General features: G+C 42.4%; 2 protein-coding genes and 1 long non-coding RNA gene across 5 annotated transcripts; 2 read left to right on the top strand and 1 right to left on the bottom strand.

The window, feature by feature from the left end:
- The first annotated feature begins 30,910 nt into the window (after positions 1 to 30,910).
- On the top strand, positions 30,911 to 38,642 carry ehf (ets homologous factor). Of its 3 annotated transcripts, none has more exons than XM_028958495.1 (9): positions 30,911 to 31,056; positions 33,842 to 33,950; positions 34,776 to 35,033; positions 35,348 to 35,398; positions 35,598 to 35,654; positions 36,663 to 36,731; positions 36,840 to 36,884; positions 37,014 to 37,209; positions 37,863 to 38,642. In XM_028958495.1, exons 2-9 carry the CDS (start codon positions 33,851 to 33,853, stop codon positions 37,960 to 37,962), a joined length of 876 nt encoding a protein of 291 aa, XP_028814328.1. In that variant the 5' UTR covers positions 30,911 to 31,056; positions 33,842 to 33,850; the 3' UTR covers positions 37,963 to 38,642. The 3 variants fall into 3 exon arrangements, with proteins under 3 accessions (XP_028814328.1, XP_028814329.1, XP_028814327.1); XM_028958496.1 differs by having other exon boundaries at positions 34,773 to 35,027; XM_028958494.1 differs by having other exon boundaries at positions 34,773 to 35,033.
- A 3,730-nt stretch (positions 38,643 to 42,372) lies between these two features.
- Positions 42,373 to 71,193, top strand: pdhx (pyruvate dehydrogenase complex component X). The gene is made up of 11 exons (XM_028959021.1): positions 42,373 to 42,508; positions 45,312 to 45,395; positions 49,042 to 49,142; positions 55,910 to 56,109; positions 56,716 to 56,814; positions 60,693 to 60,867; positions 62,610 to 62,757; positions 66,192 to 66,250; positions 67,290 to 67,448; positions 69,561 to 69,625; positions 70,458 to 71,193. The coding sequence occupies exons 1-11, from the start codon at positions 42,373 to 42,375 to the stop codon at positions 70,717 to 70,719; spliced, it is 1,488 nt and encodes a 495-aa protein (XP_028814854.1). The 3' UTR covers positions 70,720 to 71,193.
- Positions 54,045 to 55,303, bottom strand: LOC114767346 (uncharacterized). The gene is made up of 3 exons (XR_003742930.1): positions 55,268 to 55,303; positions 55,031 to 55,078; positions 54,045 to 54,110 (listed from the first exon to the last, which is right to left on the bottom strand). It is a non-coding gene; the product is annotated as an uncharacterized LOC114767346 (long non-coding RNA).
- Positions 71,194 to 72,089: the final 896 nt, after the last annotated feature.

Here is a 72,089-nt window from a genome sequence, read left to right as displayed (position 1 = left end):
AACAAAGCAGACAGACGACATAAAGCACAACCTTCTGTCATGACCTAGGAGGGAATGGAAACGATGGACACCGAACATATGAAAAAGGAACACAGTTTATTGGGATAAAATAAAAGTAATGGGCAAAAGCAAGCCACCATGCCTCGTGCTAAAAACGTAATCCTATGACCTGAAAGGGTTAATCCATATGACCCCTATCACAGGCAGACGAGTTGCCCAGGAAAGTCCTTGTGACTGCGCACGCTCCCGTATTTGCACAAAACACAAACAGACGTAACCCAAGCTACAGAAACCATGCAGACGGAGACACAGGGAACCCTCGGGATGTGTGTTGGAGAACTGCCCTGCTCATCCACTGTGCTGCCTGGTTATACTGGAGCTCCAATCAAGCTGATGGAATCAGTGTCAGATGGGCACGAGCTTGCTCCTCTAGTACCCCTTGTAATGCCCAGGAGAAGCCGAGGATATCAACCTCAGAATACTGGGTTAGTTTACTTAAATAATAATCAATATTCTGACTTTGAGCATTTCTAGTCTCCAAAAAGTTGACTGCAGACCTGTAACTTTTCTTTGTCAACAGCAGTTAACAGGTAAATTGCTTTAAATGAACAGCGTGTGTCACATGATTCCATCCATGTGACCAGGAGCAACACGGAGATGAGGTAACGTGACTCCCATAAATTGGCAAGATGGCCACTGCCAGCCGCTCAGTCCTTGATTGGAATTCGTCAACTCCACTCGGCTCCTTCTCCATCTCAACCCATAAAACTTACCTGTTTATCTCCTCTCCTCTCAACTCTTCCCTCTTATCCCCATATTCATTCTAAAATGCATCGAAGTTTCTCATTTCGTCCAGCACGCACTCCTGTTCTGGTCCCGCACCGTGAGTGTGCTATGCGATTTCATGTATATTTGTCACAATACATTTTTTTTAAGAAACTTGGATTTTCACATCCTGGTTGTGAATCTGATTGTCAGATCTATCATCGTGTAACAGTGTGGAGCCCCTTCCTGCCACAGACCCTGTTAGACTTATACATTGTACATTATTGTATTACTACAGATACCCAATCAAGCTCAAATCATGCTAGGGGATTATTCAAGCTGGAATCTAAATTTCCTTTCCATTTTCTTTTGAAGCCGTTCAGCTACCAATCCTTTGCAGCAGGTAAATGCTTTTCTTTCCTTTTTTTCAGACTAGGAACATAGCCAAAGCAGAGAAAATGGTGCAGATTAAGTGGAGGTAATGACACATTTGCTATGCCTTTTGTAAGCATAAAGGGACACCACACAAGGTAGGTAATATTTCATTCTGCCTGGAATGGAGATGATGACGGTGACACACAGAAAGAGAGAAAGCGAGGAAAAATTTAACATTTTTAACTCTACTGTCTAATTCTAATTGGTGGCTGCAAATTAGCCAATGGCAGTGTCACTACATAATGAGCAGTTCTGTAGTGCAATTTCAGGGCTTGTATTGTAGAACAGGGTGGTAGTGGCCTAGTGGGTTAGACACTCGCCTATGAACCAGAAGACCCAGGTTCAAATCCCATTTACTACCATTGTGTCCCTGAGCAAGACGCTTAACCCTAAATTGGTCCAGGGTGACTGTCCCTGTAACTACCGATTGTAAGTCGCTCTGGATAAGGGCGTCTGATAAATACTGTAAATGTAAATGTAAATGTAGAATTAATTGGAAAGGGTATTGAGCAAAATGGCATACAAAATTTTCTTGCAGCAAAAAGTACCACCTCTACAAGGTAGGGTCCAAAGATGCTTTGGCTACGACCCACCAGCAGCAACTGCAGTGAAATTTTTATACGTTCAGAACGGCTCTGTGCCATGCCGCCGCATTCCAAAATCGCTTTTAAAGTCCCCCTCATGTGCATTTCAGGGAGATGGGTGGCTCAGGATGCTGAAATATACATCCTGATGATGTGGCACCACTTTGGCACGTCGCGCTCCTGGGGCCCTCTGTCAGACTTCTTTGGAACTGCGTCGCAGAGCTGCTCTGGCTTTGACTATACGCTCCTCACTGCTTGGCTTACTAATTCAAGGAAACCATTTAAACCAGCATTGCTGGGATTGATTTAGGACACTTAATGCATTAAAGGCTTTTGGAGGCACGGTGAGGCAGAGCGCACAGGAAGTAAACAACCTGCCCTGCTTATCTACACTTCATTCGCCATCATTTTTGTTTGCTTTCCAAGCGTTGACGAAGCAGTGGCGAGCATCTCATCCAAGTGAGCAAGTGCAGCTCACAACTTTGTGTATAAAAGGTGCTCCTGGCTCCATATTCCTCACTGAATAAAAAGGATCAGGGAAACCAAGCAACCGCTTCCCTGCTGCAGCAAAGCCAAGGATATGTACCAACACCCTGTCCCCCAAGGGCTCCATATCTTTTAAACCGAGCGGGATCACACGTGCCCAGACCCCGCTAGGATGGTGAGGGCGGATACGTCTGGTTAAAGGATGATATGTTGCATTGTGTTCTTGTCACCAGGGAAAGGCAAAACTGGTTGCATTGTGCCCTTTGTTCCATGTGACAATTTAATCATTTAGAGCCACTCCTGTCAATATGTCACACAACCAGATGTAGCTCAACACAGAATCTCCACCCTTACTCCATTGTTTCTCTCTCCTCTCTAATAACCCATTTACACAGGGTATGTCAGTTGACTAACATTACGCCACCCAAACAGGCAGTTCTAGTGTCCTTTGTCGTAAATTCTCGAGTCTGTGTTCCTCCGTTGGAGCCTTGGACAACATTCTTCCAAAAGATCTTCTACTGTTTGGTTTTGTGAAGGTGGTGGAGATCCAGAATCTCACATGTGTTTACTTGAAGTCATTATCATAAGATTTGCATCCTTTGTTCCCAAAGTGTGGTGTGCTGATTGTAACCATTAAGTGTCCTTAAATATGCCTGTGTTTTCACAATCCTGGAAGAGACCTGACCTGCCTCCATGATAAGGGTGACATGATAAGCAGCAAGGTCTCGAGAGTGAGATCTAACAAAGTATTGCTCGGTACTCAACTGAACATGTGATCAGTGAATGCGAGTTGCTCTGAATAAATATAATTAAATTGAATAAAATAAATTTAAATCTGCCCTGGTTTTGTTCCCAGTCCCTCGCAAACATGTTGATTCATTTCTTTTCAAATCTGCAGTGTGGCTACGTAGCAGGCTTCCATTTCTCGGCGCGTCAAAGCCTTCGGTGAAATCCAGGAAGAACAAACAATAAAATAAACAATCCGACTGCCGAAAGCAAGCGCATCTTTGATACGCTGAGCCACGCGCCTTTTTCAAGCGCCTTTGTGTCAAGGTGCTGCTGCTGAAAGAGAAGAACACAAAGTTTTTGCACCCATTTGTGTTCTGTTTGCTTCTAAATAGCAGGTAACCCGTTTCCAACAGATGGCTGCTTCTCTGTGCTGCGGCCATATCTGCATTACGAATTCACGTGGTTACTAAAAATTGAACAAAAAAAAAAAAAAAAGATTTCAAAAACCAGCGAGCAAACAAGGTCTCTTTGGACCAAGAGAAGTCTGATTTTTACAGTCAGATGACTGTGTCTGGCCTTCAGGGAGGCCAATTCTGGGAGCACGCACAGATGGCACACACTGACCGGGAGTCGGGGATGAAAGCGGCAGATTAGGGATGGCTGCGGAGGCCCTGCTGGGGTGCTGGTCGCGTCTCCGTGCGGCGGCGAACGCCCTCCCAAGCTCATTTGCTGGCATTTTACACCTCATTTGGGTCCGAGTGTGCAGCGCGCCAGGCCCACAACGCGACTGCCTCTGACCCACTTTCTGCAAGAGCGGACCAGCGACAGCGGCCGATTGGCTCGGGACGAACGCTGATAGAGCGGCATTTTGATGCTATATATATATATATATATATATATATACACACACACACACACACACACACACACACACTGAACCCACATTCCCAAGGAAACCTGTATCAGGGCTGTCTCCATGCTTAATATCGGCCCTGGCTGCGGTGTTCTAGCGCGTTCGCAGGATTAATCGCAGCAGCGCACAGAGGGGAAGTCATCTTATCTGCACCTCCCAAACGGGTCTGCTGTTTATCCTCGCCTCACAGATGAAATGTTTATATATTTTGCAGAGTCTTTCACGCGCCGCACCTTGCCAGCCGGTCCTTTCATCGCCTGTTCCCGCCTGTAACCTCCCCGCCACATAATACATACGTTCATCCTCCCCAGCCATCTTTCTTCTCCACAGCGTTCGTTTTGTGATTTTTATATCTTATGTCATTGACACCACATTGTTTCATGTTCCTTCTCTTTCCCTTCCTTTCCTTGCAATTTATTCTCAGCTGGGCTCCTCGTGGCGATGTTTGAAGTAACCCCTATCGCTGTGGAGAAGAAATGATTTGTATTTTTATTTCGATTTTATGTAGTTATTTATTTATTTTCTCTTTCCCCTCCAACTGTCTTTTCCTGCTCTTGATGGTCTCCCCCGCTGAGGACAGAGGCCGGGAGACGTGCTCGGAATCTGAGCGTCTTGCCTGAAACGGCAAAAACCCCTGGCACCCCACCCCCAGACCGCTGCGCTGGTCGATGAGTGGAGCCGGACTCTACCTTGCCGCAGTGATTAGTGATCTTCTGCCCCGGAGATGAATAGCCGTACTCTACTGTAACATGCCTGAGTTCACCCAGAGGAAATCAGGTAAACGGACGGGTGAGCTCCGGCCGCACCCATGTCGGCAATTTTCAGACTCATTAACGGGCAAACATGCGGGCGAGTTTCGCAAGGTGGTTATTGCCTGCGGCAGCGGGCGGGGAGCGGGCGGAGAGGTCAGGGCTGCAGACGGGCAAGGTGCTCCCCGCTGGGTAGGATCTGCTGCTGTGCCATGCCCCCTCCCTGCCATTCGACAGGATAGCAAGGTTCCCAGCACAAATTATTCAGCACACTCCAACAGGCGAGTACATAATCGTATCTCTTCTCACACAGAGAAATCAAACAAAGAGGCACATTTTTAGGTGCACTTTCCAGTACATGGAACTATTGAGCTCAGGAGAGAGGAGATCACCAGCTCAGAACCTCATCCTCCTAAATATGTATTACTTGGGGGTTGGAAACCACAAGCTATGAGAAAAGCTTCAGAGTTCCAGGCCACAGAACCTAAAGTTTCTGGTACACTTCTGGTGGACACTCCTTATGAACAAAAGTTGATGTTTCAAATGTGGTGGAATCTGCCATAAGTGTTTAGGTGTGTCTAGCAATTGAATATTTAGTGTTTAATTACAACTATTTACATTCTATTTGCTGCCCTTAACATGGAAAAAATATATTTAAGTGTCCGATGGGTGCCCAAAATCAGATGCATTTTTCAAATACTGAAGGTTCAAATCGGCCTTTCATGGCTGCCCACTGTTCACTAAGGGTGATTGGTTAAATGCAAAGGACACATTTTGTTGTGTGCACCATGCACTATGTCGTGCTGTATATCACAATGATAAAAACCATCATTGCAGAGATGCCGTTCAAGTGGATCTGTCACCGGGGACAGCAGGTTCCTGGTGGCTGAAGAGGGAGTTAACTGGGAGCAGGCTTGAATCGTGGTCGATATTCAAAATTCAGTAAAGCTATCAATATAGGAAGTCTGGAGTCAGAGAAACAGTCTCAATGAGCGGGCAGCACCCAAGATGGCTGCCCAGCTTTTTTTCTCCTTTGTTTCTGGGTGGCCGTTGTCTGTTATTGTGGTCTGCCCCCTGGGGGCCAGGTGGTGGCACAGAGGCCATGACAGGATCCAATATGGTGCAACGGTGCATGGTCTTCCAAATATGCTTGAGCATGTTGCGAATTATTCCGCATCTCCAAATGAATGAATGTAGCATAATGTAGGATGAGGTGAGGACTAAGTAAAGGGGTGATGGAGATATGAAGCAGACCTTTCATATCACTTCTTTTTTCATTTCTCTCCTTAAGATAGGTGGATAGGCTGTAGAGTCTTAAGTTTATTTGATCATATATCATGCTTTCAGAATTACGCATGGCTGTTCAGTCAACGAATGTCTCTGCTATCATTTTGTGTGATTCATTTCACACTAAAAAGAGGCCCGAAACTTTTTCAGAAATTATTTGTGAGCAATCTGTCTCACTTTCTTTAACAACTAAATGTGAGGGATTAAGTCATTTTTATACCTCCTACAAAACTTGCACGAAAGTTCATCGTAGCTGTGAAAATGTTTAATGCCACTGGAGGAAAAAATCGATCTTTATTGCCTGGTCGCTCGAAGATGCAACAATGCAGTTTGCGCAGTATAGCATTCCACTCAAGATCACTAAATACAGAAAGCCCATGGGGAATATGACTTGGCATATAAGAGCATCTCACCTTTGCAAGGGTGACCGTGTCACGGAAGACTAGCAGAAGTCTTAGCTAATGTATAAGTCTTCCACCTTGTCAAAGAAACTTGAGTCCCTTCACACTCATTTGAAACTGAACTTCAGAAGCAGTCCTCCCTGAGCACATAATCCAAAAACTGTAGCAGGAAAAGAAACAAGAAAAACAAAGAAGTTTCACATCAGTTGCTGGTACCAGGGGTACATTGCCAAGCAAGGGATGGTGGGAGGGAGACTTTACTGGTGGGCATGCATGGCACCTCTCAGTTTCTTCCAGGAAAGAGCATCAAAAGCTGCAGTCTTTCTGGTCTGAAGATGCAGTAGAATGAATCCACATCAGGTCTTTTGGGACAAGTGTAAATGAACTGGACCTGTCCAGCAAAACTGAGAATAGCAACAGTGGAAGCCAGTGAGTTGGTTGACCAAGGCGTAGAATACATCCTGTATGTACTAGCGCTATACGCCATTACTTTTCTCTGGTCCGCCAGTATTTCTGGGAATTTACTGCAAATAAAAACAGAAAAAGTACAGTTCTCGCCAACATCTTCTAAGTCCCTATAGTCCAGAAGCACAAAAATTGAGGATCCTGTTTTGATGGTTTGCTGGAGAGCGGGAAGGGGTAGCCTGGTTAACCAAATCTGTTGCTGAGGAAACAGACCTGCTCGCCATTTAAATACCATTTAATAATGCACCACTGACATTAAATATTATTTCTGTGCCTGAAAATAGGAACAACCTCACAATGCCTCCTTTAAAAGCCAACAGTCCAATTAGTGAGAAGCATGTCTGTAATGAATTTAGAGCACCCAGGCGCATAGAAAAAACAACAACCAATTCTTAGTTTTGATATCTGCCTTACTTTACTAAAATGTAGGCCTTAATGTCTTCTCAGGATTTTTGACTGGACTGTAATGAACTGGAGCCGCGCAAACACCACTAGAAATGTTAAATTGCATTATCATCAATGGTTCAGAATAGTTTATTACAGAGGAAGAAGGTGTAACCTGAAGACAATAACACACACACACACACACCCTCTCCTCACGAGCCCACACACTTTTTTTTTTTACAGCATGACCGGCCATCCATTATCCCAAGGCATGGATGCATTAAAGATTCATCAGTGCGCCGTAGCCTCAAAGGGAATGCTCTGACCCCTGGAACAGCACCTGAATTATGGAGGCAGCCAATAAAAGGTGTTTGACTTTGATCCGATTCCGCGCGTCTCCTCATCCCAGGTGAGTCAGACGCTCTCGCTCGCTCTTCAGAAGTCGGCGCGAGAACAAAAGCATGTAAACAACCATCGGCGCGCCTCCCATCTAACTCTCCTCTCTCCTCCTTGCCACCCCAGCCGGCCCACATCGCTCTTGCCGGGCCAGAGGCGCAGCCGAGGGGAAAGCAGCAGCTATCGCATGCACACATTTATATTTAGCGGAGACGGCATAGGCTCAAAATGGCCGTCGTTTGTCACGCATTAATAATTCACGCGCGCCCGCGCGGCACGATGTGTTGCCCCGCGTGACCCCGGCATTGGAGCGGCCGCGCTGTTTATCCTCCATTGAGGCTCTGCCACACTGCAAAGCCTGTGATGGCTAATGCAGCATGCAACGTTTGGAGGGTTGAGCCCACCAACCGCATTATGCTGTGGGCTACCTGGCGGTGAGGCCAGGGGTTTACAAAGTTGGTCGGTTTGTCGGAAGACCAAAGCGCTTCATATGTAACAAAATATTTCCTGTGCTTTCAACTGTAGGAGAAATATCTTTAACACTTGTGTGGTGTTCGGACCCATTTCAAACCTGACATTCATTGACTTGCTTTAAATATATGTATTGTAAAAGTATGAATTTTATGGCTATGTATTCAGCATTCAATACCTCACATTTTATGCAGATTGGGAAATATTATGACTATGACTGGCAATGTTTCAGATTATCTGGGATCTTCATATTAAAAATTCACTTACATAGCTTTGCTTATGAATAAGAATAGTTTGAAACAGGAAGTGTCATTAATATTCATGAAGACCCTGCATCCTGTATGTCTTGTTTTCTGCGCCTTTGGTGTAACCCCGGCTCTGACTTTGCATGAGTTTGATTGCTTTTACTGTGTTGTCACCAGTTTCCGCCAACTTCTCCAGTTTCCAGTTGGGATTGGTGCCTAGTGTCCTGGGGATGGGATCCAGATACCATGACCTGAAGAAACAAGACTAAGCGGATAAGCAAAGTGAGTGATTATATATCTCACAACTGACTTTATATAAATATCTTGGGAATATTTTTAACTATAAACAAAGAAACAGGTTTAATTTTCACGATTAACATTTAGCAATTAAAGCAGAATTAGAATGGAAAAGAAGTGAGGGATAAGGGTAAAAAGCAGAGGAGGATGCAGGTGTAGGTTTATAGAGTGATAAGTAGAGGGGGTCTCGCTGTGTGCAGGTGATCCTGGTAACACAGCAGAGAGAGTTGTGGCAACGTTCCTAATAGATTCAAGTGGGACCTGGCAGCGAAAATGGAACAAGAGAGAGCTGTGACTGAAGTGGAATTGTACAATAACAACACACCACATGCTACCATGGATCTCATTAGGAAACACACAAATGTATCTACATTTACATCACAATTGTTCCATTTAGCAAATGGGTCTGTCCAGAAATGCTTGCAAATTTGTATTTGTGTCACTTTAATGTGTGTTCCTGTTTTAGAATTCCCTCCTTGAGTTAGTTTCCATTTACGTCAAACCCCGTTTCTTCATCCGGATCACAAATGCTGCTAGCCATCTTTGGTCTCAAAATGTCCAGAGTTTGTCAAAGCCATTGTCTGAAGCAATTTGTTTGCGTAGTTCCTGTAGGTTCATGGAGGACTTCACTTGTTTTAGACTTGGCTGAACGGCTTTGTGGAAAGGCTACATTTACTATCGGGAACATTCAAGTGATGTCAAGTGGGCTTTACTGTCATTCCATTCATGTGCAGTATGAAATAACAATCTCTGAAGACCATGGTTCAACTTGCGACAGAGGCTGTGAGTAAGTGGGACACAGCAAAAAACATGGCAGAGGAAGTGGGGATTTCTATTTCAGGTTGCTCTGAACAAGAGCTATATAAATATATATTTTACAAATTATTTTAGATATGTTGGTGAAGTAAGCTCAGTTTTATTTTTTGAAAATCTTACAAATGCTCTGTATATCCTATTCTATAAGACTACTGAACGCACTTTTATTCTGTCTACATTTTCCAATAACATGTTTTTAATTCCAATGAGCATGTCATATATGTAAATATATGTAAAGATGGTTACCGGAAATGGTAATGATGGTTTACTTATAAAATGGGACAGTGGTGGCCTAGTGGTTAAGGCAGCGGCCGCCAAGGTGCCACTGAGGTGCCACTGATCAAAGTTCCATCCCCACGCACAGCCTGTCATGGCTGCCCACTGCTCACCAAGGGTGATTTTTAAAAGCAGAGGACACATTTTGTTCACCATGTGCTAGGCTGCAGTGTTCCACATTGACAATCACTTCACTTTCAATTCACTTATGAATCAGCTTTTGGTAAAGACAATACATTTACATTTACAGCATTTATCAGATGCCCTTATCCAGAGTGACTTACAATCAGTAGTTAACAGGGACAATCCCCCCCTGGAGCAACTTAGGGTTAAGTGTCTTGCTCAGGGACACAATGGTAGTAAGTGGGATTTGAACCTGGCTCTTCTAACGATCGTTTTACCCACTAGGCTACTACCACCCTTCACAATAGTGAACAAAGCAGTCATGAAGGTAAAAAGGGCGACTCTGAAAAATCAGATTCATCAAACATCATGACTCCAGAAAACATATAGGACATTAAAATAAGAAATAAAAAGAGAGAGAAACAATCTGTGAAATTGCAATTTAGCTTCAAGTGTCCAGATCCAGTGGAAATGTTGAGTTAATAGTACCCCACTATTGTAGCAGGAAACAGTGGCAGAAGGCTGTGGAGCATTCCCAGAAATTCCCAGCGTGGAAGCAATACAATATTATCCTTCCAAATGAAGCCATTAAAGCTTGTTTTATTGCATCTGATCGGCAACAGTGAGCAGCTTTCTCTCTCTCTCTGGCGCTCAAGCATTCCTCCACTTATGTCAAGGGACTTGGTGTGTGCTGTGAAAACACTTCCTCAACCAACACAGCACCACCAGCAGCCTGCTTTGTTGACACCAGGCAAGATGGATCCGTGGGCTCATGTGGCTTGTGTGATAAGTCTCCCATCAGTGAGACGCAGCGGGGACCGAGTTTCTTCAGATATTCTTTTTTTTTTGTCCCCAGTCAGACAGAGCCTGCTGTTTATTCTTCAGGCATTTTCTTCCGTCCACCACCACACATTACCCATGAAATCCTTATAAGCTGGAGCAGTTCTCTCGACTGCGACACATTGATGCTGTTGCTGGCGGTAGAGAGTCCCGTTGTGCGGACACGCCCAGTCTGGGTGAGCAAAACTACAAAGTCATCATTTCAGGGCTAAAATCTAAAGCCACCACAAGAGCGGCAAGGGTGTGATGAGGGAGCGATTGCACTGATGAATGGGAAATATCACCGACTCTTCCCTCGTTTCACTGCGCTTATTGTGTTGTCATTCTTTCAATGAATAAAATAAAATAAACTTTTGCACACAGACAATAAATGCTGCATTGTTCCGTCTGTCATCCCTGGGCCCATTGTTTAGTGTTATTTCTTGACAGACAGATCAATAAATACTGTATGTCTGTAAAACACAACAACAGTTCTAAACCAAAAGCAAGAAGTAGATGCTGGTATCAGGGAGGATTTTTGTGAATTATTCAAATGTTTCATCTCTGCTGTATTCCTCAAAAAATAAGTGCAAGGAGGCTTTCCTAGCATCGTGTCCTGGTGCGTGTATTTAATCGGTCTAGAGGTGGTAGTAACCCCGTGGGAAACACACCCGCCTATGAACAACACAAAGTCACACCCCACTTACTGCCATTGTGTCCCTGAACAAGACACTTAACACTGAGTGTCTCTAAAGGGACTGTCCTTGTAACTACTGATTGTGATTTGTTCTAGATAAGGGCATCTAATATATACATATGATCAATCAATCAATAATTTATTCGTTATTTATATGACGCATTTTACAAAGTGCATTGTCACAAAGCACCTAAGAAATAGAGCAGTGTTCAAATCCCCAGGTGAGCAAGACAGAGGCAACAGTGACCAGGAAGAATCTCCCCCTAACAAGAAGAAAACCTTGAGAGGAACCAAGAATCAGCAATGGGAACCCATTCTCGTCTGGTCAGCACTGGATTATAATGAAATTAAAGGGTGGGATATGAAGGTTATTGCAGTTTACTTACTTGTATAATGAATTATCAACCAGGTAGTGTGTTAGAGTCCCAGCAGGTGACTATCAGATGAGGTCAGCAGACGGCCAAGTAGGACAGTCCATGGAGAACGACCAAGTCACGTCATCATCATCCAGAGTGGAGTGGATGGGTAGATGGGTAAAGGGTAGAGAAAAGTGAGTTACTGATGAGTCAGCAACAAATGAAGATTAGTTCCAAAAGACTGATTCAGAATATTGTTCCAAAGATTAGGCTACTAAGAGTAGGCTACTAAGAAACACTGGAGCAAGATCCTGCAAAGCTTTATAGGTGATTAGCAGAATCTTGAAGTCAAATCGGAATTTAATTGGAAAACAATGCAAAGAAGACAATACAGGAGTAATAAAATATTTTGAATCTGACTATCAAATGACAAATTACCCACAAAAGTCACACCCCAATTTTTTACAGTTGTACTAGGACCACTTTAAAAACCAACACACTCCAATCTATATTTCATCAAACCATGTCTTGCTCCTTTGGGACCGATCACTTTGGTGTTATCCATGTTGAGCATGAGGAAATTGCGGGTTATCCGGTCTCTGACGTCCTTCAGACAATTTTCTAGTTTAGGGGTGAAATTCATCCGGCTTTATGGAGATGTACACTTGGGTGTCGTCTGCATAAAAATTATGGATTAACTGACTAAGTGGCAGCATGTACAATGAAAATAACAAAGGGCCCAGTGCTGAGTCCTGTGGAACACTGTATTTGACTCTGCCAAAGCCACCAAGGTGAAAGCAATCCAGTAGGTCAGGTTTGAACCAGGAGATAGCTGTCCCACATATTCCTGCTAACTTTTAAAGCCAATTTAGTAGAATGTTATGGTTTATGATGTCAAAGGCTGCACTAAGGTCTAAGAGCATTAGCACAGAGATAAGGTCCTTGTCAGAAGATAAAAGAAGGTCATTTAGTATTTTCAGAAGGACAATTTCTGTACAATGGTTCTGTCTGAAACACGACTGAAAATTTTTTACTGTTATTTGTGGTAAAAAAAAGTTCTCAGGCTCTGGAGCTGCCAGAGATCTAAACACTAATTTTCTGGGCGTGTCAGAACTACCTACAATATCCACTGTCTCTGTGCAGCTGATGTGTAAAACATTCACACTATTTACACAGACAGCAGCCCGAGTCGCGTTCGGACGGAGGTAAGAATCTAAGAACGCCTCAGCCTCGCTAAACATGCATAGAGTCCAAACACACCACCTTCACCGTCAAACTAGGCACCAACCTACAGTTTTCACTAGTAAACAGGGACAACAGAAGCATACGTGGAGAAAATAATCATTCTACAGTTACAACAAGAGATGGAAGAGGGATCCGTAACTTACAAGCGGCTGCATAAAGCACAGTGAAATGAGGAATGCTCTAAAAAGCATTATGGGAGGGTCTATCTCATGAATCCCAGTCAGAAGATGATTTCGCTGTGGATCTTGGAACTGGAACGGCCTTTTCACGCCATCTGGACATCAAATGAAGCCTTTGAAAGATGCGGATTCAGAATTGTGGCATAACCATCAGAATTCCGTGTGCTTTTAAAAGATTGCATGCAAACGCCAATGGTGCACCAGTGTGTCTAGTTGTCCTTAGTTTTCTTCATTTCCTTATTTTGCATTTGGCCATGTGTTTTCATTAACAGCACATAACCTAAAACTAAAGAATATTACAGATGATGTGGTAAGATTATCGTGTCAGTATTTCTTTTAGATAGATTTAACTTACAATAAATTACTGATTTCTTTAGAAATAAAATTGTACTGGGAGTAGAAAGTTCTCACAGTGTAGTGAACAGTTTGCAATAAATTAATTTTGTCAGTGACATTCTAGTGTAAACAGAGTGACATTTAACTTGGCTGGTGCGTTCGTGTCCAGCTCACACCATGAGCTGAGCAGTCTGGAATGTCTGTCCTGGATTCAAAGTTTTGGTCAAATTTGATGAAGCCACATTTCTGCCCACCGTTGCTGAGTTATAACAGTAATTGTGAATTTAAAAAAGTAAAGGTTTGTGAAGAGTGAATTATGAGCAAGAATTTCCATTTGCGAACGAGACTGTATAATGCGTGACATACATCAAAGTGCTATAAACACAGACATCATTCAGTGCTGCGCCACTGTCTGCACTTCAGTTTTACTGTTTCTATTCTTATCACACACAGACACACCTGAGTTTACTCAGCCCCAGAGCACTGCTGCCCGCTTCATAAGATGGACTTTGGGAGACAAATTAACTCATCAGTGTGGTGGAGAGTGACAGGGGAACAGCAGATGAAATAAAATTGCTTTCTGTGGGAACAATGACTGGGACACTGAAACAGCAAGTCACCTCCACCTTAAAATCAATCAATCAACCGTAGCAATCAGCCAATCAACCAGTCAATCTAAAAATCAGCCAAAAAAAAAAAATCCTATCTACTAGTATATCATAGTATGAAATTAAAAGTCATTTATCTTTATTATTAATGATTAACTCTTAAAAATACTTTGTATGCAGATGCACATACATTATTGCTGTTGTTGTTATTATAGCCATGCATTACAAAATTATTATGCAACACCCTACACTGTAGGGGAAAAAAATATTATATTTTAACACAACATGACAGCAAATAATGTTGTGATCTTTTTATTAAATATTTACCATGCCTGCAAGCCCTTGTATGTCTTTTACTAATTTTTTTACCAGTAAGCTTTGTTTTGTTTTGTTTTTTATATTTATTGCACAGTAAAAAAGCTCATTTGTGATTAACTGTGCAGTGCTATGACATATGACAGACAGCCACAGGAGCTGGAATATTGCAAAGAAAGATTGAAGGTAGCAATAATAGCAGCAGTCAATAATAATAAGTGTTTTCAATGGTATGCAATTTTAGAAATCTATGTCCTATGGACATAATGTGGACTGAGAGAACTGTACCCAATTATAAAAATATGGAAAGGAGGAAAGTGGAGACATAAAATCAGACTTGTGAATCTTCATTTTCTGAGATGGGGAGATCCCTCTCCTAATTTTCCTGAAAAGAGACATCCTGAATTTCAACAAACCATCCCTGGTGTGCTTGGCGTTATTGGAAAATGTATTCCAATGGATATGTCATTATCCTAAAATATTTCTTGAATGTTTGATGTTGGAATTTAATTAATATGCTCCATCAAATTTCTAATGCTTTTTTTATTAATAATTCAGATCTACATTAACCAAAGAAAAACCAATGTGCAGGTGCGACCTTGAACAAGTCCAGTCACGTTTTCACTTAATAAACAGATGATTTAAGAAAACCTGTCGTATGGGTTTTTGATAAATTTCAGCTTAGTGCACATTAGTGCTTTCAGCGGCGATTGATTTAAAGCAAGTGTAGCCTCAATGTCATACTGAAGGTCAAAGACTTTTCAGAAGTCTGCGCAGCATAATTGAAATTTCAGACGTCATTGATATAAAGCCTGAAATCAAGACAAATCGTGGCCCGTGATCCTTTATTTCTGGGCACTGTCATTCAAAATTATTTATGCATGTCACATTTTTGAAATAGTGCAACCTGCTGCTGCGATGAAAGTCTTTAATTTAATTCCATCATTTCTCATACTTTTCAAACAAAGATTTTAAGCTGCATTGGTTACATTGATCTCGCTCAATTTGTCGTGTGCGTGTGCGTGTGTGTGCGTTAAAACTAGAATACAATCAGATGCCTCGGGTACTGAATGTGAAGCACGGGATCCTACAGGCACAACCCTGAAGCTCGATGTTATCTCTGCCACCATACTCCCCTCCAGTAAAACCCATTTACTTCTCTCCTCTGAAATAATCTCACAGCTCTTATTTGATTACCTCAGACCAATGTAAGAGATGGGCAACCGTGATGGCGCCGTCCACACAGAAGCTTCATCAAATATCATTGCGGTTGGTCATGGGACTCTGGCTCGAGGTCCAGGGCTATGAAAATTCTGAAATAATCCAAATTATGCTGCACATATCACTTCTTCACTGGCGCACAGGTTTTTACATTACTACTACTTTATTCCCTACTTAGTAATCTCATTCAAAATAATAACAGAATTTAATAATAATAATAACATAATATAATGATGATGTCAATTTCAGGCCTGTCTTCTCACTTGTTGGACCCACCGATGCAGGTGCAGCAGCAGATTTTTCCAGTCCAAGATGTCATTAACTGTATCCCCTAAAGCATGCCTGGTCTTTAGAACAGTATTTATTTTTCTAATTATAGAATTACCGATATCATCATAGGGGCAAAATAGCTGTTCATTGAAAGTGGGAATTGGTGGTTCTCCAAATACTACATCCAACAGGGGCAGCTGACTGGCAGTATCTCCTTCTTTTTAAACAGATAATGGGGTGTCCTTTTTTTTTTTTTTTTTTGTTCCAGTCCAATGACAGGTAGCAAGTAATCAGTTTCAACCAAAAAAAGGAGAAATTTTGGTCACTTTAAAAACTCATTATATTCTTTTATAGCCTAAAATGTGTCATAGCCTGAAGCCTGGAAAAAAATCATATTGTTTTATGAGGTTATGTTGAAATTACATGTAAAATTTGAATAATAGGGCAATAAAAGGCAACAGTAATAGTTTCATGGTCTTGTTCATTAACAAGAACCTAGTCATCAAAAGGTATATTTAAAAGCATGGCAGCAGTTTAGCTTATGGTAGTTACATGCCCATGGTGCATGATGAAGTGACTTGGTACTAATTTTATGCACTGTATGTGCGAACTTTCAAATGACCTTCTACCAAGCAAGGGACATATATCTGGGGCAGTGCAGTATGTTCTCTATATGAGATTTTGCAGGGTGACAGCCTCAAACACGACCTTTCTGCTCGACGCGTGCCTCGCGCCATGGCTGGCACAACCCCGTAGTTAATATTTATGGAATCCCCCAAATAATGTCTAATAATCCCAGTCCTCCGAGCATATTAATTGCAGAACGCCATATCAGTGTCCTGGGGGGGCACTAAGCATTGGCCTTTTCGACAATGGCTTTTAAACTAATAACAGAGCTTTCCTGAATCATATTTATACCCACCTCCCTAACGAGGTAACCTTTCCGGATATCCACTAATAATATTTCCTTTCCCCTCCTGGGGCCCTGGCGGCCGGCAGTGCCGAGCAGAACAGCAGCCTTTGGCAGGTGGACCGGTCTCCAGTGCACTTCAATATGAGCTGGGCCCAGGCCTGGCACACATTGCCATTCAGCGCACAGACACACGCGAGCACAGCGCTCCGATCAATGAGATAGGAATCGCTCGTATGTGCACGTGGGCTCTTCTCAGATGAAGAGTCTAAAGCTCTTACTCGGCGGGAGAGAGGGGGGGCGAACGAGCGAGACAATGAGAGACGGGGAATTAATCCATTTTCGGTCGGTGTGGGGGGAGGGGGTGGGTTTCGACTTTGTGGTGAATCTTTTGACTGCGCCCGATTCAGTCTGTTCCCGATTTTGCAATTGTGCCTTACAAATGTGAAAAAAAAGCTGTTTTTTTTTTTGGATGCTGCATCTCGGCGCCCCCACCCCACCCCATACACACAAGGCACCATCTCGCCACTTCCCACCTTGGACGCGGAGTGATTTAGCACGAGCAAGTCACAACAATGAGCACGACCTGAATAATCGCAGCCGTCATTAGCGGGGTGCCGGGAAAGTGGGGCTGCCTGCCTGCAGAAAGGCGCCAGGCTTTCATGAGCCTCAGCGCCTGATCTGAGGGGGCACAATAGCGGCACTTCTATCAGGCAGCATCTGTGAGTAAATATACTTTTCAGGTGCAGGAAGTAAACACGGATCCGTGGGGCTCGGTCTTCCGCCGGGCTTGCAGGCAGACATGCGAGGGGCCCGTAGACGGAGAATTCGCCATGATCATGCACCCAACCTCCCTGCGTGCGCAGCATAAGACCAAAATAATGTTCTTTAGAATAAATATATATATATATATAATTTTTTTTTTTCGATTGAAAATTCGTCCTAAACACAAACACACAGCCCCTTCTGTCCTTTTTCTTTTCGCCACACCCGGCAAAAATAAACTGCCGCTGGGTTATAGAGTCAGACAGAGTGAGAGACAAAGACATACTGGCATCTCTTTTTCGCCACTCCAACTCATCTTTGGCCGCCGTTCGTGTTCATTTATCACGAGGAGAATGCATTCTGAGGGGCACGGCTCTCTCCAGCAGCCTCTACAAAAACCATTCAATTTCTCTGTGCTTCCCCAGCTCTGGCACGGACGCTCTCCAGATACTCGTCTCGAGCCGGGATCTTCGGGCCGGCTGGTCATCGTGATCCCCAAATCCCCCCTCTCTCTATCTGGACGTGGCCAAGGTCGCGGAGTTCTTTGCTCCAGTCAGGCCTGCGGAGACAGGCAGTGGGACGGTAGCTGGTGATGCTGTTTTTTTTTTTTCAGGCTTGGAACACAACACACAATTAACCAGCCGAGCAGCATAACAGACGCAACGCGACTCTGATGGGACCATTTTTTTATTGCCGCGCGTTTGGCCCACTTGTCCCCTCTGGGTGAGGGGTCACCACAGATCAATACAAAGTGATTTTGTGCGATCACCTTCAGGCAGGAACTAAACATTTCTACAAAGACACGAGGGATGCATTCCCATCCACAGCAGACAAGGACCTCTGAATGGTTCATGAGTGTGAAAGTGGAATAAATAATATTACTATAAAATTATTTTTACCTTTGCGTTTCATGAGCTTGTTTTAGTTAGGATTTTACTTAGCAGTTAGCATTTTCTTTTATTGTATCTATAATTTGAAGTACATCCATTAATTCCTGCCTTATCATAATGTCAGCTCTGTGTAATAACCCTGGTGGCTAGATTTTCTATTCGTCTGTTTGTCTATGATATGCCCTTCGGTCACCAGATCTCAAAACCAGATAAGATATTGGAAAAAAAAAAAAAAATAAACTTAAATGTATGTAAGTTACTGTATTTTTTATGTATTTTTTATATGTATATATGTTTTTTTGTTTAAACAGGTTGACCATTTTTCTGCCGTCAGCAATGGAAGTCTGAGCTGTGACTGATGGTGCGCGTGTAAAGGCAGAGTATGGCGAGATAAGCCAGGGTATTTTCACGCACAACTTTCAATTAAAAATAAAACACCTGTCGTTTGTTCCGGTGCTTTATATAGCTTTGACGCAGTCTGATAGGGGAGGCGCTTTCCTCCGCACCCTTCTTCTGTGGACTGACCTCTTCATCTTCCTACACGATGGCCAAAGGCGGATACCATTAATAGCCCTACAATTGAGCTTGGTGCTCAGTGCTTCAGCAGCCACTGTGCCATTGTTTTGGGGGTGTTTGTAAGATATATATTTTTCACTAACTAGCTTGAGACGTTCATGTTACAGCTGGAGGGATTGCAGGTGCCTTAAACACCATCTGGAGCGGAAAATGCTTCCTGACAGCGTGCTAGTGCTGTGTACCTTATAGTCTTGTTAAGTATTTTCAACATTCATGAGGATGTCATAAGGGGTCATAAGGAGTCAAATATACATGACTGATCAAGGGGTAATTTTGAAAATGATGCAACCCTCTTGCAAAATATGAAGAATTTGTTTTGATAACCAACAAAAAATACATGATATGAGTTCTTATGAGTATGAGTATTACAGAAAAAAATGGGTCTGTGGGTCATGAAATGGACTATCATACAAAGCATGGGGTTTCCGCCCCATTGTGTCCTGTGCACTCATTGACTGTATCTTATTGGTGACACGATCAGATGTTTTACCAGATGTTCACAGTCACCGACAACTCTGTGGCAGGTCAGCATGCACCTTTGCCAGTGATGTTGCCATTTTAATTTTTTTTTTTACATTTCTGACTTCCATGGGGGAAGTGAGTGGCATTTTGAAAGATTTGCAAAAATAAGGCTGTTTGGGTGCAATTAGTAATATTTGGTGACCTGACCACTGGACAATTAATGCTGTTTTCACCAGAATGCTGAAATTCATAAATTGTATTTTTTACACAAATCATATTCATCTTTCCATAGGCCAAAGGGAACCAAGTCCCCCACAACCTCTGAACTAATAATTATTTGGAATGCATATGATGTAATAAGTGGCTTTCCATCATACCTTGACATTTGTTGAAACTGCAAAATTCTGGCACATACTTAAACAAACAGGCCAAAGGCTATCCTGAGTTACTTGTCCCAATTCATTTCCAGGCGTCACCGTCGTCCACAATGACACATGTGACACTTTGTTATGCTGTTGTTTTTCCTAAGTACCACCGGGTGAGGGGAGCCTGTGACGCCATGTCATCTCTGGGCACATTGTGTATTTATGGGCCTTTGCTGGTGGGGGGGAGATATCCGGCGGCATGACCAGGGCATGACAGGCATCACTGTCTCCAGAGGGTGACTATAATTCCAACAAAAATAAAACCATAATGAACCATTTAAACCTCCTGAACCCCCTGTTCAGCCAGGGGACATGTGTGGAAATTTAATGTGGGCCGATGTGGAGTGAAGCGATCTGCTCACACTGCCAAACAGGGGAAGGGACAGCTGTTGCCAGGTCAAGCCAACAGATCAGCCTAGAAGCCGACAAATGTTAAAGAGGTGGTAATGCCTGCAGCCATGTGCGGTGTATAAAAGTGTGTGTCACCCTTTTATTTATTTATTTATTTATTCATTCTGTTCCAATGTGCATTATCTGACTGTGAATTGTAAATGTTGGTATTTGGTACAGTTGCATGTTTCTCTTTGCTGCAGCAGTGAAGGGGAAAAGGAAAATGCAGTTTAAATGGTGCCCAAGTAATGCACTTTTTCTCAAAGGCAGTATGCCGCTCTCTATATTTAGGCTGTTTTTTAATCCATGGATGCGCTCCACGCAGTCTCTAACCATCCGAGAGGCGATATTACAGACCCCTCCTTCCTTGCGAAAGCAGAGAACAGCACCAACACCGTGTCAGCACAAAAGCTGCAAAATGCTCGACTCAAATCCCGCTTCCTTCTGCTCAAGCTTCACTAAGATTCAGCCGCAGCATTGAGCCCATCATCCAAACTTCGGTCTGCTTCTCCAAAATGTTCATCTCTCCGATGTTCCCCGACTTGCCAGGAGATGGCTGGAGAGCTACAGACAAAGGTGGGACCAGAGTCAACTCCCTCTGTTGCTGTGAGCCCAACTCCACCAGAGCTGTTTACTTTGACCTGTCATCTCCTTGTCTTATCCGGGCTCCATCTCGCTCGGTTTCACAAGCTCGGCTCATGAGGCCGAAAATCTCTGGGAACGCCGGGCCTCAGAGGCCAGACATAATCAAACAGAAGCTGTCGCCTGATGAAAGTGAGCAAGTCATTTGACACCCTTTGGTTTGTTATTTCCCTGAAGCTGGTAAATATAATTTCTCAGGGATCTAAGCCCTTGCATCAAACAAGCATGAAGTGAAAGAGTAATCTTTTTAATTAAGTTTATATATATATATATATATATAAATATATATATTTTTTTACTTGCATGCTTTTGCACCGTTTAAGAAATTCAGCATCATCACTGGTACTACAACTTTTTTTTCACATCCCGGCACTGGTGGGTCTTGTCCACTCGATCCCGCCCTTTAACAGTTTTGCCAGGATTTAATCGGTGACTGGGAGGGTCATGTGTTCTCTCTCCTTTCCCCTCTCCCTTTATATAAAGTTTCTTTGCCTCTGAGGATGGGTTTGCTGGTTCCTTGGCTCTTCGCAATGCCTTGGCCCTGATGTGACAGCGAAGGTGAAGTGGTTGTCATTGTGAAACACTGCAGCACAGCACACGGTGACACAAGGAAATGTGTCCTCTGTATTTAACCCATCACCCTTGGTGAGCAGTGGGCAGCCATGACAGGCGCCCGGGGAGCAGTGTGTGGGGACGGTGCTTTGCTCAGTGGCACCTCAGTGGCACCTTGGCAGATCCAGATTTGAAGTTGTTGTTCTTAAACCTCTGATTCTGTTATGACTTCTTGTGTATTCTTGTGTAGTTTTAGAGACCTAACAGACCAGTCACCGATCAAATTATTCCAAATTAATCATCCTAATTCATTATTAATGGGATCTGGAAAGTCGGGTGAGACTGGATCTAGTAGTCATGCAGAATTAAAGGAAATCAGAGCTGTGAGTGTCTTCCTCCTCACAAGTTCATCCCCACCCTGTGGGGGTGGTTGGAGGCTCTGGGCACTGCCAATGGTCTGCGATGCAGGGGGAATGTAAAGCAGGCAGGTCCAGAGCGGCGCAGACACTGGGCTTCCCAGACAAGAGCAATTTCTGCTGTCTCACTCCAACGCCTTTCCTCATTTCACTCTGATTAGCTCCAATAATGTATTTCAGTCATTTCAACTGGTCATAAAGACACAGAGAGAGAGAGAGAAATAGAGAGAGTAAGGTGGAGCCACTTTCTACCTGTGCCTTGTTTTGCTCCATATCTTTTGGCTCAGATGCCTCAGCTGCCTCTATTCTCCCAAAAGAAGATGGTCTGAATTGTTCTCGGCATTCAGCTCCACACGCAGGGTGCGAAGCAGGCTGCGGTTTGATTTCAGCCGTCTTTGGATAAAGCCGCACCAGGACTGTGTACCTTCTGCACTTGTCTCAGTCCAATTTTGGGCCGTATTTTCTACACACATCTTGTGGCTGTGTGAAATCCGCAGACTATGAGTGCAGTTGTCTAGAAAAAGCAAATTGCCCTCGCCACAGAAGAAAACCTCCCATTGTGATGGAGAGCATTAGTCCACCTCAAGGACACAGGTCCCTGTCCTCATGTTGGGAGGCACATCCAAATGCATCTAGGGGGTACAAATCTATAAACACGCAACTCTTCTTACCTCATTTAAAAGGACTGGGAGCCGACTATGGCACAGGAAGAAGGAATGGACACAATTCAGAATAAATCAATACACTATCAGATCTTAAAAAAAATTGAGTTCTTGACATCTGGCTTGATGAAATAAAAACATATCAAGCACCAGCCCATCGGGTCTTTTTATGCAAATAAAAATTACAATTACGCAGTACTAATGCAAGTGAGAATGCATATGCATATGCGTGACCATACTTTAACTCTTCATGCTTATGTCTCCACTTTTGAGAATGTGATTTGAGTATCCAGTTGTCATATGTACACTGACCACACAAACAAGCTCTCTGCATACATTACTAAATGCTCATTAAAACTGTTGAAAGATATCTAAACTATTCCAGCAAACTACAGTGTGAAGTCCATGTGCCGAAATTGATCATTTATCAATTTAAACAGAGGTATTATTAATTAAGAATACTAAAGAATAATTTTCACAGTATGCATTCACAGTGCATTCGATGATAGTCAGTGCATTCATGTTATCAATAATTTGTGTAGTATTGTGATTTATTAAAGGTGACCACTAACATTAGCCCAGTTTGCGCAATCATTGCCATGGCAGGTAGACTGAACTGATATAGAGCTGTGAAAGAGATTACCATGAAACTCATTTCTCTGAGCCATCTGTATTCTGATCTTGTTTAAGTGGGTCAGAACCACTTAGGTGTTTAGTTGATGATTTAGCGTCATAAATGCATAAACAGCTCTCTTTTCTCAAATGTGTCTGTGAAGAATATAAAGGGCTCTGCCAAAGGGCAGAATAAAACCTATTGGTCTCATTTATCTTATTTGAATAAAAAAAAATCATATTCGGATGTGGCAGCCCTGCAATGAAGCCTTTCTCCGACTGTATGCTTTACAATACATAGCATATAACCTACTTTTCTACAGAGATCATTTTGAATAGATTTGAGGTGGTCCGGCTCATTGAGCACAACGCATATAAAAGGGACCGAGTCACCATAGCTGCAGGCTTGTCTGGGGTCACATTATTAACAATAAGGACAAAAAATTGTCTAAGACTTTCATCAATACCCAAGCAATAGGACACAGAGTGGTTGTGAAGGCCCAAGCATCTATACTGGAAATAATGCATATACAGTGGATATAAACCCCTGTCAAAATGCCCAATTTTTTGTTAATCCTATAGCGTGTGTGCACGCCCTTAAATTAATCTTATAGAAGTGTGCACGCCCTTAAATTAATAATTTGTTAAAGCACCTTAAGACATTCTGTCCTCTTGGGTACATACATGCCACAAATTAAAGTACTCTGATTAACCCAAAATACAGTTTGTCTCTCTAAGTAAAATTTTCATGGCATTTGCTCAGCTTCCTGCTACAGCAAAAGCAGTGGCTTGCAGAGAGGAGTTTTTATTGGGTAGGGTCCAAGATCTATCGAAAATAGATGTGAGGGAAAATGGAAATCAAGCGATAAAGGGAGGGCATCAAAGAATTGCATTGACCTTGTTAATCTGACTCCATTTATTATTAGCATTGTATTTAAATCTGATGTTACCTGGACAATTGCAGTTAAAGAAATAAAGTTTTTAATTTATTAACACAGGTAGATTTCTATTGCAGTTACATGGAAATATTGTATGTACAAATGGTACCAATGTTCCAGAAAAATCAAGAGGAAAGGCGAACAGAGACAGAAAGCAGGGGGCCAAGCACCAGAGAGAGAGTTTACACCTTAGAGAAGTGGAGGAGAAAAGGAGCAGAGACCAGAAGCTGGGGGAGAAGTTCTTCCAGCAGCTGAGGGGGAAGAACCCCAATGGAGGAGGAAAAGAAGAGACAGTAGCCGTGAAGAGAATCACAAGCAGATACCCTGATATAGAAACACAGTGGTCATCCAATCCCAGACTTTCCAATCATGGCACCTCAGGCCATCTGTTGGCCTGTGGCATCCTGGTGATACTTCTGGTGTGTGAGCAGAAGACCACAGCTTGAAGATAAAGCAGGGGTCTTCATTAAACCATGAAAATCATGGACATGGAATCTCCCATTTTAAAAATGCTTGTAAAAAGATAATTGGACAAACATTGCCATGTCAACCATTTTATTGCATGTTTAAAATTCAAACTATTTTTTTTTTCTTAAGATGAATTGTATGGGTAATAGGTGACATTAAAGCTGGGAAAAGTTCTGAAAAGATTTACTGTGGTCTAATTTTTACATCAAAAAAACTTGCCATTTACACTTTTTATATTCCCAGTATGTGCTTATACATAGATGGCCACCTGTCTGGTGGTCATTACATCAACTAGTCTTTATGTCCTTCAACCCTAACAAAGGACTCTGACATGTTCATTAACCAGCAGGAATCCCATTACTGCACTCCACAGCCTCAGTGTCACATCGCTCACCCATAATTAGTTACAGAATCGGCTGTAGGACTGCTAATTGTTGGTCTCCCTCTCCTTGTGTGTGTTTCGCTCTCTCGCCCTATTTCTTCCCATTTTTCACTTCTTCCTCTGACTCACGCGCCCTTCCATTCCAAGTGGGTTTATTTCGATCCTCACCGGCGACACAAACACTATTTTCCCGCTGACAGTCATGTAAAGTGATGTTTGGATTTTCCAGGTTGCACCAGCAGACCCGGAGCAAGAATGACTCACACTGGGTGACCCTGCGATTACCCAAAAAGCAACACGGCAAAGGCTGCTCTCGGTGACTTTTATTATAAGAATATTATTTATTCCAGTACTTTTTCTATTTTTTTTATCAGTAAGACAAACAAGAAAATGACTGAGCATGATGAATCGTAGTGATAATTCATGCTTAATTACAACCATTAATAATCTTTCACAACAAAGGCAACAAACCCGGACCCCCCGCAAGCACACATACACACGCCATTCTCCTGTGTGCAGTAACATCGCTTGGATTAATGGCAGGAGGCGGCTGGAAAAGTGAATGTAATAGGAGCCCAGAGATGCTCCTGACTTGGAACAAATGGACTGTACTGTTCTGCCTCCGCCGCGCCGCACCTGCCTTTCAGCCGGCCTGATTTAACATTTCATTTGACCACAGCGCCTTGGAGCTCTTAGTCACACTGTCAACCAAACTCATGAAAAACACGATTATCTGAGCATAATAGACCCTCTCCTGCCTTGTACGTGGTAACGACCGGCCGTGCTCCCACAGAGAGAGAGAGAGAGAGAGAGAGAGAGAGAGAGAGAGAGCGCAACGCCAAACACTGAGAAGAAAGGGCCAGATAGAATCTGCCCAGTGAAATGGAAGTAATGAAAGGTCAAAATACGTTGTGAAATATGTATATTTCTTCTTTTAAATAGTTGTCAGTTTCTATACTACAAATGCATTACCTGATACCACATCTACTCTGTGGAAGCTATCAAAAGGTTGTTTGAACATCTGACACAGGAAACGTAAAAGAAAGTACGAATCAGGTTCATTAGAGTCGATGAACCCCTTTAGGACCTTTGGAAAACTATTCCCACATTCTTTCTCTGATTTCAACAGCTTCACTAGGCAAACACTTGCATGTTATTTCATAGCTTTGAGTGTTTGTATTTGTTCTATAATCTAAAAAATAGTTCTATAATCTACTAATAATAAGAGATCCCAAATTTCATATATATACCACTGTAAAAGATGACCATTCAACCACTTGCTTTTTTCATTATAGAACCATAGCCTTAGCCATAACACATGCAGCCATGTTACAGTCAATTATCAGCCGGGGAATCCAGATATTGAAGCATGCAGTGAGTGAGCATTGAAACATTATATTCTGTCTCTCAGCCAATCAGATTTCATGGCCCTTTTACAATTATTCATGACTGTCAACAGTGATTATGGTTACAGGTATAAACCAGCAGCCCACATTAAGTGAGACTGCAATTAAAGTGAAATGGACAGATTTAATATAGAATAATATCCTATGCTAAATAGATCATGTTCTGGGACCAGTTTAGTGTTATAATTATTATAATGTTAAGAAAAAAAACAACTGTCAGCATTTCCTGGTCTCCTCAACTACAAAATCAGAAGAGTAACAATTACAAAAATGTCTTTATTTTTCAGTAGCTGTGGGCCCTGTGGTGTGATGAGTCAGTGAGAATCACATCACGCTGGTGGTGGCGACGCGGGCGCCGGGACGGAGGATGGAGCTCGTCGCAAGAGGCCGCCGGTGCCCTCCGGCTACGCGGCGCAGTGGTGGAACACAGATGTAATTAGGGAGTCTCTTGAAATCTCGAGGCTTCCTCCAACTCGCCCCCACACCCCTTTCCCATCCATTCTCCTCGAGGTTCCGTCGACTCTCCCTCCCAACCATTTCATACCAAAGCGTCCCCAAATGCGGTGAGAAATACTACATGCTTTTTTTTTTTAATACCACTAGACAACTGTGTGTTTTAATTATTTGTTTACACCTTTTTTTTGTTGTTGTTGTTTTTTGCATGTGGCAACATTGCCACCTGCTGGACGGATTTGCAGGTGCGGGCTGGCCTGGGTGCCACAGATTTATTATGATAAGAGCTGGGCGGTAATCTGCTCTTGCTTATTGACCACCCTCCCCTCAGGATCATGTCACCAGCTACCATGTAATAACACAGTCCTGTCACAGAACATGATCAACACGCACACAGACAGGAAATCGACAAGTATTTGGGGTCGGGGCGTAAAAAAAGGGAAGCAGAGTCTGAATAATTCATTCCTCTGTTGCCGTGCTCATTACAGTAATTACACACTCGTTGTTCTCTTGGAAAAAAGGAACGTAAAATTGCAATTTGGGCTGAGAAATTGTCATTTGTAGCTGTAATTGACCCTAATAAAATGATTTTTCTTTCCCTGTGAATCATATGCTAATCGGAATGTGAAGTATTAAAGATGACAGAAACAGGCGTGATAACCAAGTAATGACGGGAACGGCGAATGAGGAATTTCACGACAGTAATAGGCGTGTGTTGTCTAAATGAGTTTCTGCTCGTTGGGATGCCGTCGCCTCGGCCGCGCTGACTGCTCCGCTAACCCGGGGACTGACAGCCTTCAGAGGGCCGTCTCCGGACGCCGGAACCATGTTGCCGGGGCTATGTGCAGGGCCCGTGAACCCCGCCTCGGCTGAGGAGCGGAGGCCTCGGACCATGTTAAATCATGTGAAGGGGAGAGACGCTTTTTCGGTGTCTTTCGTCGGTGCCTTTTTCACTCTTTCTCTCTGTGACGTTATCCAAAACTACGACCCGGTGGAAAACCAGGCCAGGCACGGTGCCGCGGTTCATCTGATGTTCCTGCGATGCGGTTGGTCCTGCGATGTAGATCGCAGATTAAAGAAACGAGAGTGGAATGGGTAGACGGAAGGAGCATCCGTGGCTCTTCTTGCAGCGGTAAAATCGGCTTGGCCGGTGAAAGGTGCGCCGCGAGGCCCGCCCGGCAGTTAGGCCTCGTATCGCCCCCTGGGGCGTTAGCGCGATAAGGGCTTCATCCGGCTTCATGCGGGGGGATTTATGAAAGATTACGCGGGGAGAGCGCCGCCGTCCTCATGCTAATTTCCTTGCTCCACGTGTATGGTTACGCCGCCGGGAACGCTGCCAAGGCTGCGCCTCAGACCCCCCCCCTCCCTATCAGTCCCCGCATCGTCAAGATCCGTCCTGACATCATGTAATTAGACTACGGCAGCCCAGATTAGCTTGGCTGTTTGATTTGGCGGGTTATCCCAACTCCAATGCAAATTGATTCAATTAACAGCGAATACGACTTTGTCTCTGCGTGACTTTCGCCGGCTTCTGCCTATTAGATACTTCAGCGCTTTGTGCCGTTGATTCATTCAACGCAACGATGCTATCAGCACCTGACTGTAGGCCCCGCTGAGTCCCTGGGGCATAGCAGTTGGATGGAGCTACATTTGGAACGTACATCAAGCGTCTCGACGCGTTTGTCGCACCTAATTGAACACGATGCGGACAAAAACCGTCTCTCAGGCTCATGCACATGACGCGTCTTGCAAACTGAAGGCGAGGCGAGTTTCATATTTGCATATCTCTACAGGAATATAGAAATATAGCGACAACTTGTTTGCCTGTTATGCAATGTGCCTTGTAAAGACCTGCAATGGATTTTAATGCATTCACAATCAGTAGGAAGCAGGAAGTAGGAAAGAAGCGAAGATGCGGACCACACTGATTGTACTTGGTGGCATGTTGTTCATTTGGAAAGATGACATAGATGTTTTTTTTACATTTGGAATACTAAGATGGGCCTGAAATGGACCATCTTGGTAATCTGTTCTCCACCCATATCAGCGTGTTAACTGGCGAGATGGGGAATCAATGCGGTTTAACACGAAATATTGTTTATTTTACAGGCTTGGTTGTACAGTTTTAAAGGTAACAGTGATGTGTATTTGACATCACATGGCAACATTTACATTTACATTTACGGCATTTATCAGACGCCCTTATCCAGAGTGACTTACAATCAGTAGTTACAGGGACAGTCCCCCCCTGGAGCAATTTAGGGTTAAGTGTCTTGCTCAGGGACACAATGGTAGTAAGTGGGGTTTGAACCTGGGTCTTCTGGTTCATACGCGAGTGTGTTACCCACTAGGCTACTATCACCCTCCTCAACAACAAATGAACCAAACTAAATCGCTGTCTGTCAAGTATGAATTTAAGCCGGTTTGACTTAAAAGGGAACCATTGAAACATATTAATATAATGACATAATACAGCGCGTAAGTGATAGTGTCACAAGGCGAATCCGGTGACGCACTTGCAGACATACTGTGAGTGGGGGGACAAGCTGTCATACAGGGAGAGGACACTGGACGAGCTGGGGAGGAGGACCGGAGGCGTTTGGTCTGTGAGGGGGAGACTGGCGGGGAGTGAGGACGGGGAGGAAGCCGTGGACGGGTCGAATTATTTGGCCGTGGGTAAGTGAGCTAGCGTCTTTGGTGAAGAATCTCAATCGAAGAGCGGGTGGCGTCTCCTCTGGGTCACCTGACTTTTATACTCGACGCTGCCCGCTTTCATTTCCGCTTCCTGGTCGTTGTCTGTTGGTCTGGCGCTCTCTGGTGGGTTGGAGGCGTGTTGGCCATGACAGATATACATGTAACATGAGTATGAGTAAGACTCTTTGTGGAAGTCTGCAACTGGCTGTAATTTTTCACAAATGTTTCATGCTCCCATCTGGACTTTTTAAATTCTGATGCATGTTTGCTGAGGTGAGATGTTGATTTATTTATTCATCTGCTCCAGTTTTTGGGCAGAGCAGACCCTTGATTCTGTTTGTTCTGAAAAAGAATGGGGAATCCAGTCACTGCAGAGGTCCTTAGCATATGCTTTCAATGGAATAAGACTTAAGACTTAAGACTTGATAGCTTAAGCCTTAGAAGAAATATAATTGACACTTTTTGATAATTATTATGATTAGAACGTACACTTTACTTTACCGTGCACAGATAAAATATTTAACTACTATCTGTATATTTATCGACGATCTGTTAAACACTGTTATTAACATGAATACATCTATTTGGTCATTATATTAATTTAATTCATTTTAAGCAGTTAATAAAAAATAACATATCCTAATAATGAGTTTGTCGCAAAACCAATTACAAAAACATCTAATTTTCACAACTATTAGTATGAAATCATTGCTGAATTTTACTGATGTGTGTGTGTGTGTGTGTGTGGGGGGGGGGGGGGGGGGGTAGCCCTTAGAATTAGGTCTTTTAAAAGTTTTGTCAGCAATGTGGTGATTTGAATAAGGTATGACATGAATCCGGAACATTTTTCCCCTAAATTCACATGTGGATTCTCACCAGGAAGAAAGCACAGCAGCTGAATTCAGGGTCTGTTCCTGAAAAACACCTTCTGTCCTAATTTTGTTAAATGGCATTTTTCATAGCCATTTAAATTTCTTTCTTTTCTCAATTATGAGTTATACATGTATAAAAACTAAATCTACAGCCATTCCTCACATAATAAAAAAATGCATGAGGATGTCCTACAGAGGGTGCCAAACAGCATCCTGTTATTAAAGTTCCTGTGCCTGCCACAGCGCCACACAAACATACAAACCTGCTTTTTGTTTGCACAAATGTGCTTTTACGGTTATTACCCCATGTTGTGGCATGTAAAGTTAGGAGCTGGAGGTGAGAGTTTGACTGTGGAAGTGTTAGTGAGAGTATAATAGGTAAAGGCGCTCGCGACACGCACCTGTAGTTTCTACCTTTATGCAAATGCCACTCTTGGCCTGGAGTCACAGCCAATTGGTGAATAAGGAAGAAGAAGAGAAAAAGTTTATTGGCGGGGGCAGAGCCGCAGTAATACGCACACACACTCTGTAACACACACACGCACACGGTTCATCACAGGAAGCAAAATTAAACCGCTTCAGGCTGCCACGAGCACCTTTCAGAGCAGAATCCTCGGCAGCGTGTCTGTCCCCTCACCCAGGTCCAGTGCCACCAGACTCCTTCACTGAGCAGGTATGACATCTACATTTCTTCCTCTGTTTTTGATCTCTTTCTACAAGAAACACACGCATATACAAGCAATGAATAAATGTATGTGTGTGTGTGTGTGTATGTATGTATGTGTGTGTGTGTGTGTGTGTGTATATATATATATATATATATATATATACATTCCTTGTTTCTGCACATATAATTCTGTCCTAATTGTAATTCCAATTCCATTCCATTGAAGGAGTGTTTCTCACTAGAGCAAAAAGGTCTTAGTCTGAAGTGACACTCTAATCCTGAAATCAAGAGTAGTTCTGAGAACAATACAGTGTGTGTGTGTGTGTGTGTGTGTGTGTGTGTGTGTGTAGCTTAACATTTCTCCTGTTGATCATGTTGAACTTCACCTGTAATCCCGTTCCACTGTGAATTCTTAGGAAACTTGAAGCTGATAACTAATGTGTAGACTTATTCACTCACTATACACAAAAGTTTCTGGTGAGAAAGGTGTATTCACATTTAGAGTTTTCGTTACACTCTTCAAAATTATCTATATGTCATCTCTATTCATTTGCATGACCAAGATCTGCACATGCACATAAAAGCAGACCAGTAAAACCTACCCAAATTAGATGAAAATAATAATACACCTTTTTTTATCATTTTAACTGTAATAATAGTAATGTCACACGAAACAACCCTGCAGACTAAAATCTTAAAGGAAAGGGACAAAATGCATTATTCACACTGTCAAAGTTGGGACAACATTAACTTTTGTCGGACACCCTCAGCCTAATCGCGAATTCTTATCAACGGCCGAAGGAGAGAGTTTTATTCCGAAAGTGTGTACTGGCCGGAGAAAGCCGCCCTTTGATGACAGATATTCACTTTGGCTTGAAAGAGGCCTGGAGACTCGCCTCAAGGTTCCTGTGATGGGTACTGCACGGTGTGTTTGTTTATAGCTTGGTCTTTTTATAGCCTTCTATAAAAGCATTAGTCAACCCTGGCAGAGATCAATAAAATGGGAAAAAAAGAAGAAGAAAGAAATGGGTCAAACTTGAGAAGGACCTCTTTGTTTTATAGACTGAAGCCAGAAGAAACTTACCTTAACCCCATTACTGGGATTATTTCACTGCAGTATCCCGGTCTGCCGCCGGTGTCAGCTGTCAGGATGAGCGGCAGATGAAAGTAGATGTCAGCGCTTTCCAAACACGAGCTGTAGTGTGTTGATCTCAACTCGGCAGCCTGAACTACACACTGAGCGTTTGCGCTTTTTTTTGTACGGTTTGTGCAGCCGTATTGATTTTGGTGCCTTTGATCCGGTTTGACGTGGGATGCGTGTCTGAAAGGTGCACTTGCTGCCAACGTAAGTTGCTGCATGGGTCCCGCGATAGAAGTTGCGATTGTTGCGAAAAGAACCTCAGGTCCATCTGTTATATGTTTTAAACCCATTATTATCTTATTAGACATTAAAGTTCCTTAACTTGATTGCAAATAAAGTGACAAGGGTTCATATAAGAAACTCAAATTCTTCAATTCTGAGGTGTGCTGTTTCTGTTCATTAGCCCTCTTTTCTTACTTTTCTTACTTATTTGTTACATGTTACACCACTATCACTTTCAGTGTAATAAAATACCATAGTACCGGTGGCATGAAGTAAGGTCAACAATTAAATAACGTTTCACGCAGCACTAATGATGTATACATACTCTGTAAAATAAAAAAGTGACCCTTTTTCTTCCTATTGTTAGGAACATGGTTCCTCGCTGTTCGCAGGGTTTAGAGTGATGGGGGACGTGGACAGGCTGAACACCTGAAAGCCCACAAAATCAGATCTACCAGGGATTTCACTTGTTCTAGTTAATAGGATTGTCAGCATCCCGGAACATTCCCGGTACCTTGGTCCCGTGTTCATGTTTCATGTTTGCTATGCTTTGTGCTATGTTCTGTCATTCTGTCGGGAAAGTGTGGCAGGGAAAGACGCTAAAGGAAGGCACTTAACATGAACATATGAAACGCTGGTAAAATGACGACTGACAGAGCAACGACTGGATAGCACGCGTTAATTTACAGATAATAACGAAGGATTTAGTGCTCAAAGTAATTAGTTGAGCACAAAACATAGCAGACTCCGGCCAGGAGAACACAGGGCCGTATTACCAGGAATCTCGTTGTTTTTAGTAGAAGGAACTGGACATATTTGTCTTATACCTCCGACACCAACTGGCTGAAAAAAAAACAAAAAGCATCACCATTAAACATGAGCAACCCATCATTAACTGTAGATTCAGGCCTGGAACAGATGGCCTTTTATGTATGCAAAAGAGACAGACACCCAGAACGCATTCCTATGCAAATACCAGTGATCAGGTGGGCGAGAGAACCACACACACTCACCACAGAAAACAGCATTCCTTTGTGCTCCAGAAATATCAAATGACATTGCACAAGGCACAGGTCGAGTGACCCAATGTTTTTTTTTTTTATAGCACCGGGTGGCTTTCCTTCAGTAATTCATATAACGAAGCGTCCCTGTAATCAGAAGGTGGCCACTGAGGTGCCACTGAGCAAATTACCATCCCCACACACTGCTCCCCGGGCGCCTGTCTTGGCTGCCCACTGCTCACCAAGGGTGATGGGTTAAATGCAGAGGACACATTTCATTGTGTCACCGTGTGCTGTGCTTTCACTTCACTCATTACTTGGAGACTCAAGTGGCTGACAACAGCAGGCCTCTACTGTCATATGTTTTAAATGAATAAATTAATGGATTAATAAATAAATTCCACTGTCATGGCTGTGTCCTCTCCAGCTCTGGACCATGGTCCGTCATTCAAGCTGCACCATGAGTGTCCTTCCTAGTGCCAGTGTGGAGAGCCATCTGCCAGCTTCGTGGGGACCACATTACCCCGCCACGGACGGTGAGAACCCAGCCGCCAAGTGCCACTAGCAAGACGTAAAGTCTCCCTTAATGTTGTTTTCATCAACGACATTTATGACTAAATATCTTCGTCAACGAATCCTTTTGACTTGACGAGGAAGAGGCAAGACGTAAATACTGGTTATGTGATGATATCTATAACAAAATATATCATGTAATATTGTTTACAAATAAAAACGAGACAAAATATGGTTAACAAGATAAAAACTAGACTAAAATGTCTCTTAATTTTCATTGACGAAATGAGACGTTATTTCCTCTCATTTAATCATGTTATTATTTATTATATCGTAGCGCGATCGTGGAAGTAATTCGTTTTTAGGATTCTTCTGAAGGGTGAGTAGATGGCTGGGAGAAAATGATGACAATTGAAAAGAAAGCCGAATGTGTGGTCAAAAAACATGGAACAAATAAGAGAGTCTTTCCTGTCTAGAATGGCTATAGTGTATTCTTTAGTCAATAAGGAAACAATAATATAATAATAGGATAACATTGTTTTAATTATGAAATGGGTTTAACTAAAAGAACTTCTACTATTTTGACTGGGTTAAATAGAATTGCATTACTAAAAAACGAGACTAAAATACAATTTCCATTGACTAACATTAGACCAAATGACTAAAACTAGACTCAATATGACCAAAATGCTCAGACTTTTAGTCAACTGAATATTTACTAGAATAAAATGAGTATGGACATATACAAGACCTAAAAAGACAGCTTGACGCAAAAAAAACTAAAATTAAGACAAACATAGTCTCTCTTTAAGGCCGAGGCATGTAACTTGTAATCATTTTCACAGCAGCTTCGGTATCCATGGTGACGCCCGACTACCCCGGCCGCGCGTGGACCCACGACCTGCAGCCTCAGTACTGGTCCAAATACCAGGTCTGGGAGTGGCTCCAGCAGACTCTGGACATGCACCAGATCGATGCCACCAGCATCCCCTTTCAGAACTTTGACGTGGATGGCCGGCAACTCTGCAGCATGACATACCAGGACTTCACCCGTGCAGCAGGGAGCGTGGGACCTATTCTGTACCAGAGCCTGTCTGAGTGTAATGGTACTTTTCACTGTACACTAATACATGAGAAGCATACACATGCTGCAAAACAGGCTATAGAAATACTATTTGTGCTCTAAGTAACATGCCTGATCATTTTGAAACTTTGGAAACAAGGAAATAGATGGATATTTGTTTACTGTCAGCTAAGGTTATCAGTTAATAAGCAGCTTATTCAGTTGGAAGAGCAAAACTGGACCGGCAGGTTCTTCCACTATGATAAAACTGGCAAGAAATAAACACGAGCCAGGAACTGTAAATGAACGTAACTCTGGAAGCATATTTGGTAATGAATATGTTTTAAATATTCACAGGTCAGTATGGGGCAGACATGTTTACAATGGACAATAAGACTGAAATAGAAGGTAATTCATCTGCAGTGCTGCACATCTAATCCCCATTAGACATTTTTGTTCACTTTGAAAAATGTGGTTGTCCACATTCTTCCCTGTGGGTTATAGTGTCACTTTGAAACCCACAAAAAGTCACATTTAGTGGGTAGATGTAACACTAAAAAGAACTTTACAATTACACAATGTTTTCTGTCTGTCTGTGTGCACACAGATTTTCAATTTACGATTCATCAGTTCAAAGAAGAGCAAAGTTTTTACCCATCCCCAGGTAGGCAAACATGTCTTTCTTATTATTATCATTAGTTTGACCAATCACCGATGTGATGTGATTAGATGCTCAGCAAAGACCGTCAGCATTCCCAGGATGCTGCAACTGAAAACCATGCATTAACAACCATGCGATGCAGAACATTTGAGTCATGAATGAACAGATACAGTGACTGTATCATTACAGCAGGAAAAAAAAATCGCTGTGGCACTGACACCCTGTTACCTTACTGTAAGGTAACGTTGTGCTTCACCTCAATACCACAGGTGTCCCAAAGCGATGTCAGTTATACCTTCATGGCCGTTACTCAGACTCTCTTCTCTGGCAACATGATCAAATGCTGCTGTTAAAAGTTTTTAAGACAGCAAGTCAGTTGTATCTGTCTTCAAGATCTCATTCTTGCCAATGAAAAACACACCATAAAATGAACCCTTCTGTCAGACTTAAATAAAAAATGTAGTTGACTACTGTATTTATTTTAGTTGATTTTAAGGAATGACATATACAGTACAGGCCAAAAGTTTGGACACACCTTCTCATTGAATGTGTTTTCTTTATTTTCATGACCATTTACGTTGGTAGATTCTCACTGAAGGCATCAAAACTATGAACACATGTGGAGTTATGTACTTAACAAAAAAAGGTGAAATAACTGAAAACATGTTTTATATTCTAGTTTCTTTGCTCTGATTACTGCTTTGCACACTCTTGGCATTCTCTCCCTGAAATGCTTTTCCAACAGTCTTGAAGGAGTTCCCAGAGGTTTTTAGCACTTGTTGCCATATTTTGCCTTCACTCTGCGGTCCAGCTCACCCCAAACCATCTGGACTGGGTTCAGGTCATAACTCCACATGTGTTCATTCATAGTTTTTATGTCTTCAGTGAGAATCTTCCAATGTAAATGGTCATGAAAATAAAGAAAACACATTGAATGAGAAGGTGTGTCCAAACATTTGGCCTGTACTGTATGTGTAATGAAGACTTTAAAGTTCTTTGTTGTTGTTGCAGGCTTTTTTGACATCAAGCCATCATTTGTACCTTCTGTAATGGTGAGCTCTACCTCTTCACAGAGCCCAGGTATGTCCCGTGTCTTCATGGACGGGTGGGTGAGAGCAAGCAGGGCAGGGAGTCTCTGAGGGCTTTTTCACTATTCCACCTGTGACCTTGCATTTTTTTTCATTTCAGACCTAAAGAGGTTACACAGTCGTCCTCACCAGGTCAAAAAGCACAGTGGGTACCTTTTCCCCTCAGAGATGGAAAATACATTTAGCTTAATTTGTAGAGAATTTTTTGAAGAATCATAATCAGTTTGTTAATTTAGTCTCTTGTTTGTTCTCTGAACCTTCATGCTCTCCTCAGACCCTCGGGGCACACACCTCTGGGAGTTTATCCGAGACATCCTTCTTAACCCGGAACGGAACCCAGGACTCATCAAATGGGAGGACCGGTCAGAAGGGGTCTTCCGCTTCCTCAAGTCCGAGGCGGTAGCACAGCTGTGGGGCAAAAAGAAGAACAACAACAGCATGACCTACGAGAAGCTGAGCCGGGCTATGAGGTACAGCAACTGGGTGTTATTGCCATTAAATTTAATATACAAATAATATATCATTATATGGACATTATTTCACACTGTCAGGGGAGTATGGTTTTGAGAGCCTCAATTTTTATCAGTTATGAGACAGTGTGTGAGAATGATACTACTCAATTTAAATAATAAAAGGATTTGCATGATCTGCATGTCAATATCTAATGAAAAAGGTAATTTGCCAATTTCAATAAAAATTATACTGACTGTATAAATAAATGTAAATATTGTGATTAGATATTCATAAAAAAAGTTATTTAGTTTTATGTGAAATGTGCTCGGACCTTTACAGGCATCCGTAGGTGTGATTGTGTGCGTGAATGGTGTGTGTGACCCTGGGTGGTGCCTCGCCTGGGTAAGTGTCCACCGTACCCAGTGTTCCACGATGAGCTCTGGAAGCCACAACCCTGAGTAGGAACAAGCGGTTGTGGATAGTGAGCGAGTGAGAGTGAGTGAGTGAGTGAGTGAGTGAGTGAGTGAGTGAGTGAGTGAGTGAGTGAGTGAGAGAGAGGTTCCCTTTCATATTTAAACGATGAAAAGATGATTTATTTGCATGATATTCAATGTTTCAGTGCCCTGTGAAGAATGAGGTAAAATATCAAAACTGTTCCTGTTCCCTGTAGGTATTACTACAAACGGGAGATCTTGGAGCGTGTTGACGGACGCAGGTTGGTCTACAAATTCGGAAGGAACGCTCGAGGCTGGAGGGAATCGGAGAAGTGACGTCTTTTTGAGAACTTCTCCTTCATTTTTGGAACCGCCAAGTGAAACTCTTTTCCATTTATTTATATGATGACTTATAAACTTTTTAAAGCATTTTATCATGAAGAAAAAAACTGTGTACATGTACATACAAATTTTTAAAGCATTTTCTATGTATTTTGTAGAACTGAAAGCAAATCTTTGCAATGGGGCAACGTTGTATTGCAATGTCATGGAATTAAAATGGTTAACACCATGTTAAGGCACTGGGAATATTGTTTAAAAAAATAAATTGAATTTACAGAGAGATTAATTAATAATTAATGCATTTACCAAATGCAACACCCTCCACAAACACCCTTTTTCCCTCCCATTCAAACATCCCTGTTGCAATTTCTCTGTCCACTACCACTGTATTCATTTGAATTTAAAACAGCTTCACGTGAATTCCCAAGTAAACACATTGAATACAGGACATTCTGTTGAATCAACAGCAGCCGCGATTCCGACTGCTGACAGCATTCAGGTGTCACTCATCTTTCAATTTATTCTTGTTTTTATTGTTGTTTTGCATAAAACTCTGTTGCTTTTAACATTGCCCTAAATCCCCAAAATGTGAAGCATATTATCAAGTAATCTTTGAATAAACTTTGTTTTTTGTTTTTTAATACATGAATACATTAAAATTGAATGCATTGTTATTGCATCTTCTGTTAGTCTGTGTCAATGGCAATTTTATTTCTGTGGTTCACATTCATATTCATATGACACAAAGAGTTGTATCTCCCCAACGCAGCCCTTGGTCTCTGCTCGGAGCTGGACAGTAGCGATATATCAGCGATGCCATGAAATGCCAGTGGGGCTCAGCCCTGTCCAGCACCCTGGCAGCTCCGGGCCGGAAAGGGGCCTGGCTGGCCGGAGACAGTGGTGGTGATAAGCATCCTATCAGTCAGCACACCCTTCTGTTCCAGATAAATCCTCCACCTCCTCCACTCCTCCAGAGCCACGCTATCTTCTTTCCATAGCTATAATAGTTTTTGTCTCTTTGCACAAGACCACAAAATTTGCCCATGAATCAATGTGCTATCGGTTCCGCCTGTGTCCTTTCTCACGTGACAGCAGACAGAAGGTTTTGCTCATGCAGTGCAATAGCAATCTTGATTTTGGTGCCAACGACAACTGCCAGCAAAACTACTGACACCCAGTGACTACTCAAACACAGAGACTGCAGCCCTCGTATTCATGTTGGTGCTAAGAATTGTCTCCGGTACAGTCCAGTGGAGCTAATTGGCCATTCATTGCATGGGTGGCTAGAATTATTATTGAATCTAATCCACATGCTCTAAAGTGCAGGTTATTTGTTGGTGCTTCAATGAGCGACGAAAAAATGAGACTATTTTTAATTATTTGCATTGCATTACACTACTGCAGTGTATTATTTGTTTATAATATTACAACATTTACATTTACATTTACAGCATTTATCATACGCCATTATCCAGAGCGACTTACAATCAGTAGTTACAGGGACAGTTTCCCCCTGGAGCAACTTAGGGTTAAGTGTCTTGCTCAGGGACACAATGGTAGTAAGTGGGATTTGAACCTGGGTCTTCTGGTTCATAGGCGAGTGTGTTACCCACTAGGCTACTGCCACAAAATCTGGAATATGTCTTAAAAATTGGTGTGCATGCATTTACAGCTTCATTTATATGAATGGTGAAACAACATCAATTTCAATGACTCAGTGAATCTGATTATGGAATTATTTTATTTAATTCATTAAATTATTTCTTTAATTATTTTCTTGTTTTTTATTAATAAAAAAAAAACACCAGTGAAAAGACAGGTAATTTTTTTCCTACTTAGGAAATTCCATTTAAAATGGAATTGCAGCACACTGCAATCCTGGTGGGCTCTTGGAAGCAGCCTGTACAGGAGAAGCCTGTACGTGGCTCATTTCCATAACAGCCCAGTCCCTCTCAAATGCAAAATTTAGGCTGCCCTTATTCCACCCTGAGTCTGCCAATGAATTCATCAGAAGCAGCTTGTGTGTTAAGATGGGCTGGGATCGAGACGTCTTACGTGTGGCATTTTGTTAGCCCTTGGGGTCTAATAAAATGTTAAACTTCATCGTCAAGTTTATCTTCTTTGTTTCTGGAAATATGATTTATACGTAATACACTGTATGTGCAGGATGCAGACATCTCTTCAGATTGAAGAAAACCAGCTAAACCAGTACCATTGGTTGTGTTAGACTGCTGTGGCACAGGGCACAGTGAGGTATCGTAATTCACACCCGCTCTCGGCCACAAAACCACCGACACCCTCTACCTGCCCGCAGACCAACACAAAGACGCATTCTCTTATCTGTCATTTTTGGTATGTGTTAGTAGTACAGCATCGACTTGTTAAGCTTGACTCTGGAGCGCAGGCATCCGCAGATCTCTTTCAGCTGTAGTCATAAGAACGGGGAATTTCTTCATTTTTTAAAAAAATGAATTGGGATGTTCTAGTAAATGTTTTAAAACTTGAAACTAATTTTTAATGAATGACTTAATAAATCTGAAACAAGAACTGCTATGAACCAATTGCAGAGCCAGTCCAATAACTTTCTAGTGGATGGAAACAAAAATCCACAATTTTTCTGGGATGCAATCTGTGCCCAAGGATCCCCAAAATCCTGCACTAGACATCCGGAGCAGTTGGATGAAGACACGAGTGGATATACGTTCATCCGTGGTGTACAGCGGCCAGATGATGTTCCTGCTGGAATGCGCTAGGCCCATTGTCCCAAGGGCTATTTCATTATTTAAAAGAGAAGACATTAATGCAATCAGATACCAAGGTGAGGACAGGGAAGTGATGGTGGATAACAGCGTACATAAAGATGTGATGGCACACGTTCTGCATATCTCCCAGGCTGGATTCAGAGGATCCATTGTATGTTCCTGCGACCGATAGTGATTTGTGGGCTCTTATCGCTGAATGCCCACCCCCCAACCAAAGCGTCGTTTGAGGCCTCCGATAAAGTCCATCAGGGGAGGCCGTTTGGACCTCTATCTTAAATCAGACTTTCTGCTGCAGAAAAGTAGTCGTTGTAAATATTATGAAAATCGTAGCAAAAAAAAATTTTTTTTAAATAAAACGTCCTTACAGTCACTGAGGCAAAAAGCATGATTTAAACTTCCAGCGAAGAAAAAAAATACGCTGTTTATCTAAGATGCAAGTAATTTCGTTAATGTAGCACTTAGCCCCTTTGTCAGACATTGATCAAATATTGGTATAACTAAACAGTTTATAGAATTTCCTTTTCGTCATTAAATAAAGGAAAGAGACTCTTGTTATCTTGTTCACCGAGCAGCAATGGAAGAGGATTCATTTGTCCAACCCATTGTTTTTGTAAAAAAACGAATTAAATTATTGACACATCTACTTTCTAAATAATTACCATTTGTGTGCTTTACACATCCTGAACAAGTTCAGTGTTGAAATTACATAAAAATCATAATTTCACTATTACCTGAAATGTTTGCACATCACTGCATATATGAATTGCATAAAAATGTTCCTGTATACACTACAGGCCAAAAGGTTGGACACACTTTTTCATTCAATGTGTCTCCTTTATTTTCACATTTGTTCACCATGAATTCATAATGAGATTTCTAAATGTTGACTGTGCGGCGCATACACATGAAATGATAAGCTCAAAAGTCTGTCTGCAGATAAAACAAACTTTAAAAATGAGCTCCGGTGTACACAATCCATAATAATGACTATTTCATTTGCAGTCAAGCGGCAAACGTAGGCAGGGGTTTCCCCGAAGGCCCGGGACTGACCGCCACCTTCCCGGGTCAGCCTCACCCGCTTCAAAAATTCCGGGATTAATAGCTGTACGTCAATGCGTCAATCAGGAAATAAATGCATGAATAATTCATACAAAAATGTGACAAGACTGACTGAACTCTATTTCCTCTTGGACACTGTACAGGCCGCCACAATTTTTTTTTTTATTGTCCTCATCATACACAGGCACATTGGCCCGTGAAGAGATTCGATTTCCCTATAGTCGGAGGAACGTCATCTTGTTATTTATATATTTCTCATGTTCCTGTTTTTATTTATTTATGTATTTATTACTCTTATAACTAAATTGCAAAAGTGAAATCTACTTGAGGCGACCACGAGGTGGCAGTAATTAGGGAAGCAGCAGCGAGAGTAGGCTACAAATATTCCTGAAGGCCCCTGGCCCGACTCACCATAGATATACCACGTACACTTCAAATCTAAGATATTAATTAATCATTTTCTATAATGATATTTTTTGGGGCTGAAATGGTCAAGCGGAAGACTGTAAAGGAAAAATATCGAGGATAGTTATTATACAGCAGGCAAATCTTAAGACGCCCTTCATCGTCTACGGGCACAAACATGGCGGCCTCCTTACGACTGGGGCGTCAGGGATATTTATTTGGCTTGAGATTATTCGACGTCAAAAAATGTCCGCGGACGCCACGTTCGTGTCGGGACCAGCTGCGGCAGCTGTTCCTGTCCCCGGGTGTGTTTGGTGAGTGTTGCCACCTCACACCTCCGTCCAGATGCAGGCAGGCTAGCAGGCAGCCTTCATCTGACAGCGGTGTAACTTAACCCCGCTGTCCCCGCCGTCGCCTGTCGACAGACGGAATCCGATTCCGGCTGGGTGTCACTCGCAGGCCAAATAGACGGCGCTGCTGTCTCGTTTAATAACCGCACGGACTCGTTCTTCCGCAATGGAGGTCATTGGACAGTCAGCCAAATACTGCAATTAGTCGTTATTGTTGTTATTAATATTATGATCATTATTATTACTATCACGCTTCTCCAACTGAATATTGTGTAACCAGTGCTTAACACAATGTATGTGTGTATTATATTATATTTTATTATATTATGACCAAAACAGGAAAGTGGCTGTTGCAAGAACTGAAGGTTGGTTTATCCCAGCTTTGTAATGAAATGATCTTCTGTAAGCAAATGTCTTCAGATGTACAGTACAGGCCAAAAGTTTGGACACACCTTCTCATTCAATGTGTTTTCTTTATTTTCATGACCATTTACATTTGCCGATTCTCACTGAAGGCATCAGAACTATGAATGAACACATGTGGAGTTATGAACTTAACAAAATGTGGAGACCTGGCCTCCACAGTCACCAGACCTGAAGCCAATCAAGATGGTTTGGGGTGAGCTGGACCGCAGAGTGAAGCCAAAGGGGCCAACAAGTGCTAAAAACCTCTGGGAACTCCTTCAAGACTGTTGGAAAAGCATTTCAGGTGACGACCTCTTGAAGCTCATCGAGAGAATGCCAAGAGTGTGCAAAGCAGTAATCAGAGCAAAGAAACTAGAATATAAAACATGTTTTCAGTTATTTCACCTTTTTTGTTTCGTACATTACTCCACATGTGTTAATTCATAGTTTTGATGCCTTCAGTGAGAATCCACCACTGCCCCAAATGGTCATGAAAATAAAGAAAACACATTGAATGACAAGACGTGTCCAAGTGGTGGCCTGGAGGTTAAGGAAGCAGCCCCGTAATCAGAAGGTTGCCGAAGAAATCCCGATCCACCAAGGTGCCACTGAGCAAAGCACCGTCCCCACACACTGCTCCCCGGGCGCCTGTCATGGCTGCCCACTGCTCACTCAGGGTGATGGGTTAAATGCAGAGGACAAATTTCACTGTGTGCACCATGTGCTGTGCTGCTGTGTATCATAAGTGACAATCACTTCACATTTCTAATGTTTCTTGGGGGATGCATTAAACAGAATTGCTTACAGAAGCAGTGGTTTTTCTTTCACTTGTTTGTATTGGTGCATAAGACTTTTGCTAAGTACTATATTTTAAGGATTTTAACCATTGGCGGATAATGTTTGAATTATATTACTACCATAAAAATTATCACATGATACTTATCAATTTATGATTGATGCTGTAGCTCTAGATTTGTAATGCGAGCGATAGGGTGGGGTTTAGAATTTAGATAAAGTGCCTTCCTGTTGGTCATTTGTGACTTCAAACTTGACTGACACCGATCAGCTATAACATTATGACCCAAGTTTAGTGAAAATAATCATTTTATTTCTTTCCTTCGCTTCAGATGTTTTCCACGAGGGGGCAGCATTAGCCTATAAATGAGCTGTAATAGGGCATAGCACAGTGTATGGTACACACTGTTAAATTGCCTATTTTCAGACAGATCTTATCTGCTCATGGAAATGAGTAAAGTGATGCACATTAACAGAAAAGAATGGCGCCGTTATTTGCATCACATATATAATTTGCATTTGTTGAGGATGCTGTTCATTGTAATTAACAATTAAAATGCAATTCTGGAAAATGAAACCAACATGCTAAAAAATTCAGTATAATTTGCTTTTACTTGTCCAAAGATGTTTACTGGAACATCTTTTAATTTAAATGCGGGGTTTGCAGACATTTGAAACATGGTCACTTTTCGCGATCTAAACTTCAATGAAATTAAAGGCAAGTTATTATCTTAACATTCAAACTTCAGCTTATATATGTTATATTGAACAGTTCATCAGGCTTATTTCAAATATTCATACAATGCACCACATTTGAAATCTTAGTACTGGTTATCATATGTAAAATGTAGCTTTTAGACCACAGACATTGTTGTCCCGTGCATCACACCATTTTGGTCATTTTAGTTGCATAAATTGGTATTGCATAAACATTATTATTTCATGCGTTGCAGAGTTTGACACACATTATTATATTATTGAAATATTTGTTTCAATAGTTTTGTCTGAATGCTTGTAGAACTCACAGTTGTTTTTGTTTTTTTTGGAAGTGTGATTTTTTTTTTTTTTTTTTTTTTGTGTCCTGAAAGCATAAAATGGTGCCTACAATGAAATGTGTCCTCTGCTTTTAACCATCACCCTTGCTGTGAGCAGTGAGCAGCCATGACAGGTGCCTATAGCACTGCTCCTGCGCATCACATGGCAAGTTTTCAAACAGTTTCAATCACTTTTGTCATAACTTTATATTGTACTACCCAGTAATAAGGCACGACAAATACTACAGACATGTCACACTTGTTCATGATTTTGACCACTAGTTATGGGGATAACACAAGTTTATTTATCAATATATCTTGTGCGTTGTGAAGAGAATCCAGAAATAAGTGAATGAACCAGGAATGAACTGCATATGCTCTCAAACCAGTTGTACAAAACGTCACATTTTTCATCTTTTTTTTAAATGAATGAAATGTAATCTGTAGAAGGGTAAACAAAGGGCTCTTTTTCATCCAAAATATTTGTAATGGTCTTGACTGGCCTAGATTCATCCATCTTGTCTTCCTTGTAGGGGTTGCCCCACTCAAGGTGCAGATGCCTGCCCTGTCTCCTACCATGGAGGAGGGAAACATTGTCAAATGGCTGAAGAAGGAAGGTGAGTAAGAGTCCAGTGGCACCTTTTTAAAGCAACCAAGTGCTGTACAGTGAATAGGTTAGGACACTAAATACAAAGAACTAGCATGACATAAAATAAATCAAATCAGCAAACTTACTTTACTTTACTTTACTTGGCAGACGCTTTTATCCAAAGCGACTTACAAGAGGAAGACACCAGCAATTCTCATTCGGTTTCTATTGATTTTAAGTTACAAAACTAAAAGCCCTGATAAGGCCTAAGTTGTCAAGAATAGAACATGCTAGGCGAATATATATATATATTTTTTTTATTTATTTATTTTTGGTGTGTGTGCATGTGCGTGTGTTAGGGTTAGACTCGTTTGAAATACTTTTTGAATAAGTGGGTTTTAAAATTTTCTTCAAGGTGGTAGTCGAATGGAGGAGGGCAAGTTGTTCCAGGGACAACAAAGGAGAACAGAGTTGATTTGGATCGGAGACCCCGTGAAGAGGGAATTTTTAGTCTCATTTCATTTGCAGATCTGAGAGAGTGTGCAGGAGTCTAGCTAACTAATAGTGTGCTGATATAAGAGGGTTCACTTCCATTTACAGCCCGATAGGCAAGCATCAAGGATTTAAACTCAATGCGAGCAGCTACCGGGAGCCAGGGAAGAGAGGTGGGAAGATGAGGTGGGCTGCCACATTTTAGACCATACATAAACAGTATAAAACCACTAAAAGCGACTGAAATAAAAGTAAAAATAACTTCAAGTCCATATCTCTCATAAGGTGTCAATTGGGTTTTCAAACGGGATTTAAAAAGAAGCCCGCCGAATGTCAAGAGGCAGATCGTTTCAAGATTTAGAAAAAAATCATCTCCTCTAACTCAGCGCTTAGTCCTGGGTACACTATGGAGCAGCTGACCTTTTAAAATGGTCATAGGAGTCCGAAATGCGTTGCCTTGTCGCCACGCCCCCCTACGCGAGGTAGCGACGGCCGCTGGCGTGATTTATGCCGGGCGCCTGGCAGAGAGGGAGCGGTGTTAATTACTGACCCGTGATGGAGACAAGAGACCACGTCGCCATCTTTAGCACATGCTCGCGTTGGAATAATGGAATAACCTGAGGGGCCTTTTTGCACCTAATTAGGCCTGAGAAAGAGGGCTGGAAAAAGAAAAAAGAACGGCGCAGGTCAATTTGTCACATTCGGCAGTGCGGCCCCAGCTGCCACGGAAAGACCTGCCTCATCCATCACCGTGGCTGTGGAGGTGGCCACGCACACCGACGTTGCGTTCGGAAGGCCTTCACACGGCTTTATTACACCTGAACGTTTATGTTTCTTCTCACGTGAACGTGACTTTCACACGTAACATTTATCTAAAGACCAAGCACAGCCTTCGTGGTTGCATCAAAAACAATGATGACAACATTGCTTGTCTCTCAGTGGGATTTCACAGGACCCTCGCAGGAGACACGGCCAAACGTACACCCTTATACTCTGGACAGTCATTGAAAAATCATTGAAATCTTACTTTCTTACTTATTTGCACAGATATTTCAGACAACATGGCCATGAAATTCAGAGAAAATATAGAAATACACACACACACAGATAAAATAAAGCCTTGTTGGTTCTGGATTTTCCAACCCATTGTCTATATATATATATATATATATATATATATATACACACACACACACACACACACACACACACACGTATGTAAGTGAATATGGAATAACTGCTTATTACCTGTTCCAATTTATGAAGAATACATAAATAATATTTCCAAATATTGTCAGTCAGTCTGGCTGCACTGTTCTCATCCTCAGGTCCATTTGCTGAACCAACATGGCAGGATGAGTTTAACTGCCTTCAGCTGATCCAAGATCAGCACCTGATAAGTTTATGTGTCAGTCTGTCTCGGATGAACAGAGGTTGGGGAAATATGTTCAAATGTAATTCCTCCAGTGGTCGTGACCCAGGGGGGTCATGTGCCTTATTGATAGGCACCTTTTTCTCTCTTTAAACTCCATCACCATCCCCCATACCTCTAATATAAACATGCAGGGGGGATTGAGTTTTCCCACTACAGCAACTAAACCAACCGATTACCATGTGACCTTTCCCCATCTCCTCATCTCTCTCATCTAACACACTCCTGAGAAGGCAGAGCAGTGATTTCATTAAAGCCTGATGGGATTCCGCTTGCCCTTTCGTGTCGCTGTGCGCCGACGCTCGCTCGTTTTGACCCTCAGGGAAATGAGAAGGAGCAGTTGATCTTCTATGGTGCGTGTTTCAGCTCTGGGTGTTAAAGGTTCGAGGCTTTTCTGCTCAAGCCTGCCCTGCTCTCCCAATGGCTGTTCATATCTGAGGCCTGATCTCAGGCCCTGCTTCTGCTGGCTGAGCTGCAATATCTTCCCTCCGCTGTGGTCCAGCCTGAAGCTGTGCAGCTGTTATTACTCAAAAATCTAATAGCCTGTCCTCTCTGCATGAGCCCCCGTAGGCTACAATTATATATTACATGTCCAGTGTAGCACAGCATGTTTACCACTAGGGGGTGCTGTTGGTTATATAAAAATTCTATCATGGTTTCTTTTGTCTTCATTGTGTTTTTTGAGACATTCCATTTGTTAATAATGCAGCAAGTAAACTACTAATGTCCAAATGCATGTGAAATGGTTAAATGTTATCGTTTAGATTTTTTTTTTATGAAGAGATGCTTTTTTTAATCTTATTTTATGCTTTGTAGTGATAATGTGACAGTGCAGTCAGTAAGAAGACATCAGTGCTGTTTTTTGATTGTCTGTTTTTTTTTCCCTCACAATGAAGTTCCTGCACCACTTAATAGCATTCATTGACAGGCTATAGTTGCCTAGCAACATATCAGCAAAAGGAACATAAATGTATATTCAAAAGCATGGTTACCCAATGCAAATAGTATTTAGGCATATTTGTGTAGCTTTAGTGTTTTACCATAGCTGTGTAAATACATTTTTTTATATTTAATGTCATTATGACCATTGCATCATGCATCAGAAACACAAAATTCCTCACATGTTTTATTACACTTTTCTCCATGTAAGCATTGTGCAAGTTACTGAAATTGAATAAAATATCAGCTAAAGACCTGGGTTTGTTAAAATGCAGTAAATTGGTATAGTGAACATAATATCAGGTTGTATTCCCCAACGCAGACAGTAGAGGTGCATAGTATAGAGTGCCCTGATACAGTCCTGATAAGCTGGCCACTATACCATTACTTAATGTTAATGCAGAATAGGACTGCAGAATTAATGTGAAACTACTAATTACTAAGTTTTTATTTTAAGCTTTAACACCAACTGTATCTGTAAACTGTTCTTAAACTCCACAACAGAATGTGTGCATGTGTTTATTGTTTAATTAGAGATTACTTTATATCAGATTGGTTTTATTTTATGGATTGTGGGGATGCTTTTATCCATATCAGTTCAAGCCTCAGGACAAAAGAATACAATTGTTTCTCAGTTCAAAGTGCAGTATTTTTTAATAAATTAGTTGTTTTAAATAATGTAATTTATACTTTCCTAGAATCTATATACATTTAAATCTATTACTTAGTATTTTTATATATATATATGGTTTTATATATATATATGGTTTTTTAATTTTTTACTTGTGTGTTTTCTCTCTGCTTTGTGCAGGTGAAGTAGTGGCTGCAGGCGACGCCCTCTGTGAAATCGAGACAGACAAGGCTGTGGTCACCATGGAGTCCAACGACGACGGGATTCTTGCCAAAATCCTGGTGAGCGCGCTGCCACATATTTTATCATTTAAACAGGATTCAGATTTTTTTAATCCATCAACAAATTAAACTGTACGTCTTATTTCTGATGGATGGAAGTGAGAGAACCCTTTCCATCTTGAGGCCATCCGACTGATTTCCCCTATGTCGGCTTTATAAAGAGTGTGAGAGAGAGATTACGTCACCCCTCTGTTACCCCTTACCGCTCTTTGGCAGTCTGCGGTTGCCAGATTTGGTAGTGTGAGGACTGGTGTCGACCGGTCTTGCCCCTGGTGTCTGGTGTGTGAATATTTTATACTGAATCCAGGGCCAATCTGCCCCTTTTATCTCAGGAGCCACAGCAGACCGTTGCAGCCTGGCTTTCACTATCAATAGATAAAAGGGAATCCGCTTCTTTTGTCCAGGCTTCATGAAATCTCTGAGGCTTATTGATTTTTTTTTTTTCTTTCTAATATATTAGCTTGACGGATGGGATGTTGGAATATACTGTGTGTCACATAATAAAAAAATTTCTAAAATATTCATTATTATTTTTTTATAACCATTACAATTCACACTATAGAAATGTCCAACCTTTGAACAGTTTGTTCCCTTAATGGACTAATTCATGATATTTTTTGGGATGCACTAGTGCTCATTTGAGATAGTTGTCTTGGAACACCGGTCAAGTGGGCCGCTGCCTCCACTTAAATTAGACATGCAGACCAGACCAGAGCAGGCCAGGGCCTGGCTGTAACGTTCGCCCATGGTGCCGGTGGAGGGTGTTTAAAATCCAGATGCGTCTGAGTGATGCACCCGTTTCAAGGCTGTGGACTTTCCAACCCATGACACAGGTTTTAGTCCAACAGCCATTGTCATATTTACTCACTCCTCTGCACGTCATCCGCAGCCAATGTGAGGAAGTTTCCATGGCAACTGACCAGGATTTGGGGGGTTGGGGATTGGGGGGAGGAGGCAACTTGCCTGGCAACACACCCAGCAGCTTCACCACCTGCTTCTAAGCTTAGCATCGTTCGTTTCCCCTGTCTCCCTGCAGTTGTGTGGTGCAGGAGGCGGGTGTTATTTTTAGGAGCCTGCCCCCCGTCTAACATCCTCTTGGCCTTTACCTCGCTCAGGAGAACAGAGATACGCCTCTTCAGAAGGAAACAAAAATGTTTGCACTTTTACTGTCTGACTTTCCTACTTCAGTCACAGTGTATTAGTTGATGACCATCAAAAATATAGAATATATGTATTAGGAGAGGTAACTATTTTCAGAGATTCTTTCTCTAACATAAACTGAACATATTGGTGTGTAAATCTCAAGTGTCAAGTGTTCCATCAGGGGAGATGGTTGAGGGGATGGATGGTTAAAAACGGGCCGAAGAAGGCTGAGTGATGGCATTTTGCCATCAGTGTAAACAGCGCAGTAGATTAATGGCTGAGGTTGAGATGAGGTTGCGAATGATGAGCTGTTAACAGACAGATGAGCTCGTAATGCGACCTGGTCCCATCTTGCTCCTGACCTGCTGCGCTCAGGAGACTCTCAGGCAGGGGAACTGGAGATAATTACTGTTTTTCATTCGACAGCCACCGCTAAAGCGAAGACTATTTTTGATTGAACGAGCGAATTGAAATCCTGCGCTGGATCTGGATTTGAGGAACTGGCACGCATGAACAGCAGGGGTGTTCAGTCAGACTTTGGAAAGAACCTCTGATATCTCCACTTCCATGTGATCAAGATGGCTGTGATTTCATACAGAGAAATAATAATTTGGTCAGTTTTTTTCTTAAAACTGATTAGGATTGGGCATAGGAATCATGTTTGTGTACTTAGTCTGAAACTATTTCTTTTAGTATCTACTGTATCGTTAGGTTTGGTCTAACCTTGTGTAAAAACTTGCTTTCTCAGCCCCGCGTCACAACATCCCACACCTGCGTCCCGGCCCCACCGGGACCGACCTCACCGCTATAAATACACCTGTCCCTTTAAAAAAAGACGCGTAGAGCTGAGGGAGCGGGACACGAGGCGTTACCCGTCAATACAGCTGCATATTGATACCCAACATCTGCTCAAAACAAACACAAAAAAAAAAGAAAAACGAGTGCGTGGTGAGCTGCATTTGAAAGTGAAACTGAAGTGATTTGAAACACAGCACACGATGACACAACAAAATGTGTCCTCTGCTTTTAACCATCACCCTCGGTGAGCAGTGGGCAGCCATGACAGGCGCCCGGAAGCAGCGTTTGGGGACATTTACATTTACATTTACAGCATTTATCAGACGCCCTTATCCAGAGCGACTTACAATCAGTAGTTACAGGGACAGTCTCCCTGGAGCAATTTAGGGTTAAGTGTCTTGCTCAGGGACACAATGGTAGTAAGTGGGATTCGAACCCGGGTCTTCTGGTTCATAGGCGAGTGTGTTACCCACTAGGCTACTACGCTTTTGCGGATCGGCAACCTTAGGGTTACGGGACCGCTTCCTTACCCCTAAAGTTGGCCTTTCACTTCATAATCTTCAGTATTCAAATGGTGACAGTTGTTTGCTTTTTGGATCACGATATCTGTGTATTTTGTGTGTGTGTGTGTGTGTGTGTGTGTGTGTGTGCGTGTGTGTTGAGCACCGTAGCATGTTTAACTAAATCTCACTTCATTACCACTCTGCATGTGCATGCATGGCCATTTCCTCTACTGGCAGCATGGTTATTATGCCTGTTGTGACACACAGGAAGATCATTGAGAGCCAAAGTAAATCCTGTAATAACACAATCAAATGTTTACACAGAATTAATTCTCCGGGGAGATACGTTGCGATTTGCAATTACCCAGACAAGATGACACTTTAATTAAAAAGCAATTGCTTGTTTTGGCCTGAACACAGGCTTTTGTTTTATTAAACATGTTTGTTCAGATTTTTTTTGATAGATATGTTACTTTACATATGTTACATTTTGGCATACGTACCTTCGCGATGGGCCACATTTTTAAAGCACGGTAATAGACATAGCATTTGGGACATGTTCAAATGTCAAATCAAGTATGTCTTCAGGATTTACAAAAGACAGAAACAATGAAGGACTGTCTAATCTGTGTCTCGAAGAGGAGCAACTAACTTCCCTCACAGCTCTCTTGGTTGGTGTGTCGTTGTTTCTGGATTCCAGAACATCAGCTTCAGTTTAGCCCGAGCAGTGTTGCCAGGTATGTGATTGTCAAAAAAATGTGCAAAAAAAAACAAAAACAAAACACGCAAACCAGTTGTCTGATAAACAGGGGAACATATTACTTGCAGAGTACATAGTACTGGGACAGTTGATTAAAAATCAGTTTTCCAAAGGATAATCACTATACTGATTTTATTCCTTATAATAACAGTGCATGCAGCCAGCATTTTTATATTTTTTATTTTTACAAGATATTAAGCAGTGGGGGGAGATTTTAAATCAGTATTTGCTTCATTATTCCTTAACCATGAAGAATAGGCTGGGCCAGTCCTCACAGTGATCGAAGACATGGCAAGTAGTTTCTAACAACCCTCATGTCTCTCTAATTGGCCTGCAGTCTGCCTGGTAACAAGCAGCGGTGCTTCTGGTTCAATAGGCGAATATTGCCCTGCCCTGCCCTGCCCTGCTCCCTTACCCCTGATCAATAAGGAAGTGTTTGCACACATACTTGGTAAATGCTCAGGGGCATTTACTTGAACATCTGGTCTGTTTGTTTGTATTTTTTGTCCTATTTTATTTATGAACTCCCTTCATTGTCAGTCATTAGCTGAAAACATTGCCGTGTGCTGCAAATCCCCAATAAACCCTCCTTGTGCTGTCGGCAGCATCCATCACACACTGCTTCATTACACACAAAGAACACCCACCCACCCCCCCCCCCATTAACAGTGTGTGTGTAAGGGGGGCGCAGCAACTGTCTTCATTAACAATAATAAATGGCATAATAAACATTTTGCCATTTGTGTCTTCATGGGTTCTCTGTTTTGCATGATGTTTATATGGCCTCTGTCCTCACACACACACAAACACACACAAATGAGAAAAAAAAAGACCATTAAGTGTTAATGGTGCTGCTTTGTTGTTGTTGTTTTCATTTGCCCCAGTAGCTCCACAGGCTGCAGCTCTATGTTTCCGCCAGACGGGGGCAGTGTTGAGCCTGTGGAACCAGGGCTGTACAGGGAAGCTCTTAATAAAGGGTGGTGGTTGGGGTTTACTGAGAGAATAGACGGTGGTTATTGTGGGCTGTGAGTGACATGCCGCCAGCGCCTTCGTAAGATCATGAACTTTTTTTTTTGGAGCAGCCCAGAACACAGCACTGTTTTACAGGTTTGTGCCTCACTTGGTGGCATTTGAAGCTGTGGCGTTCTCATGCTTTGCAAGCGCTGCTTACCAATGTCTGTCAGATCCTGTCAAAGGATTCGATTACCGAGGCTCTGGATTTGACATCCAGGATAGATCTGTGCGGGCAGACACAGTGCAGCTGCCTTTCTGCTGTCTGGTGGTTTACTGAGCCAATTCTGATGTTATCCCTGCCTCAAGGAAGAAGGAAAAAAAAAAAAAAAACAGAAATCTTGTCAGTCTGTTTGTACAAGACGCTTATGGAAAACCACGTTTCTCAAAGTATCTGTTAAAATTCAACCATTCAATCTGTAGTCTATGGTCTGTAAATACACAATACTAAATAATAAAACTAATTATACCACCATATCAATCATACGGAATTCAGGAGTGGTGCCCCATTTGTATTGACTATCAGACATTAATCTCTTTTTTTTTGTTATAGTGAGTCACATTTGATTCTTGGTTCTTGATTTTTTGTTGGTTTTACGTTATGTTGTTCGCTATGAGGTCTTGACTTCTTTTGCCCGGTAACCGTTTCCGTGGTGTTGCTGCTTCCCTTGGTCATCTGTTTAAGTGGAGTGTGAGTGTATGCCGGTGTTCTCCTGCATGATTGGAGAAGCTGTGATCAGGCCTTGTGTAGACCTGGTTTAAGAAGAAAGGTGCAAGAAAGAAAACATTGAGGAAAATTCCAGCCAGGCATGAACATATCATATCAGCCTCTGTTGTCTAGCAGAGAAGGCGCCTGTAAGGCCATGTGGGGTCAGCGCTGCAGAGATTACTGCTCCAGACGTTATTATACACACCCACAGTCTGATCCCACTCCCTTTCAGGTCAGGTACCGGCTGTACAGTGCATGGTGTAACAGGGGAGATTTGATGCAAAGCGTGTTGTGTGCATGCATAAAACATACGAAAGAAGCAATATAAATGGTTTATACTATGGCTGTCAAATGACGTTTTAACTGATTAATCGCACATTTACAGAGAATTTTGCAAACGGTACAATTAATTGTCATCCCATCCAGATGCATAGTACTCCGTGAGGTGAAATAAGACCCTCCTGGAGCATAGGTTCCAACATAGAACACAATAGAAACTATTAGTCAAGTGCATCAACCAAGGCGCTTCCCGCTCACTTTGAATGAGGTGACATCATTGCCACCAAACCGAATTGTGGACCTGTCACGTTTCATGTTGTGTTGCTTTTGGTGCTTTTTTTTTTTTTTATTATTATGCAGAGTGAGAAACAATAATCTGTCTCCACTCACAACATGAGTCATATGTGTGTCACGCAGTTCAAATAAAGAATCAAATGATATACAGTCAATAAAATAATAATAACATCTATCAACATCTTGGGGTGGTAGTAGCCTAGTGGGTAACACACTCGCCTATGAACCAGAAGACCCAGGTTCAAATCCCACTTGCTACCATTGTGTCCCTGAGCAAGACACTTAACCCTAAGTTGCTCCAGGGGGGGACTGTCCCTGTAACTACTGATTGTAAGTCTCTCTGGATAAGGGCATCTGATAAATGCTGTAAATGTAAATGTAAACATCTTACAGTGTTGTTGGAAAGGAAAGTGATGGGTCTTCAAGCAGGATCTAAAAACTGAGATGAAGAAGCCTGTTTACTATGAAAGGACAAATCATTCCACAGTCTCGGAGCTGCTGCAGTAAAAGCACGGTTTCCTGTATGCTTGCGGATAGTTTTTGGCACAATTAGTGATCTGAGACCTGAGAGGGTGTAATAGTTAAACATGTGACCAGAGAATTCCGTACTCATCCATGTGGAACCCACCTAAATTCCGCGCTTATGCCCAGTCTTTAGTGTTTGTCCTCTCAGCCTCTAATCATCTGAATTGACAGTGGGAAGGCACCAAAAAAGGGCGTGTAGAGCAATCTGGCGATGCTTTCCAGCAGTGCAGGAAGAGGAAGTGAATAAACGAAAGCAGTGAAGGTCTGCGGGTATTTCAAGATGCAATCTGCTCTGTCTGTTTGTACAAAACGCTTACGGAAAACCACATTCCTGGCAGTATCTGTAGAAAATCAGCCGTTCAATTCTACGCCCATGGTCCGTATTCTGTAAACACAGCACTCCTCTTTCACTCCATCTGCTCTGCGGTACACAGCCAGTGGTCTGGTAGCTGGTGTGGGGACTGATTTAACGAAGATTGACAGGATGTTTCGGCCTTCCATGAACTAGCTCTCCTATGCTGTCATTTATTCTTTAGCTGGATATTTCTGCATTTTGTCTACCGCTACACAATATAACCATTTAAAAAGCATCCGTGTATATAGTGACTTCATCCAAATAAAGCATTCAGACATCAGCATTCATATAGATGGAGCATGCTGATGGTGTATAGTGTAAAGTTTCTTTTTTCCAGTCTGCGTTAAATGAATGAGTAGGAAAGCATGGATGTTCTTCGGTCTTGTCCAGATGGAGGAGGGCAGTCGCAGTGTCCGCCTGGGGACACTCATCGCTCTCATGGTGGAAGAAGGGCAGGACTGGAAGCAGGTGGATATCCCTCCTCCGGAAGCCGCCACCCCTGCCGCGGCTCCGCCTGCACCCGCTTCGGCCGCGCCCCCTCCCGCGGTCCCTGGTGCGACCCAGCCTGCACAATCAGCCCACTCAGGACAGTGAGTGTCTCTTTCCCACACCCTATACCTTTACAAAGGCACAAACCATTCAAAATAGGAAGGAATTCTTGACACCTTTTGCAAGTACAACTTTTTCCTCTCCTGAAGGCTCTGAAGTAAAATGATAAGAACAAAATTTCAGCCTCTTCTATTAAAAAAAAATAATATGACATTTAAGAGAGCTTCCAAAGAATTTAAGTTCCATGGTAAACCTGGATCCTATTGTGCTGTTAAGAGTACAGAGAAGTCAGGGAGAAGGAAGGGTAATGACAGGCAGAGGGCAGCGTACAGAGCGAACATATTTTTTGCATTTCTTTCTGAATTGGTGCCATGTAACTTTAGATCTGTGGGGCCATTTTACATAAAACGTCTGACCTCAAAATCTTCCGCCGGGGGATGTGGTGGGGATGATGGCCTGCAGGAGGTCAGGGGGTAAAGTGAGGCGCGTGTCACGTCTGAGGTCGCAGAGTGGCATTAATGAGCCCCTGTTCTTTTAATGGTCTCCCCACCCCCCCCAGGAGAGTCAAGTTGCTTTATATCAGCCCCCCCCCCCCTGCCCAGTTCCAAGGTTGTTCTTGACCAATTGTGTGTTTTTTCCGTCCTCAGGCTACGACTGAGCCCTGCTGCCCGACATATACTAGACACACACGGTCTGGACCCCCAGCTGGCCAAACCCACTGGACCCAGGGGCCTCATTACTAAAGAGTGAGTTGAGGTGTGTGTTTGTGTGTGTGGTGTGAGTTTGCAACACCACCAATGAGTGAATATACTGGCGGGTTATGAACAAGCAGATCATCTGCACCCAGAGACCAGCTGCATGAAATGGAAATGAGAATTGATCTCTGTAGGAATTAAATTATGCCCCGGCACTAATACCACACCAGAAGGGATGCATGGACATAAAGAGGGAGGGCTGCAATCCGAGACGGGAGATGGTGAAAGATATGCAACAGTACCAGGAAATGGAAAGAGCACAGGGGTGTCATAACTGTCCCCTTTCACAGGAGCGTAGGTGTGCAGCTAGGCACTGTGGCCTTCAATGTTGCCTGTTGTGACAGGGTTCTGATAAAGCATGTTGGTAACTGCCCAACCGCCTGCTAGGGATTCTCATTAGTGTCGTCATGACAACCCTGTCTCCCTGGTCTTCTGTGTCCATAGAAACTGAGACTGTGCGATACCGTGCTGGCTGAGTTAAATCATCCGCACAAGAAAATCAAGTCAGGGGAGTATTAAGATGGTGATGTGTGGTTATGGCTTCATATTCGCATGGGTGTCGTCTTTTATTTTGTCTATGAAAGTGATGGAGTGAGTTCCAAACAGGAGACCTGTATTAATGAATAATGCATTTGTGGAGATATTTCCAAGACGTGGTTTTGGATCCCATCAATACAAAGTGAATGTGAGTGATTACCTTATACCTATAATGGAATATTCCTGTCGTCCAACTAACAACCCAGCTGCAATCACATGCATCAAGTTGTCAATTGGTGCTATAAAGGAAGACTCATTGGAGGCTAAGCAGTATAGCTCAATAAATCAGTCCCTTGTGCATTTCGTAATGTTGCAGTCACAACAATTAATGTCAATTAGACCAACCACCACCACCGTTAACCTTTCACCAATAAACATTCTCTTATGTAAGATTAACCAGTTGCTACTGCTGTTTTGTTAGAAAATGTTAGTCAAATGTAATAATAATGTTTATGTAACATTTTGGTCTATAACATGCACATTTTTTCATCTGGTAGAGTTTGGTCTACCAGATGTCACTAAATAAATCACACAGCGCCATATACTAATCAGCACTCCACAGATCAGGATTCAGGAAGCATGAACGGTAGAATAAAAGACAGTGATGTGTTTATCGTCACTGAACCAAGTTTCATTTTTATGAGTTACAATTTCCTCTTTTCCAAACAGTTGTAATGCATGCATTTCTTTGCAGTAAAACTGAGTGAGAACCTTTCAAAAATCCTCAAATGAGTGTTCTACAAATTGGCATCTCAAATAATGTGGTACATTAATCCAGAACAAATATTGACATTGCATCACAATTGTTAAAATGGACATTAATGCACAATGATATATGATTATATAGTAATATACCTTAGTCACTGGGATACTACCATCCCTGTACTGTAGACTAGTAGAGAGTATTTTTTGGGGGTGGTGGGGATGCTGGTTTTAAAATTCCAGTCACTTCTCCCAGGCTTTCAGAGGCTTCTGTGCAGAGCTGTCAGCGGGATGCGAGTGTGTGGCTGCAGCCGCAGCAGATGCTTTCTGCCAGGGCCTCATCGAGTCACAGTGCCAGCGAAATGGCGCTGGTGTTTACTTTAACCCACGGGGGAGTCCCACTGCACCCTTCATTTCTGAAGACAAGCTTCATTAGCAGCAGTACACTTGTCACAAGCATTGTTGTCTGGCCACCATGTGTTGACCAAAAATGTCACTGCTTTCCAGAATTCTAGAATTAAGAAGTAAAATGAGAAATGATGGAATAAAGGTGTATGAGTGTCTACGAAGCCCTATTACATACGATATCTGTCAATTTGCATATTCATATCCCTCCATCCTGTGGGGGGGGCAGTTAAATAATTCTTGAATTAAATAAACTGGCTTTCTCTAGTACGGTTCTTGAGAAGTTTAATAATATAAAAATTCATTTTGCTGCAGGTCAACAATACTGTTTAAACTTTAAGGAACAGAAGCTCAGATCTTCCTGTTCTTGCTTTACACTGAACTGAGATTAGTCATGCAGGCCTGAAGAGGGGAGAAAAAAAAATAAAAAATGGTTATGTGCCCATGATTATGTAGAATGAATAGATCTGTCTGGTTTTAATAACCGGAATACCTGTGCCACGTCGTTTTAATTATGCCTCGGGGGCAGGAGCTCATCTGTGAAATTGGGAAGTGACGCCCATGTTTGTTTACCCACCTTTGCTTCAAGGATGACTTCGTTGGAACGACTGATGAGTGAGACGGCCTTGCGTGAGTCATGTGAAGCCCCGTCTCAGCTAGATGCCTTTTGACTCTGGCTCCGTCCCACCCACTTAACATTCTTGTGTTTTTGAGCAGTAAATAATGGGATGTGACACCTGATAGCTGTGGCCTTTCCAGGCATATTTGTCCACATTTTCATCCTGTGACTGATAGTCACCTCCGAGCGAAACTGAAGAGTGCGAACGCCTCTAGACAAATTTGCACTCTGCTCCGGCCAGACAATAACACAACACCATCTTTTCCTTCTCGCCCCGATGTCAGGCAAGATTAAAAGGGTTTCTTCCCTGACCATCGGCACTCAACAAGATGCTTTCAGTTCAATAAACAGACCTAGAAGGAATTCACTGGTCTCTGTAAATATTGATGTGAACGCTGGGTGGGTTCTTTTGGAATAGGGACACTTTATTTTCTGTCTTTGGGGGTCTTATTTGTTTTGGTGCTACTTTACAAGGTCGAGGGGGAGGGGGTGAAGGATCTTTTGGCTTCATGAATGATCACATGAATGGTTCTAGTCATATGCAGGAAGCAAGAGTGTAATGATGTTTACTCAGAGAAAATGTAGAAAATATATATATTTTTTTGTCTGAGGCTTAGAGAAACCTCTTATATTGACCTACCACTGACTTATTTTTTTCAATGGTGGACTACATGAGCCATTGTATAAAAGTGACCATGTCTGGCTATTAGGGGGAGAGAGAGAGAGAGAGAGAGAGAGAGATATTGTGCGTAGACCAATGCGTTATTGTCTTGAGGTGGTAGGTCTGTTCAAAAGCATTTTTGATAGAAAGTTGTTGTTTTGCTGTGATGTGAAAATGCACCTTTAAAACTAGTTGTGTTAGGTTGGGGGGCGGAGCTATTAGCCTGTAATTCACTTTAGTTGACTTACACGCCATGCTGGGCAGCTTAAAATGAGCTCTGGTTGTATTTTACTTTCAATTTCAGTAACAGTAAGGTGTGTGTGACCTCTATATTGTTATGCCTGAACAAATGCTGGGCATAGTATGGTTGAAATGGCGGAAGTTAATAGATGGTGAGTAAGATAAAATTCAGTTTGCCTCTGTCCACGCTCCCCCAAAACTGTTTCAACCAGAAAGACGTACCAGGGCTACTGTAAAATTGAAAGGTCCAGTAGGCTTAAGCGTTCCCCCCAAATTAATGTCTAATCACTGGAAGTTTTTGGACAATTTCAAAATGACGTGGTCCATAAGGGCATATCTAATTCAGCATTTAGGTACCACTGCACCCCTAGTATTGATGTATGGATATTGCTGTTTGTGTGTGTGTGTGTGTGTGTGTGTGTGTGTGTGTGTGTGTGTGTGTGTGTGTGTGTGTGTGTGTTTTGTTTTGTTTTTACTATTGTGTTAAACGCATTTTATGCTCACAATTGACCCAAAATCCAATATTTAACTTTTTTTTTCTCCTTCAGCATGATTGTGTCAGTGAACACTTTTATGTACTATATTAATGAACCTTTAGTATTGGGTATGGCTGTGATTCCAACCCTCAGAAATTTTTATGTATTTATAATGGAACGATGATATCCTGAGTGCCTCTGTTTTTTTTTGTTTTTTTTTGCTTTATAGAGATGCTCTAAACCTCCTGAATATGGCAGGCACCATCAAGCCTGTTGCTCCTCTAGCGACCCCAGTGCCACCACCGGCCCCGACAACTGCAAAGCCTCCCCCTTCCGCCCCTGCTCCACCCACAGGACGGCCTATGTACCCACCCCTGTCCGTGCCAGGCAAACCAGGAGCCCCGGTGTGTAGTCATCCATGTGATCATTTGTCTAAAGAAATGATCTAAAACCACTTATTGAGCCCAGTCTTTGGCTCTGTATGTGAATTCATGAAATGGTTTAAATGTGCTAGCTAAGCCACCATGGCACCACGAGGTGCCATACCATGTGGTTATGAACTCATGTAGGTCTTGGGGTCACTGAAAGGGATGTAATAAATGTTCTATTCACCTTCTCCTTTAATATCTTCTGTTTTTCTGCCACTCCCTTTTCTATTCTGCTGTATGCAGCATTTAAAGTCAGAGTAGTGTGTTCCAACAAGCCTCAGTGTCTGGTTGCTGCCTAATCTCCCCTGTAATCCAGAATCTGTTTACATAAAGCACCCTCAGAAAGGGTAGGGGTTTGAATCAGATCGCATGCCGTTAGCATCACTATTGTCCATGGAGGTGGGGAGAGCTTGTGTTTCCTCACCCTTTACTTTCACAAGTTTATACATGCTGGCTAGCATAGCCGGGGGAATATGAAAAAAGACGGAAATAAACGGACGTGGCCACATGATGTTTCGGGGAGGTCTGACCTGGAGATGATAAGGTCTGTGACTGACACTGTGCATAGTGATGAGGTAGTGTGTGATGATGCACATTCTATTGCCACTGTTGTGAAACTGGCGGTGTTAATCTGTGGCTTGGTCACTGTAGGGGTTATAGCTCTAGGTTACTTGGCCACTGTGTGAGAGGTGGAACTGCATGATAGACTGCGGTCTCCAGGCAACCAAAAAGGTCATCTCAACTGGCTAACCCTTGGCAAATGAATCAAATTCTGTTCAAAGTTTCTGATTCTGGCCAGCTTGGGTTGTCAGCCATCTTCTTGAACTCAATCACAAAGTATTATGCTCCATCAAGACCACTTAGTTCCTCAATTGGGATTTGGGAATGCTCCTCACTCTTACGATTCCCTTTGGACAAATGGTCCAAGTAAGAATACAGGATGCTGTCAATGTCCATATCTCTTTCCTGCGTGCTTGATCTTTTATTTAAATTGTGACTTTTAAAGTGAAAGTGAAACCCTGCAGCACAGCACACTGTGACACAACGAAATGTGTCCTCTGCTCTTAACCAATCACCCTTAGTGAGCAGTGGGGACGGTGCTTTGCTCAGTGGCACTTAAGTGGCACCTTGGCAGTTTGAAATTCGAACCTCTTCCTTGCCCACTAGGCAACCTCTTGCTTATATACATTTATATTGGCATTATTCGGAGCAAGGGGCAGATCTGAACGATCGGCAAACTCCTAGAGCTTCCGGTAATTAACCACCATTGTTGAGAGGGGAAGTAAGTCTCCTCTGGATGTACTTTTTGAGTTTGTTTGCTCCAAATGGCTTTATTCGATGTAATAATTGCGGTTGATAAGGTCTTGAAGAAGCTTGATTTAGCTCTAATTGAATTTGAAGAACGGACGTGAGCTTTTTTTTCGTTCCAGACATCAAATTAAATTCTAAGGTTGTCATGGCATGGCACATTGACATCAGTGCTTTTACTTTCCTGTCTGATCTGACTGTTAATCCAAATTGACCAGTTCTCAGATGGGATTTATTCTTTTTCATCAATGGATCAATCCTGCTTTCACCTGTCTGTCATTTAAATCAAATAATCTGAAAGTCTGATGTTCATGTGGATATTATTGATGGTGCGTATTGATGCGACGTGGGTTGACCATCACATTTGAGTGTCTGAGTGTGTGTGTGTGTGTGTGTGTTCATCCTACCAGGGTACCTACACGGAAATCCCTGCGTCCAACGTGCGCCGTGTCATTGCTCAACGTCTCACACAGTCCAAGACCACCATCCCTCATGCCTACTCCAGCGTGGACTGTGACCTGGGTGCCGTCATGAAGCTGCGAAAACAGCTGGCCAAGGGTGAGTTCAGACATCCAGTACAGAACACACATACATTATTACATATTCGCATCTATATAAAAAGCAAGATCATGAGATGTTCTCACAGTTACATTCGACTTGTAGTGTCACTTTTAAGCCTTTCAGTAATGTGTCCGCAACAATACATTTCTAAAGTAATTTCTACTTATTTCCCCTATTTTGCATCTCCTGTGTGTACATGTTATGCTATGCAATGTGTTTCAAATGTAAAGAAATTACTTTTTTATATAGCACCGTTCATTTTTGAGATGCAGCTCAAAGTGCCCTAGATAAATTATAGCACTGAGAAAAAACGTTCGAAATAGCTAAATGACTAAGCATCCCCACAACTTTTTATATCGACTCATGGTTTATGGAAAAATCTGATCTTCAAGATCTTAAACTCATAGGGGGAGGGTTGGTAGTTGAAAGGTCTATATTGTATAAAGGTGCTAGTCCATATAATACCTTGTTAAAATGTTTTCTAAAATATGCAGAAAGCCAATTCATGCAATAGAGGAGTAACATATGTCTTATCTATTAGAAGTATTTGAGCTGCTACGTTTTGAATGATCGTCAGTTTATTGATTTTTGGCTTGTGTATAAAAAGCACGAATAAGCTTTGTTATGTGGAATTTTACAAATCAGATTTTATGACAGGTTTGTCATGTCTATGTTGGAGAACGTGTGTAATTTTTCATTTGGTTTTCGGTGATAGTCCTGCGATGCTCGGTCCTTGTTAACGTCATGACGCCCGGGTTGCAGGACAGGAAAAGTAGCAGACTTGAAGTGCATCGCCGCTTCGGTTTGTGGATTCAGACACCACTTAACACAACACTTTCACATTGCTGCAGCAGAGACGTCAAATTGTCGGAATTGTCAGGCTAAGTTTTCCTTTAGCTAGGGACCACGCTTGATTATAGGCTTCTTTTCTTTTTCCAACCACAACTTTTCACAAAATTTCTCTCCCAAACACACACAGCTGTCGATTTTCCATCTGAAAGGGGCACTTTCAGACATTTCTGAAAACGTACCGTTTACTCCGAGTTGGACAGAAATTCAGTATGAAGAAAAGGGACAAATTGGTGGTGCGGCGGTTTCACTTGCTGCCCACTTGAACGGAACTCAGTCTGTATGTGGTGCTTTTTCGCACAAAAAGTGCAGATGCGTTTCCGTACAAGTTCTGAGGGGGGGAGGAATCGCATCACATCGTAGAGAGCTTTTTAATCAGCTCAGGCGTTCCTCCCCACAGCGTTGTACGAGGAAGGTGACTTGTATCCGTTTCAGGGACAAGCTGTCGTGCTAAACCGCGCCGTTCATGCGCGATGACAAATTTTCTTCCTCGTTGCACTAATGCGTCTGAGAACACGAGATGATTTCGCTCTTATTATTCATTAATGCATCTCAGCGGCTTTTTAGACCTGATGCGAGTCGACAGGCTTTACAAGTTGCCCTCGAGATTTTCCCGCCAGCCTCCCCACTTTAACCGACCGCCTGTTGACTCTGAAAGCACCGAAGGTGACGGGGAACATCACGTCCCGTGCGTGGAGGTTTCTGCAGGCGGGAGTGGCTGCTTCAGATCTACCACATGTTGTGCTGAGCGTGTCTGAACAGCCACGCCCCTCCGCCGAGTTGACAGATGAACGGAGAGGCAGCTGCATGCAGCTGTGGACACAATGCCAACAATTTAATTCCTCTACCAAATACTCTCTCTCTCTCTCTCTCTCTCTCTCTCTCTTTCTCATTTAAGAGCTCAATTAAAGAGACAGTCCGCCCTCCATGCTACTGCTGCACAGTTAAACACATTTTGTGACACAAATCTTAATCTATTACTGAAGCACTCAGAGCAGGGCTGTCTGTCATTCTGTGTAATATAAAGAATTTATTTTATATATTAAAAAAAACCCATGATTTTGTCCACCGAACTGTACAGAGCGATAAATTATAGTCTGTTTTTAATAATGTTCCATTCAACTTGACTTTAAAATATGACACAAAATGATGAGTGGATGGACCTCAATGCCCAATGACACACTAATTCAACATGAAAAGGCGATGATCATGTGCATTCATATACAGTATATTTCCATAGGCAATATCTGGCAAAATAGATTCCACCAGTTTTAGTTTTGCATAAAAAAAATCATTAAAATGGTTTAATTCTATTTGTTTTCTATTTCTTGTCACAAATGTCCCAGACAGTGCTGATCTGAATGTTAACTCACAGTTGTCACAGCCATACATAATTGTATGCATATGTTTCTTAAAAAAAAACATGCTTCCATACGGTCCTTCCTGGTCAGGCCTGTTGGGAATTGGGTTGTGATGGCTTGAAAAGTGATGTGCCCTGTTACCCCTCATCTATTTGAACAAATTGCTAGCCTTTTACAGCCTTTTCAAAGCACAGTTAACCGGATGCTGATACCCTGTGTGGCTCTCCAGCACACCAGACTGCTTCCAGTAGGGAACAGGCATAATGCTGAGCGCCGTGAGATCAGAAGGCCGAGTCAGCTTTTATGTCACCCTTTTATGTTTGTCTGTTTGTTTTAGAAGCAAAAGGAGAAGATAACAGAGAACATGCTCTTTTTATTTCTTCTTCTGTTCTTGGTTTGACTGCTCTGCCCTGCTGCCATGACTCCACAAAAGCACATGCTACAGCGGCAGTGCGGCAATGTTGGGGGAACAGGAAGCTCATTGTGAGGCGGGCGCAGGAGAATGAGCGCGACCTTGACCGCGTGTCAGTCAGCGGGACGCGTGAGATCATGCAGGATGTTTAATAATAACCTGCATATCTCTGCATTGTGGTTGGAAACTCCACGGGTACGTGGGGGGAAGCGCCCACTCTCAGGGTAGGGAGGGTGTTTTAATGCACCTGATAGTTGTTCTAGTTGGACGAGCAGAGGTGGTCGAAGGGTGTATGACACCCTGGGTGACCTTGTGCCACTTAATTCCACTGTTGACTCGTATGTTGCATCTCTTTCATTTTCACAATTCTTCTAAATAAGGAACGAGACGTTTCTCAGCCGTTACCATGGTGCTAACAAATTCTGATGATATATAATGGAAATTAAGCTTATGATTTCTTTTTTCATCATTTTCAACCTAATGACAGTGCTACAGACCAGCTGCCATCCCAGAATGCAATTTGGTCACCATTTCTTCAGTCAGTTAGTTTGGATTGCTTTTCATCGAAGGGGATGAAATGAAAGTGTTGGGATAAATGTATATAAATGTTTTTACAGCTAAATACTGAACAAGGTAATAATGTTTTTCATGCCTAGTTAAAAAAAAACAAAAAAAAAAAACAGATGGACTGACCCACCCGATGACAGGATATCAGTAATGTGACATGGGCGAGATGCCACCTGCCACACACTACAGGTTACGTGGGTGTTGTGTTAACGGTCGCTCTTTTATTCCTCTGTTTCTTTCAGAGGAGATCAAGGTGTCCGTGAACGATTTCATTATCAAGGCTGCTGCTGTCACACTGAAAGTAAGTTAAGACAGAGATGAGTAGGTTTGTTATCCGTTTTGTTCCTCATTTTATTTGCTAAATCGTACCAAACCACTATTATTTTAACACTTTCCCTTCCAGATGCAGGTTGATATATTTTACAAACAGCAATCGTCAGAAGGAATTGATTTCCTTGCTCTTACTGATTGTATTTTTGTGACATGACCTGCTTCATCAATACAGCTAAAGCCATCTTAGATCTTGGATGCCAATGTTTTATCTGCATTTCTCCCCGGAGCCTTTTATAGGAGATGACTTCTCAAACATCTCTCATATATGAAACACCTTTTGTTCTGCCTTTGGGGAAGCTGACATCACAGTGCCGGGCTTGTGAATCTTCCCATTCCGTGGCTTTCTGGAAGCCCCTGAGCTCATATATAGGCTAATGGGCAATGGTGTCCATCAGAATTCTCCCTCACTGAGCAGGAGAGGCCTTCAAGGCACCGCCTTTGTCCTTCAGGCCAACACACTAGCATGTATATTTGTCCAAACCATCTTTTGACAGTCTTTAAAATAGATCCAATTTCCTACTTAATTTAGGCACTTCCCTCTTCGCCCACAGCTCGTTTAAGAGCAGGGAGGAAATTAGAAGACTATCTGTCAAGCTGAGACTCGCGCTCAGAAGCGCTGCGGAATGACACCTGTGGAGAGAAAAGGATAATTTGCTTTTTACTCTTGCCGTTGTCTTCCCCTCCCCTACCCCAGTCCAAACCCTCTCCCCACATACCCACACACACTCACACACACACTTTTCATTTGCTGCTGCTCTCAGATCAGCTTATAGTGTTTTTTTTTTTTTTTTTTAGAATTTGCAGATGGAAGCGTGGAAATGATAAATGAGGAGGAATGATGAGCTGAAGGAAGTTAAATTCCTGTGTATTTGGAAGAATGGTTTAGTTGTGGTTTAGGGCTGAATGAACTCTACCCCACCCCCACCCCTGACTACTTCCATCTAAACAACACTCTGAACAGATTGTGTAATTAGTGAATGTGACATTCTTTTTGACATTCTCTGAAGGAGCTGCCCGAGGTGAACGTCACCTGGTCAGAAGAAGGCCCCAAACCACTTGATTCCATTCACATCTCTATTGCTGTGGCGACTGACCGAGGCCTCATTACTCCCATCATCAGAGATGCCGCCAACAAGGGCATCCAGGAGATAGCAGCCAGCGCCAAGGTGAGCTCCTGCAGACACGTCCTACTGTCCTGCATGAAAAGGAGACTAGAATCTTGTAGCACAAGTTCAGTCAGAATGAACAAGGGGTTGCTGGGCTAGTATTTCTTATCTCAGGTCATAAAATAGGAAACATTTACATTTAATTTATGGCATTTATAAGATGCCCTTATCCAGAGCGGCTTACAATAAGTAGTTACGGGGACAGTCTCCCTGGAGGAACTCCGGGTTAAATGTCTTGCTCTGGGTCACAATAAGAAAGTGAGAAGAAGAAAGTGAAGTGATTGTCACATGTGATACACAGCAGCACAGCACACGGTGCACACAGTGAAATTTGTCCTCTGCATTTATCCCATCACCCTTGGTGAGCAGTGGGCCATGACAGGTGCCCGGGGAGCAGTGTGTGGGGACGGTGCTTTGCTCAGTGGCACCTCAGTGGTACCTTGGCGGGTCGGGATTCGAACCGGCAACCTTCTGATTACGGGCCACCACTGCCCCAATAGTAGTAAGTGGGGTTTGAACCTGGGTCTATTGGTTTAAATGCCAGTGTGTTACCCACTATCTTTCAGTGGTTACTTCATTTGTACCCACGAGTAAAACATGACTGGTGGATATTGCAATTGTATTTTTTTATTTTTTTGGGTAATAAACGCACTGATAATCAATTTGGTCCAGAGATGAGCAAATAACAGCATGAACTAGTTTTATTATGAGCACAGAACGTGAAGGAGAACATGGAAAGAGGGGAGTAGACAGGTATGTCCATTCAATGTTGTCAGATTGTTTAGATTTGGTTTTAAATTTTGCAAAAAACTGCCTGTATTGAACAGGTACGTTCATCATACCTGGAATTCTAAACAATAATAAACAGCTACAGGGAAATCTGATTATTTTATATGTTCTCATAGCAGAACTGAAGCTTCTTTACTGTTGTACACACGCATCTATCTTACTTTCTATTTCACTTTGTTGCCTACACGCCCAGTGAAAATGCCCTCTCTGAGGATGCCTGGCCATTTGTTTTCAATTTGAAAGGTCTTATCTGGAGATAATTTAATAAATCCTGGTCTGGAGGAGCCTTAATAACCCTGGAAAAAAATCATGCATGGTTTGTTGGGGAAGATGTAAAGCAGCAGCTGGCAAAACCCTGTGGGTACAAATGGTGACACAGGTCCAAACTTAACCTCAACCTCGACGTAAATAAGGCCTGCTTCCTTTTACCTGCTTTTCTAGAGCACTCTGGTCCATTCCAGCACCATAGAAGGATTATGCCAAGAGCTGGGAGCATTTTCGGCACTTTAACCATAGTTAATGTACCATATTTGTAAATAATATTTAAATAAATGTATTTAGATTAATACATAGTTTCTGTCTGCTTTACTTCGAAGTTTTTCCAGCGGAGCCCCCTGTGACTGAATCTCATAGATGTATCACTGGTGCAAAAAAAAAAATTTTATATATATATATATATATATGTATATATATATATATATATATATATATATATATATATATATATATATATATATATATATATATATAACATTTATTTATATTTCTATATAAATACAACCTAACAATATTTAATTTCTTAACAATAAAAAAAAAAATCATATATATAAAATTTATTTATATTTCTATATAAATACAACCTAACAATATTTAATTTCTTAACAATAAAAAAAAAAAAAAAATCAATAAACTATTGTGGATGTTGCTTATTTGCCATTGGTTGTATGTGTTGGGTGTGTATGTGATTGGATCACCTTAATCGCTCATCTGACCTTTCTGCATCAAATTCTGTTTTCATTCCTGCTGGCAAGACCGTGGCACGTCTTGATTTTTTCAGATTTGGATTATTATTTTTCCCCCATCATCATTGGCATTCTTTGTCATGATAGTGTGTAGACAGGGTGTCTTTTTTTTATCTGGTATAATATCAAAAGTGATCTCTTTATGCATTTGAGGTTAATTTATTATTTTTTCATCGTCATATTCAAACAGTTGACAATGTGGAATTTTTATTGCTTTTCTGTGTGCTGAATGTGGATCATTTCGGATTTCTTTAGAGGCATGTTAAGATTCCTGTTGTGTTTCTTCTGCCTCTCTCTCCAGGCCTTGGCGCAGAAGGCGCGGGCTGGAAAGCTTCTGCCTGAGGAATATCAGGGGGGATCATTCAGGTGAGAAATAAGTGCTCTTCTTCTCGGACCGTTTATTTTGGAACGTTGTCTATAAGGGCATGTGGTTGGTAAAAAAAGTGTTCATTATCATTTTTTTTTTCCAATGTGCCATAAATGACTCTTTGTACTTCCACTCGGCTACACTATAATTCATAATTTAGTACTCACCAGCACGCGCAGCGTACTCCACGCGTGTGGGTAATGAGCAGAATAACTGATAGAGCCATTCGTTTCGCCTCGACATTTTTCCCTGCGTTTCATTAGCCTTAATGGGGTCGTTTAGAAATAGACGGGTTTGTGTGTCAACCTCAGAGATATTCCTGCTCTGATACTCATCTGCGGCCACTGGACCTCCCCTCTGCTATTCCAGCTCTCGCATTTATCCACAGTCGACGTGGCTGGAGAGCTGCGGTCAGAGAGAAGGCAGGATTTTTCTAGAGTCAGGATGGTAGCACTCTGCTGGTAGCTGACCACGCCCTTACAAACGGCCCTGTTGTTAACCCTGCACTGGTGGAAGTGCAAATGGCTCTCACAGTCATAGGTGGGTGCAAAAAAAAAACGTTAAAACGACGAACACTTCTTTTCAATGGAACATTGTTGCGAGAGAACATCAATGGGACCCCTGAAGATTTGCAGCATTCATAATAAAACGGTCAAGTAATTTGCTTATTTTTTATAAATGATGGACCTACTTAAGGACAGCAATTCCGTGGCATGGATTAAAAATATCTATAATAAAGGGACCCTGGAGACCACTGAATTAGTGACTGGAAGTTTCTCTGGGTTAATAAAGGTAAATGTAACTCAGAATGTTCCCTTTCCATCTCTGCAGCGTCTCCAATCTCGGCATGTTCGGCATCAGTGGCTTCAGCGCCGTCATCAACCCGCCCCAGGCCTGCATCCTGGCAGTGGGCGGCTCTCGCGCCGAGCTCCGCCCCAGCCCCGAACCCGAGGGCTCCGTCCTGTGCACGCAGCAGCTGATGACGGTCACCCTGTCCAGCGACGGCCGGCTGGTGGACGACGAGCTGGCCTCGCGCTTCCTGGAGCGGTTCCGCGCCAACCTGGAGCGGCCGCAGCGCATGCAGCTGGCATAGAGGGGTGGAGGGGGGGATGTGTGAGAGAATGACGCTGGCACCTGTATTAATAGTTGTTGGCATAATGTTACCTAAAATGTGGCAGAGCAGGGTTCATCGGTAAAACTGCGGAAGGTCACGCCCGTCAGGTCACGCTAAAATTCCGTTAAACAAGGCCTTGTAGAGTTTACTTTACAGATAATAAATTATTATATATTATTAAAGTCCCTTATTTAAACAACTGTCTTCTGTAATAGGCGCTGAGTGAACTGCTTGTATTATTTGTACATTTTGGCCAGAGGTGGTCGTATAAATTTGCACTGAACGTGGCTTCATCACTTTTCTGACTCGTGTGTTTTCATTCTGCAGCCTCTCTGTTGGACATTTTTTTTTGTCTAAAGAATGTTTTGTTTTGGGTCTAAAATTCGGTTTCACGCTCAAGAGCATCGGCAGCGTTCTGTCAGCCCAATAAAGCTCCGTTTCCTTTCGAACAAGCTTCCGCTTCCTGTTTTTATTCAAACCGTAGTTCAAAGATAGAAACGGGAGCTCTGTGGCTCCAGCTGTCATCGCAGTTGCATGAGGTAAGTGGCGGCGTGGGGCAAACGCAGTTACGAACAGCATCACCTTCAACAGTCGCTGAATGGAAGAATAAAAAACTGCTGATTAGCATAATTGCCTCATTAGAACCATCTTCCCAGTAGAACTTCACCACATGCTTCCCGCTGCGTTTCCATCCTTCAGCCAACATAACGTGAAATGCAGTGGAACTTAAATATGTAAATATGAAAGTTTAATTAGAATCATTTGCATGCACGGTTTATAAATAAATAATTGAATACATGTTCTTGCCTAGATTTGCCATAACTGCCTTACCAACTGGAGACACACTAGAAACACTCTATGCGACTCGCAGAAATAAAATGTGGTTTTTGGTTTCCTGGGAGACCAGGTCAGCTCCCAGGACGAAAGCTGCCTTTAAATGAGCTTGTCGGCGTGTGCTGGCACCGCTCATGCCGATTGTACCGCCTCGGTGCACTAGTGCATGACACGCGTTCTTTCCCGGACCTGTGGCGGGCAAAGAAGAAGGCCAGAGCTGATCTTAAAACCTCATCAGGCCGAGCTTAGAAGATCCTTAGATCTAGTAAGAGAGCGCGTTTCTACAGAGCGGGATGGATAAAGCAAACGCTGCCGTTTTATATTTCAGAAAAGTCCTGATTCCAGCGTGTACTGACAAGCGTCGTGTACGTTTCAGCCAGTTTACACACACTCACACACCTTGTGCATCTCTTACTTCTCACGCTGAGAAGTGAGAACTAGCAGCAATATGACACTACTTTGATGGAACTTTAAAAGTGAAAATTTGGGATAAGCTCTTTTTTTTTTTTTTTTTG

Source organism: Denticeps clupeoides, chromosome 17 (genome assembly GCF_900700375.1).
Source record: "Denticeps clupeoides chromosome 17, fDenClu1.1, whole genome shotgun sequence".
Taxonomy (NCBI): domain Eukaryota; kingdom Metazoa; phylum Chordata; class Actinopteri; order Clupeiformes; family Denticipitidae; genus Denticeps; species Denticeps clupeoides.
The sequence above is the reverse complement of the archived record's forward strand: the minus strand, read 5'-3'. Positions and strand labels throughout refer to the sequence as shown.

What these genes read in the sequence shown, in the direction of transcription:
- ehf (XM_028958494.1), top strand. Translation starts at nt 33,851, where the DNA reads ATGGTCCGTCATTCAAGCTGCACCATGAGTGTCCTTCCTAGTGCCAGT. An exon ending in TACCTCTTCACAGAGCCCAG is followed by an intron (nt 36,732 to 36,839) that starts GTATGTCCCGTG and finishes TTTTCATTTCAG; the next exon opens with ACCTAAAGAGGTTACACAGT. An exon ending in AAGCTGAGCCGGGCTATGAG is followed by an intron (nt 37,210 to 37,862) that starts GTACAGCAACTG and finishes TGTTCCCTGTAG; the next exon opens with GTATTACTACAAACGGGAGA.
- pdhx (XM_028959021.1), top strand. Translation starts at nt 42,373, where the DNA reads ATGGCGGCCTCCTTACGACTGGGGCGTCAGGGATATTTATTTGGCTTG. An exon ending in AGATAGCAGCCAGCGCCAAG is followed by an intron (nt 67,449 to 69,560) that starts GTGAGCTCCTGC and finishes CTCTCTCTCCAG; the next exon opens with GCCTTGGCGCAGAAGGCGCG. An exon ending in TATCAGGGGGGATCATTCAG is followed by an intron (nt 69,626 to 70,457) that starts GTGAGAAATAAG and finishes CCATCTCTGCAG; the next exon opens with CGTCTCCAATCTCGGCATGT.